Genomic DNA, 72089 nt, shown 5'->3' with positions numbered 1-72089 from the left:
GTCCATCTTAAGAAGAATAACAAATGGGTGTAGATATGATAACCGTCCTACACAAATACTGCTATCAGAATACAAAATGTAAATAAAACAGTGTAGGTGTATAGATAATATATTGTGGTGTGAGTTACTATAGTAACTGGTACGCTCGACAGAGAAAACAAACTAGAGGAATTTGGTCATACACCTTTGAGATGCTTTCAACTAATTGATATCTATATTTAGATGTATCGAATGTGTATATTCCAATATACATATGGTCAGTAGGTGTGATGTAAGCCAATAATAGTACAAGCGAACCAGGATAGAATGTATTCATCTTCCTAATATGAATAATACAACGCTGTGCTAGTGTTATATGGATGTCTAGCCGAACCATACAAAAAAAAGGTGGAAAGCAATATAGGAAAACACTCATATCTGTTTCCTCGCTCAATTATTTCATTTCTTTTCATTAAGGATTTTCGAACAAGATCCAGAAGAGGAAATGAAACGAAACAACTCCAACACCACAAATGTCATCCGCCTTTCAAAAAACTGAAAAAATATGTTTGAAATATAACGTAAAACCACGGTGCACTACCCTACGTGATCGAACGTCCAGACAAACTACTACAGAACTTATGTTTGGTCCAACCATAGATCTCTAGGATTTTAATACCTATGTCAATGAGATTTTCTATATTATAGTGTTATTACCGTAGTGTTCCTCTCGTTGTGCCATTTACTTGTTTCCGTAGATGTTCTGCAGCATTTGACCCTTGAGTTTCTAAGGTCGAGTGTACTTTACATAGATAGCTCTATATTAGCGATGATCATACACATTACACGTGTGTACGCGTTACAGGGGTATCTCAGTAGGCGTGTCACTGTCTCGCCGATATTGATGTACACCATTTAAATGCAATATTGAATATTACAACCGACTCCAGATAAGGAATCAAATAACTTATCTTATTTCAACTTACAATTTAGGCAGATGCTTCATTTTGAACGAGATCAAGGCATTGCTAAATGACCACGAAGAAAATCCTTTGATGCATCAGACACCATTTAAACATTCATTAAATTATAGATTGATATTTCGAGCGGAATATCTGTTAGCGGTACAGTCAAACAGTTTGAATAGAACATTCCTTCGCTATATGGTATATGTGGTCTGTGCCAAGTCAGTTGTTTGAATGAGGATGTACCGTATATTGTTTGAATGAGGACTATCTTGCTACCAGGGAGCATCCTCTGTTTGAAGAAACCAAATCCTCAGCAGAGGTAGAATAGAAACTTCTATGTTTACAATATTTTAAAAATTCAGCCAATAATGATAATGATATCAAACTATGTAGTTTATCAAATAATTTAAAAAAATCATATTCATACACTTGTTTGATTTGTATGTTTTTATAAAGGAATTGCTAGGACACCGCTGAAAGTCGCCCTAACGGTTTGTATCTGTATTGGATCGGTATGCCCTTCCTAACAGTAAAACATCTATGACTCTGTAGTCCACTAAATGAAAGGTGAGCTCAACTGTGTAACTCTATGTCTCCAGTGCAATATCTAGGAAATCATAAACATATTAAGTTCATAGAGTATATAATTGTTAAACGAGTTTCTAGTAACGATATACACTACTTGTCGTATATTGTCTAATGGTAGGTTTCTTCGTGTTATATTGATAGGTTGTGATCGTGCAATCACACGAAAACTGATATTTAAGATAGTGTCAGTACATTTCAATCGGACCTTGGATTTATGACATTTACCAGACACCTATTCCGATACCGGTAATATGTGAAAGCCTCAGATCACGTGACATCTCACAATAAAATAACAATAGGGTTTGTCATTATATCCGTATTATGCTAATATATTTTCTTCAGAGAACGATTTTACCATAGAAATGGGATTTTCATTACTGATTTTATGTCAAAATTTCCTATCGCCATTGATAAATCGGAATCCACGTTGCAGGACGGTCTTGGAATGCAGGATCTTATAGAGAAAGGTAGATTTTATAGGAATGAAGCTATGGTTCAAAATCAGTATATCACTCTAAAAACATGCCCATCTTAGTTAATTTTCTACTTGGTCACTCTAAATGTTGAAATTATACGAAGAAAATATCTTGAAGATATTTTATAATTTCAGATGAATATTGCAAAGCATATTCAATGTAAAATTTTAGAGATATCTCTACATCAAGCTGACTATTCTTTTAATGACATATTGTTAATGTTAGCTTCCAACAGAGTAATAAAACCGTGCCCTACAATAAACCGGTTCCTAATCCTATGATAATGGCCTTTCTGGTGCTAACTCAGTCCGGGACATCATACCTGTTCCCGCTCCTTTCCATACACGTAATGGCCTCTGTAAAGTTACATATAAAACCACATCGTACGATATTCTTGTAAATTGGTTCCAAAAATAGTGCATGTTTCAATTAATTAGTTTATCGTTCCATAACGAATCGTCGATACTTTTAGTATCTCGCGGGCACTCTTTAGTATTTTCAACATTAAAAAATAATATTTCGAAACCAATACCATAATTATATCCAATCAACAGCACAGTTTGAGAATTTGCCATGGACATGGCGTACAAGAGTACTGCTGATATCGTCCACCCAAACACATCAATATTCATATGCTTCATACATAGAATAATCTACATGCAAACCACATGTTTACGACATTAAACATTCAGACCAGCTCTTATCTCTGATATTGCTAATTTTCTGTTTTTACAATGATTGACTTAAAGGTGGCTTTATGACGCCATGCGTACATTGCAATTACGAACCCGAGAGACGAGAGCTTTCACTATAATTAACTAAACACATCACTGTGTAGCTTGGCGGTGTGTATGAGGATCGATTGATTTGACAAATATAAAATGAGAAAAAACAAGGCGTCATCTTTTTAGTAAGATATGGAAGGAATCGCTAACAATTACATTACCGATTGATAAAGAAGCTTTGTTGTTTGGAATAGTAAATAATACAGTCATTTATAATCGCATTGATAATGAAATTGTTCTTCTGATTAAATCCTATTTCTACAGAACCAGAACTATGCATGGTAATCTCTCTGTTACACCACTAGTAAATGTAATAAAAGAAAATTATGTGGTTCAGAAATATATTATCGAAATTGCCTAAACCCTGACACGAATGAGGCTGATTAATTCTTCCTCTATTAAAAAATTAATTATTCAGTAACTATCAGTGATTAAATCAGTATCTAGCTCAGTTTTGACTTCCTTCAAAGACTTGCTTGATTTGTTATCTGTCCTTATTTTTTGCTTTTTTTTCTGTCTTATTTCTGTCCTATTATCAGCTTCTCTTTCTTTATTTTCACATTTTTGTCCCCGTTATAGCAGTACAGTATTGTATTGAATGGATTTATAACTCTCTTTATGTCATTAGTCATTAGTGATAAAAATCGTCTTTGTATAATTTGTATGGTATGAGTAGCGATATCAAATATAAATTGTTTCAAGTTGAATATTATTTAGTTTGAATGAACAATTTTTGTAACTGTATTGAAAACAAACACACTTTTGAAAAGAAAAGAAATATGAAAAAAATCATATGTGAAAGGAATAACGGGGAAAAAACAGAGTATCATTGAAAAGTGAATATCATGGGAATAACCAAGGTAACATGTAAAGTGAATATCATAGGAATAACCAGGGTAACATGTAAAGTGAATATCATGGGAATAACCAAGGTAACATGTAAAGTGAATATCATGGGAATAACCAAGGTAACATGAAAAGTAAATATCATGGGAATAACCAAGGTAACATGTAAAGTGAATAGCATGGGAATAACCAGGGTAACATGTCACGTCAATAAATACCATGGGAATAACCAAGGTAACATGTAAAGTGAAAATCATGGGAATAACCAAGGTAACATGTAAAGTGAATATCATGGGAATAACCAAGGTAACATGTAAAGTAAATATCATGGGAATAACCAAGGTAACATGTAAAGTGAATATCATGGGAAAAACCAAGGTAACATGTAAAGTAAATAGCATAGGAATAACCAAGGTAACATGTAAAGTAAATATCATGGGAATAACCAAGGTAACATGTCACGTCAATAAATATCATGGGAATAACCAAGGTAACATGTAAAGTGAAAATCATGAGAATAACCAAGGTAACATGTAAAGTGAATATCATAGGAATAACTAGGGTAACATGTAAAGTGAATATCATGGGAATAACCAAGGTAACATGTAAAGTGAATATCATGGGAATAACCAAGGTAACATGAAAAGTAAATATCATGGGAATAACCAAGGTAACATGTAAAGTGAATAGCATGGGAATAACCAGGGTAACATGCCACGTCAATAAATACCATGGGAATAACCAAGGTAACATGTAAAGTGAAAATCATGGGAATAACCAAGGTAACATGTAAAGTGAATATCATGGGAATAACCAAGGTAACATGTAAAGTAAATATCATGGGAATAACCAAGGTAACATGTAAAGTGAATATCATGGGAATAACCAAGGTAACATGTAAAGTAAATAGCATAGGAATAACCAAGGTAACATGTAAAGTAAATATCATGGGAATAACCAAGGTAACATGTCACGTCAATAAATATCATGGGAATAACCAAGGTAACATGTAAAGTGAAAATCATGGGAATAACCAAGGTAACATGTAAAGTAAATATGGGAATAACCAAGGTAACATGTAAAGTAAATATCATGGGAATCACCAGGGAAACATGTTAAGTCAATATCATGGGAATAACCAAGGTAACATGTCACGTCAATAAATATCATGGGAATAACCAGGGTAACATGTAAAGTGAATATCATGGGAATAACCAAGGTAACATGTAAAGTGAATATCATGGGAATAACCAAGGTAACATGTAAAGTGAATAGCATGGGAATAACCAGGGTAACAGGTCACGTCAATAAATACCATGGGAATAACCAAGGTAACATGTAAAGTGAAAATCATGGGAATAACCAAGGTAACATGTAAAGTGAAAATCATGGGAATAACCAAGGTAACATGTAAAGTGAAAATCATGGGAATAACCAAGGTAACATGTAAAGTGAATATCATGGGAATAACCAAGGTAACATATAAAGTGAATATCATGGGAATAACCAAGGTAACATGTAAAGTGAATATCATGGGAATCACTAGGGTAACATGTAAAGTAAACATCATGGGAATAACCAAGGTAACATGTAAAGTAAATATCATGGGAATAACCAAGGTAACATGTAAAGTGAAAATCATGGGAATAACCAAGGTAACATGTAAAGTAAATATGGGAATAACCAAGGTAACATGTAAAGTGAAAATCATGGGAATAACCAAGGTAACATGTAAAGTAAATATGGGAATAACCAAGGTAACATGTAAAGTAAATATCATGGGAATCACCAGGGAAACATGTTAAGTCAATATCATGGGAATAACCAAGGTAACATGTCACGTCAATAAATATCATGGGAATAACCAAGGTAACTTGTAAAGTGAATAGCATGGGAATAACCAGGGTAACATGTAAAGTAAATATCGTGGGAATAATCTGGGTAACATTATAAAGTGAATATCATGGGAATAACCAAGGTAACTTGTCAAGTCAATATCGTGGAATAACCAAGGAAACATGTAAAGTAAATATCGTGGGAATAATCTGGGTAACATGTAAAGTGAATATCATGGGAATCACCAGGGTAACATTATAAAGTGAATATCATGGAATAAAAAGGGTATAATGGAAAGCTAGGTTTAACTGAAAAATCAGTGTAAAAGGAATAGAGTGCCCAGAGAAGGGTAAACCAGGGAAATGTGTGCCATATATCACAATTTTACCACGACACGTATCAACATAAATGAAACCGAATCGTAAAGGAACATGATTAACTAGGTCAGAGAATAACAAAGATGGCGGTTATATAGACCACAGTAACGTGGGGATGATGGAGAGTAATAAAGATGGCAGTCATATAGACCACACAGTGACGTGGGGATGATGGAGAGTAATAAAGATGGCGGTCATATAGACCACACAGTGACGTGGGGATGATGGAGAGTAATAAAGATGGCGGTCATATAGACCACACAGTGACGTGGGGATGATGGAGAGTAATAAAGATGGCGGTCATATAGACCACACAGTGACGGGGAGATGATGGAGAGTAATAAAGATGGCGGTCATATAGACCACACAGTGACGTGGGGATGATGGAGAGTAATAAAGATGGCGGTCATATAGACCACACAGTGACGTGAGGATGATGGAGAGTAATAAAGATGGCGGTCATATAGACCACACAGTGACGTGGGGATGATGGAGAGTAATAAAGATGGCGGTCATATAGACCACACAGTGACGTGGGGATGATGGAGAGTAATAAAGATGGCGGTCATATAGACCACACAGTGACGTGGGGATGATGGAGAGTAATAAAGATGGCGGTCATATAGACCACACAGTGACGTGGGGATGATGGAGAGTAATAAAGATGGCGGTCATATAGACCACACAGTGACGGGGAGATGATGGAGAGTAATAAAGATGGCGGTCATATAGACCACACAGTGACGGGGAGATGATGGAGAGTAATAAAGATGGCGGTCATATAGACCACACAGTGACGGGGAGATGATGGAGAGTAATAAAGATGGCGGTCATATAGACCACACAGTGACGGGGAGATGATGGAGAGTAATAAAGATGGTGGTCATATAGACCACACAGTGACGGGGAGATGATGGAGAGTAATAAAGATGGCGGTCATATAGATCACACAGTGACGTGGGGATGATGGAGAGTAATAAAGATGGCGGTCATATAGCCCACACAGTGACGTGGAGATGATGGAGAGTAATAAAGATGGCGGTCATATAGACCACACAGTGACGTGGGGATGATGGAGAGTAATAAAGATGGCGGTCATATAGACCCACACAGTGACGTGGGGATGATGGAGAGTAATAAAGATGGCGGTCATATAGACCACACAGTGACGTGGGGATGATGGAGAGTAATAAAGATGGCGGTCATATAGACCACACAGTGACGTGGGGATGATGGAGAGTAATAAAGATGGCGGTCATATAGACCACACAGTGACGTGGGGATGATGGAGAGTAATAAAGATGGCGGTCATATAGACCACACAGTGACGTGGGGATGATGGAGAGTAATAAAGATGGCGGTCATATAGACCACACAGTGACGTGGGGATGATGGAGAGTAATAAAGATGGCGGTCATATAGACCACACAGTGACGGGGAGATGATGGAGAGTAATAAAGATGGCGGTCATATAGACCACACAGTGACGTGGGAGATGATGGAGAGTAATAAAGATGGCGGTCATATAGACCACACAGTGACGTGGGAGATGATGGAGAGTAATAAAGATGGCGGTCATATAGACCACACAGTGACGTGGAGATGATGGAGAGTAATAAAGATGGCGGTCATATAGACCACACAGTGACGGGGAGATGATGGAGAGTAATAAAGATGGCGGTCATATAGACCACACAGTGACGTGGGGATGATGGAGAGTAATAAAGATGGCGGTCATATAGACCACACAGTGACGTGGGGATGATGGAGAGTAATAAAGATGGCGGTCATATAGACCACACAGTGACGGGGAGATGATGGAGAGTAATAAAGATGGCGGTCATATAGACCACACAGTGACGTGGAGATGATGGAGAGTAATAAAGATGGCGGTCATATAGACCACACAGTGACGTGGAGGATGATGGAGAGTAATAAAGATGGCGGTCATATAGACCACACAGTGACGTGGGGATGATGGAGAGTAATAAAGATGGCGGTCATATAGACCACACAGTGACGGGGAGATGATGGAGAGTAATAAAGATGGCGGTCATATAGACCACACAGTGACGTGGGGATGATGGAGAGTAATAAAGATGGCGGTCATATAGCCCACACAGTGACGTGGGGATGATGGAGAGTAATAAAGATGGCGGTCATATAGACCACACAGTGACGTGGGGATGATGGAGAGTAATAAAGATGGCGGTCATATAGACCACACAGTGACGTGGGGATGATGGAGAGTAATAAAGATGGCGGTCATATAGACCACACAGTGACGTGGGGATGATGGAGAGTAATAAAGATGGCGGTCATATAGACCACACAGTGACGTGGGGATGATGGAGAGTAATAAAGATGGCGGTCATATAGACCACACAGTGACGTGGGATGATGGAGAGTAATAAAGATGGCGGTCATATAGACCACACAGTGACGTGGGGATGATGGAGAGTAATAAAGATGGCGGTCATATAGACCACACAGTGACGGGGAGATGATGGAGAGTAATAAAGATGGCGGTCATATAGACCACACAGTGACGGGGGATGATGGAGAGTAATAAAGATGGCGGTCATATAGACCACACAGTGACGTGGGGATGATGGAGAGTAATAAAGATGGCGGTCATATAGACCACACAGTGACGTGGGGATGATGGAGAGTAATAAAGATGGCGGTCATATAGACCACACAGTGACGTGGGGATGATGGAGAGTAATAAAGATGGCGGTCATATAGACCACACAGTGACGGGGAGATGATGGAGAGTAATAAAGATGGCGGTCATATAGACCACACAGTGACGTGGGGATGATGGAGAGTAATAAAGATGGCGGTCATATAGACCACACAGTGACGTGGGGATGATGGAGAGTAATAAAGATGGCGGTCATATAGACCACACAGTGACGTGGGGATGATGGAGAGTAATAAAGATGGCGGTCATATAGACCACACAGTGACGTGGGGATGATGGAGAGTAATAAAGATGGCGGTCATATAGACCACACAGTGACGTGGGGATGATGGAGAGTAATAAAGATGGCGGTCATATAGACCACACAGTGACGTGGGGATGATGGAGAGTAATAAAGATGGCGGTCATATAGACCACACAGTGACGGGGAGATGATGGAGAGTAATAAAGATGGCGGTCATATAGACCACACAGTGACGTGGAGATGATGGAGAGTATAAGATGGCGGTCATATAGACCACACAGTGACGTGGGATGATGGAGAGTAATAAAGATGGCGGTCATATAGACCACACAGTGACGTGGGGATGATGGAGAGTAATAAAGATGGCGGTCATATAGACCACACAGTGACGTGGGATGATGGAGAGTAATAAAGATGGCGGTCATATAGACCACACAGTGACGTGGGGATGATGGAGAGTAATAAAGATGGCGGTCATATAGACCACACAGTGACGTGGGGATGATGGAGAGTAATAAAGATGGCGGTCATATAGACCACACAGTGACGTGGGGATGATGGAGAGTAATAAAGATGGCGGTCATATAGACCACACAGTGACGTGGGATGATGGAGAGTAATAAAGATGGCGGTCATATAGACCACACAGTGACGTGGAGATGATGGAGAGTAATAAAGATGGCGGTCATATAGACCACACAGTGACGTGGGGATGATGGAGAGTAATAAAGATGGCGGTCATATAGACCACACAGTGACGTGGGGATGATGGAGAGTAATAAAGATGGCGGTCATATAGACCACACAGTGACGTGGGGATGATGGAGAGTAATAAAGATGGCGGTCATATAGACCACACAGTGACGTGGGGATGATGGAGAGTAATAAAGATGGCGGTCATATAGACCACACAGTGACGTGGGGATGATGGAGAGTAATAAAGATGGCGGTCATATAGACCACACAGTGACGTGGGGATGATGGAGAGTAATAAAGATGGCGGTCATATAGACCACACAGTGACGGGGAGATGATGGAGAGTAATAAAGATGGCGGTCATATAGACCACACAGTGACGGGGAGATGATGGAGAGTAATAAAGATGGCGGTCATATAGACCACACAGTGACGGGGAGATGATGGAGAGTAATAAAGATGGCGGTCATATAGACCACACAGTGACGGGGAGATGATGGAGAGTAATAAAGATGGCGGTCATATAGACCACACAGTGACGGGGAGATGATGGAGAGTAATAAAGATGGCGGTCATATAGACCACACAGTGACGTGGGGATGATGGAGAGTAATAAAGATGGCGGTCATATAGACCACACAGTGACGGGGAGATGATGGAGAGTAATAAAGATGGCGGTCATATAGACCACACAGTGACGTGGGGATGATGGAGAGTAATAAAGATGGCGGTCATATAGACCACACAGTGACGGGGAGATGATGGAGAGTAATAAAGATGGCGGTCATATAGACCACACAGTGACGTGGGGATGATGGAGAGTAATAAAGATGGCGGTCATATAGACCACACAGTGACGTGGGGATGATGGAGAGTAATAAAGATGGCGGTCATATAGACCACACAGTGACGTGGGGATGATGGAGAGTAATAAAGATGGCGGTCATATAGACCACACAGTGACGGGGAGATGATGGAGAGTAATAAAGATGGCGGTCATATAGACCACACAGTGACGTGGGGATGATGGAGAGTAATAAAGATGGCGGTCATATAGACCACACAGTGACGTGGGAGATGATGGAGAGTAATAAAGATGGCGGTCATATAGACCACACAGTGACGGGGAGATGATGGAGAGTAATAAAGATGGCGGTCATATAGACCACACAGTGACGGGGAGATGATGGAGAGTAATAAAGATGGCGGTCATATAGACCACACAGTGACGTGGAGATGATGGAGAGTAATAAAGATGGCGGTCATATAGACCACACAGTGACGGGGAGATGATGGAGAGTAATAAAGATGGCGGTCATATAGACCACACAGTGACGTGGGGATGATGGAGAGTAATAAAGATGGCGGTCATATAGACCACACAGTGACGTGGGAGATGATGGAGAGTAATAAAGATGGCGGTCATATAGACCACACAGTGACGTGGGGATGATGGAGAGTAATAAAGATGGCGGTCATATAGACCACACAGTGACGTGAGGATGATGGAGAGTAATAAAGATGGCGGTCATATAGACCACACAGTGACGTGGGGATGATGGAGAGTAATAAAGATGGCGGTCATATAGACCACACAGTGACGTGGGGATGATGGAGAGTAATAAAGATGGCGGTCATATAGACCACACAGTGACGTGGGGATGATGGAGAGTAATAAAGATGGCGGTCATATAGACCACACAGTGACGTGGGGATGATGGAGAGTAATAAAGATGGCGGTCATATAGACCACACAGTGACGTGGGGATGATGGAGAGTAATAAAGATGGCGGTCATATAGACCACACAGTGACGTGGGGATGATGGAGAGTAATAAAGATGGCGGTCATATAGACCACACAGTGACGTGAGGATGATGGAGAGTAATAAAGATGGCGGTCATATAGACCACACAGTGACGTGGGGATGATGGAGAGTAATAAAGATGGTGGTCATATAGACCACACAGTGACGTGGGGATGATGGAGAGTAATAAAGATGGCGGTCATATAGACCACACAGTGACGTGGGGATGATGGAGAGTAATAAAGATGGCGGTCATATAGACCACACAGTGACGTGGGGATGATGGAGAGTAATAAAGATGGCGGTCATATAGACCACACAGTGACGTGGAGGATGATGGAGAGTAATAAAGATGGCGGTCATATAGACCACACAGTGACGGGGAGATGATGGAGAGTAATAAAGATGGCGGTCATATAGACCACACAGTGACGGGGAGATGATGGAGAGTAATAAAGATGGCGGTCATATAGACCACACAGTGACGTGGGGATGATGGAGAGTAATAAAGATGGCGGTCATATAGACCACACAGTGACGTGAGGATGATGGAGAGTAATAAAGATGGCGGTCATATAGACCACACAGTGACGGGGCGATGATACGTTTACAATCAGTAACAAAATTAAGGTAACCAGGTCAAAAACATAGTCACCATGTGATATCGCAACATAGATCAATACATTTAACATAGGCTGTTGCTGATATACGGGGCTATCGTGCTTAACATGGTCCCACTATTTTAATCGAGTTAACTATCGGCTTTGGTAACATGACGGCTGATTACAAGGAATCAAATGTGATATGTATTTCCCTATATTATTGATTAGATCTTCAAAACTAGATCAACCGGAAACCTTTAGCTATGTAAATTAGAATTATCTTATCAAATATGCGCGAATTCGCTGAACATCGAACTTGGGGGAATTCTGTTATATATGCATGCGACAATGGAATACATATAAATACCGGAAATCAGGGAATTGTAAGAGTCTTATTCATTACTAATGTTTATTTTCCGGTCTATACACCGGATATTGAATTTGGTAAAAGGAATATGAGTTTCACAGTCAACTGATGATTCCTTAAAAATTGTATCCTGAATGTATGTCCTTCAGTAGCCTCAAGATTGGAAGACGTTCATCCTTGTTTTAATTACCAAAGGTGATTTTATTGTAAAAGACGAGGATACTTCCAAATTCGTTTCAAACTCATGAAACTACGGAAGCGTATTAGGGCCACTATAAAAAAATTAAATCGTACGTACGATTTACTAATTCGTACGTACGGATTACTAATTCGCACGTACGATTTACTAATCCGTACGTACGGATTACTAATTCGTACGTACGATTTATGAAACAGATCATTTCAACATTATTTTTACTTATGTAAAGCTTGAAACGGTAGAATGCTATAATATTACTAGATACACCTTCCCGCTGTTGAACTTGTCTCTTTTGAGATTGTTATTTGTTATGTAAATAAAATTGATACAATGTAAACTTGGTATATTTTCATTGAATATGATCACTTCATTACTATATTATAATCGTATCATTACCTTCAATTTTCAGTATTGAGTCAGAGGATCATCTTTGGTTAAAATTATATTTAAAGGGGTTTTTGATGCATACAATGTAACACCAGTTAAGCTTCAATGAAATATCTGGAAACAACAAGGCAAAATAACCCGTATGTAGCCATTATGAGGACGATCAGGTTTAACATACAAGGGCAAACTTTGATCGTATTAATTGAAATTTGGAAGTTACAAATGGATAGTTTAGCATCAGCAACAGAATGATTAAGGAAACCGTAATTCCAACACAAAATCCATAAAACGATTGCAAGATAGAAAAAAACAACAACATGGATTTGAATGGCAACCCTTAAACAGGTTCAACCCTTAAACAGGTTTCACCCTTAAACAGGTTTAAGGATAATAACACCCGAGTTCTGGAAGGGTAAGTGCCTTCTGCTTCATCTACGACATCCGCCAAAATATCTAAGTCAAATCCAGGTTAAGTGAATTCTAAAAACGATAATTTTGATCGTGACAACGGAACCACTGGTATACCAACAAGCATCGAAAACGTCTGCCTTCATATCGCATAAGGAAATAGTACATTTCCACAAGAGACCATAGGATATAAGCACCGAATGCTTCCTCGACGATAGTATCGAATGCTTCCTCGACGACAGCATATACTTCTTCCTCGAAAACAGCACTGAATGCTTCCTGGACGACAGCATCGAATGCTCCCTCGAAGACGACATCTAATGCTTTCTTGACAACAGCACCGAATGCTTCCTCGACGACAGCATCTAATGCTTCTTCGATAACAGCGTCGAACGCTTCCTTGGCAACAGCGTCGAAGGCTTCCTTGACAACAGCATCGAATGCTTCCTTGACAACAGCGTCGAACGCTTCCTTGACAACAGCGTCGAATACTTTCTCGACGACAGCATCTATACTTTCTCGACAACAGCATCTAATGCTTCATCGATGACAGCTTCTAATGCTTCATTTTCGACATCGTATAATGTTTCCTCGTCGACAGCACCGAATGCTTCTCCGACGACGGCATATAATGCTTCCTCAACAACCGAATATGGTGCTTCCTCGAAAACAGCATCTACTATCTCTAACTAACTCTAAGGAGCAGTGGCGTAGGAAGCGGGGGGGGGGGGGGGGGGGGGGGGGGGGGGGCAATTGCCCCCCCACTTTTTTCAGTGGGGGGGGGGGGGGGGGGGGGGGGGCAAACATATCTTTTTGCCCCCCCCACTTTTTGACATCCAAAATCTAAAAAAGGGGATAAAACGCGAATTTATATATTCATTTCGATAAATATCTGTATATTTCCGAACCGATAATGTTTTCTTGAAGGCAACGATAAAAACTTTATCTTGTACATCCGGAACATTCCGACTTTTATACTAGTATATCAATCCTCAGACCTGTGTGTCGGTCGTCTGCAATAGCCTGGTAAGTCAATATTTATATCTTAATACGCAATTTTGCTTAACTTCATCACATAGATTCAATAAGTTGATGATAATTTGTGAAGTTAATTGAGTTCATAATGAGAAAAATACAGAAACACAACATGAAGAAGAATGCGCGGTTTTAACGTGAATAGAGTGATACTAATTACCGACAGGTACGAGAAAATACAAAAAAAAAATCGTCTCGCGCCTACGGCGCTCGCTTTATCACTAAATTACTGGCCCCCCTTTCGATTGCAGATCTACAGGGGGGCTTCGCCACCCTGGGACCCGCTGGGCGGCCCCCAGACCTCTCGCAAAAAGGAAAAAAATCGTCTCGCGCCTACGGCGCTCGCTTGATCACTTAATTACTGGACCCCCCTTTCGAAAACTCCTGGATCCGCGCCTGATCCCGAATTATTGGAAATGTGCTATATTCATTTTCCGCGGAGGCTTAGACCCCCTTGAACCCCATATCAGGGCGCTGCCCTGGACCCGCTGGGCGGACCGTCGGACCCCACAAAAAAAAATCGTCTCGCGCCTACGGCGCTCGCATTATTACTAAATTACTGGACCTCCCCCCCTCCGCCCTTTCGAAAATCCTGGCCGGGCCTGGTGATTCATGTTTTGCTATATTTAATATATATATATTCTGATTTGCGTAAATAACTTATTTTGTACTACATAAATTATCAAAATTATCATGGGATGTTGAAATGATAATTATTGGCTAATTTTGCGGAGATGGCATACGATTTGTTTAGTGCGTAAAATTTAAGGTTAAAAAAAATTGTGCCCCCCCACTTTTTGACGACTTCCTACGCCACTGAGGAGTCTTCAGTGAGAACCGGGAGGGACAATCACGAGATATATCACGAGCGTATAACAAGTAAAAGGTCTAAAAAGTTACAGAATATTTACCACCGGGATCATAACGACGACAATTAATAGACAAAACATAGATTTAAAGGTGATTTGAAACAGGCTTTTTGTTCCTGTCCAGTAAGACTCTTGTTATTACTTCAACAGCAACATTGATAACCCGGCATACAATCATTGTCATGATCTCATATTCTACGATTTTTACCACAATAGGAAAGTGTTATTCAATTCATAAGGCATAAAATAAAAATTTACAAATGTTGAAAAAAAATCAGTTTTTACCACACGTGGAATAAACTCTATGCGTTTTGATTGGTTGATACGGTGACCTTTGACCGGTATTATATTTTAATCACGTGGCTCAATACGTTTTGATTGGCAAACACTTGAACACGTTCTTGCTTATTAAGTATGACTTGTTATAAATTGTAATATTTCCATACATTGCCGAAATCATTATTTTGTATATTAATTAGCGGCATTACATTTTAGGTCATATCCTTACACCCCACCTCATATTGTGAAAATGTCCGACACAAAACAGGTCAACTCATCTTGAGAATAGTTTTGCTATTGTGGTAGAAATAGGTAACACAAACTCGTGGTCGCTGTACATGCTTTTTTACGCTAGTTAGTTATTTTTCAAAATATAACTAACTCGGGTGGAAAGAATACCATATACAATGTACAACCCCATGTTATTCGATACAGCGTAGAAAGGGAGATAACCATGTGTTTTAATGCGTTTCCCAAAAAACCCCGATCAAAAATCTGAAGTAATAGGATCAACGATATTCACTTGAAAAAACATGTCCAGTTTTTAGGGGAATGACAATCAAGGTGAATACATGAATTAAAAAACTACCTTATATTGTTTTTTTTTGTTACTGTGGTAATTAAGGAAATAAAGGTGATCCCTGCAAGCTCATTATATCGTAGCGATAATGATTTGGCCTACCCTCTCCTTTCCAAAAATCGAATTTCTCACGCAATATTCAAGGTAAACTAAGTTTCATTTATCTTTTCATTACACAGTCTATGTAAATAGACGATAGTTTCTGATGAAATATCAGATCCTATGCGTTTTATGTATAAATTCGTAACAACAACAATAATCACTTGCTTGACCAAATATCTTTATTTGCATAGAAACATACCTCTCAAACATTTGATAAATTGCTAGAACCTATTAATGAATCACTCTTTACATGAATGATTTAACATTCCGGTATGATCATGTGTGAATAAAGATTTCTGTAAATAATCCAATATAGCAAACATTTTCGGGGAAGCATCACCGTCCAATTATCCAGTTATACAATATACAGATTCAGGGCCGTTAGTAATTGGATCATTATTGAACGTCTTTTTTTGTACGATTCTTTGAGATTGATTGGTGGCGACATGTTTAGTCCTGAAGTGTGCTGTTACCCAACACCCCACGGCTAAATTATCATTAACAGTGGCACAGTTACAGCAATATACACTCGTATCTGGTGTTAAGAAATATCCAATTTTTCCGATTTGTTGATTCAACAGAGTTACTTGGTGAGATCATAAATCAATACATTTCATTAGATATCCCTATCTTCCCCCTCTGGACCTCTACACCTTTGGCTTTGATCAACACTAATACGTGTCCTAGAAGGACGAAACAGCTGTACGAGATATTGTTCTATCCGGCTACAATGTAAACTGTCTCCATTACTAAATCCATATTCTAATGTGTTATTCTGTGTGTGTCTTTCGTTACATTGTTATAACAATTTACACTGCAATCAGTATCGCAATTAATCTAGTAACATCTTACGATACAGTTACAAAAACATGGTTTGCAGCATTCACCACGGTGTGACAATGAACAATAAAGTTCACAAAGACACAACTTCATAGTACGAAAATATGGCCTTTTGGTCTACTACTTCTGCAGAATGTCTCAATTTAGGTGTTTTTGTGTCCTCTGGTCTACTAATTTGGCAGAATGTCTTATTTTAGGTATTTTTGTGGCCTTTTGGTCTACTAATTCGGCGGAATGTCTCATTTTAGCTGTTCAAACATGCGGCAGAACAATTCGTATATGACTTGTTTCTCCGGCGAAAAGGACTGATAACTAGAACATCAAAACATGCCGCACATTAAAGCTAACTTTTATTTCCTGTAAAAGGGTTGTTTAAACAGACATGTAACACATACAGACCCTTATGTTGCTGTAGTGTGTTTCATTGTAGTCCGGCAATCTCTCCCGGACTCTACTGTAGACCTGTACATCTCTACAAGGCATATACCAAAAACTTCTTTAAACTTACATTCTTCACTGTTACTTGACGAAAATATGACTATGCCTTTTTTTTTGACTTTTGTTGAAAAATATTGGCTATATTAGTTTCCCGTGTGGTGTAGTTTTTTTTCAAATTCAATTCACAACAGCAAATGATTTAATTGAACCATACGATGACAATTTTCGAATTTACTCTCAAAGAGATATTTATTGATATTCAACGATTTCAAAAGATATGGAATTCTTCATTCCCTGTTGATCTTATTCATTTTCGAAACAATTGCTGCTGACATTGCTAATTTGTTAATAGTACACGTCTCCTGGAGAGCATTTAAAGAGACAATAAAAAACTTCGGGAGTTTTGAAACAAAATCACATTTTTGTTCTGTAGTTTTCACATAAGGCACAGCCATACATAAAATATTCAGGACCACATTTTTGCATTAGCTTTCTTATGGATCTCTATCAGAGCTTAGCATTTTGTGCCATTTATACAAAATCAAGTAAATTTGAATGATTTATTTATTTCGACTCCATCTGTTTTTCTGGGAACATTTCCACTGTAATAATTGTGTTTACTGTATTAAAGAGATACTCCCTTGGTATAGTTATTATAGGTTAAACACTGCCTTAGTTTAGCTCATAAAGATCATAGGTACAGCATTGTGCCACCATCAGTACTGGACAATTTCCACAACTCATTTCACAGTAAAAAAAAATCTAATTTTGCACATTTTTTTTTTTTTTTTTAGTTTTCATGACTATTTTGAAAATAGACAAAAAACTTCAAACCTATTAAGAATACACAGTATGTATCTTACAGGTTGTGAAATAAAACTTCAACGAATCACATTCAAAATGTACTTATAAATGCACCATTACAATCTGACAGAACACACTCACACACACATACAAGTATACTTAACAACACTACGTTTACAATTCACCAAATAATTTCTTAAAATCTTTCACAATCATAACAAAAAGTTTATAAGTTACCGAACTGGATTCAATGGTCCGATTTATAGGTCATCTTCTCGTTGCGATATCTTTAATGGCATCGACAGATTAATTAGTACAGCATGGTAGTCCGTTTATGATCTTTACACTCTAATAATATCGTAAACATCATATCCGTAACACACAATACTTAGCAGCCACAGAAGTAGTACTTGATATCAGTCTGTGTTATACTGATTGTGTTACATCATATGTTAGTCTATCCTTTTAATGTAACACTAAAAAAGTAACACCGCTGCTTACACTGTAACTCTGTATATGTATACAGTACTTATTCAGTAACAAGTAACATTATAATGTGGAAATGACGACAACTAAACAACATGTTTCTGTTGTACATGTTCAGTTTTCTAACCAAGGTCAGCTTATTTCCTTTCCTTATCAATGTATCTGAATAACAAATCCAAATTGTTGATATTTTCTGTGTCACATACACACTAGTCTTTTAATATCAATATCAATTAAATATCAATCCTTGATAATTACTTAAGTAGACCTGTATCTATATTGTTATTGAATTCAAATGTGTGTAATTGACATCAAAACTAGAAGTACATCTACAGATAAACTTGCCTGCATGTCAGTCACCACTTCTGTGTTACATCTACTGATAAACTTGGCCGTCAGTCACACATCTACTGATAAACTTGGCCGTCAGTCACACATCTACTGATAAACTTGGCCGTCAGTCACCACTTCTGTGTTACATCTACAGATAAACTGGGCCGCCAGTCATACATCTACAGATAAACTTGGCCGTCAGTCACATCTACAGATAAATTTGCCTGCATGTCAGTCACCACTTCTGTATTACATCTACAGATAAACTGGGTCGTCAGTCACCACTTCTGTGTTACATCTACAGATAAACTGGGTCGTCAGTCACCACTTCTGTGTTACATCTACAGATAAACTGGGTCGTCAGTCACCACTTCTGTGTTACATCTACAGATAAACTGGGTCGTCAGTCACCACTTCTGTGTTACATCTACAGATAAACTTGGCCGTCAGTCACCACTTCTGTGTTACATCTACAGATAAACTGGGTCGTCAGTCACCACTTCTATGAGATATCAAGTGATAAACAAAAAGAAATGGATTTTAATCTCTTTGAAACAACAATATATAAAAAAACACATTGGGTCATATTTCCCTTTTAAACCACTTATCCGGCATGTCTACCAAAAATTCAGAGGTTAATATAAGTTAATTTCAAATAATTTTATCATACATGTATATGTATACAGGTTTATAAAGATAGAGTGAATGTTCATTTTATAATTAAGATATCTGAACCTGTATACATTATACATACACATTACCAAAACAAACATAAATGAAAATCTCAAGTGTCAACAACCCAAACATTTCATCATCTGTTTTTCAATTGACAATTTGATCAATTTACCAATGGAATTTAATTAGAACTTGTCCTTGGACCAACAGAAAACTTGCAAACAAACCATAAGTTTGACCTTAAGTCTACAGGGACTTCATTACAATCCTTTTCAAAAACCCAACACTATTCCTCTGAAGTTTACTGAAGTGGCGAGTGGACATATTTGCCTGCTAGAACTTAATTGTGGTGTACTACTACATACAACAGAGCTTAGTTCCAAAAGGTAATTATTTCTTATATTTGTGGCTATCAATTAAAATGATTTGAAACTTTATATTTAGAAATATGAATTTTTGAATTCTTAATGTCTGAGAAAAATGAAATATCTTTATAGCACTTTTTTAACTACATAAATATGAAATGGTACAAATATTCAAACACCTCATCTTAATGTATACCAGTACTTATTCCTTACCATTATTTCCAACACTAAGCATTGGTTATGTTTGATATGAATCATTATGCAGACCTTTGATTTACTGTACAACTGAGGCAGTTTCTTCCTAATGGATCCAATAAAACTTCATCTGTTGAGTGGTAATATTTGTGACATTTTGTTGAAATTAAATTACTTAATATCTATATACAGTTAAAAGTTCTGGTTTGATGTAAATTTATCACTGACCTTGTAATAAGAATGGTTTTATGAATTAAACATTTTATAACAATCAGTCATGACAAAAAGGATTGCTTGCATTATCTTTAAATCATTCATTTCTCTCTGTCACAGGATATGTTTCATATTTAATCATGAAATCTTTCAAGTTCTTTCAAAATATTCATATGGCAGTAGATGACAATATACTAAACACAATCGAAATATTCAAGGAATCTGATGTAATGGAGGCATAGCAATGTTGAATTCACAGGAAATTCACTGTGCCATATTTTAGTAAGAATCAGGATTAGGAATGAAAATAGTTTTTGGTAATGAAGAAAATGATAGTGCTGTGAATTCCATACAAATCATAAATAATTATAAAATCTTGATGCCTCAAAGTCAGGACGTCACCTCCCTTTAGATTTATTGTCACCTTTCACCTTTCCTGACGATGACCTTGACATTGTTACTGGAGGAGACCCTGCCTCTCTTTGTTGCCTAGCAACTGAAGGTCTTAGATCATTTTCACTACTGCCCTCCATCCGAGAATTTCCTAAGGAAACTGAATCTTCGGGTAACATTGACCCTGAATCTACTGTGTCATTGTCTTGTAATCGTGACCTTGTGCCAATAGGGTCACTCTCTGACCTTGACATTTGGCTATTAGGGATGGAGAGGGACTCCTGGGATGTTCGATTATGCTGAGATGAAAGGATTTGCGTTGATGTGCTAGCAAAAGAGGAGTCAGATGAAGCTGATGATGAAATAGAGGATGACAGTGTCATGGTATCCGTGGTTTTGGTGGCTGTGTCCGACTGTGCACCAGAGTGTTTCTCTGAGTGATAAATACGAGATATTTGTACTAACAGAGGTCCAGTCTCAGGATCATTCAGCCACTGCTGGGTCATGAATGGACTCTCCAACATCTGTAAAAATGCTGGGAAACACAAAAGAAAACTTATTTGTCAAAAGGTGTTGTTTTACATTGTATAGAATTGTATTATATTGAAATTGTCAATGTGTTGGCAATTAAATTGTGAATAGCACTCTTCTCCAAGTACATCAAGGACATTTTTATGCAAGGGATTCAAATAAAAAGTATGAAAATTTAGTTCTCATCCTAATGACATTAGATATTGTCGGTAACCCACGGTCCTTTTTACTCACTGAGAATCTCGTTTTGACTCTAAAAAAAATAGCAACCAATCAAATACATGTATCACCATACATATTAAACTTCATAATTCTTTTGTGTGAAACCCATTTTGGGAATCCCCATCATTGGGGCCACCACTAAAACATGCAAAATATGTGCTACTAATGGTCAATGAATTCAACAGACAAATATATCTTTTTTGTCATAAAAGCATTGATGTCTTATTTTTGAAAGTCTTTGAAATTATGTATTTGAAACAGTTCTTTCACTTTCAAAAGGTAATCCATGGAGACCACCTTTACAGTATATAATCAACCGAAATCCTCAAGAAAGGGGCCTTCTGATTGGTCAAAATTCTTAAGAAATATTTTTTCATGAAACAACGAAAAAGTGTTCCAATCATCAAACTGTCTCTGTCTGAGTGTCAGGACCATGGGTTAAAACCGTTGGATGTAAGGCTGCTATAAGGAGGTTAATGAAAGAAAACAAATTTTCTAGTGTTAAACTTCCTAGAGGCTGCACAGTGACCTGTATCTGTAATATATAAATGTTCACTGACCTAGAAGACATCGGGGGTTGTTGAGTCCTAGCTGTACTGTTGGATTGGCCATGATGGCTTTGTAGATGGAGCTGTTAGTATCGATCCCTTCCTCCATTTCTTCAGGCTTGGTTTTCCTGTCTCCAAGCAACCAGTCACACTGGAAAATAACCATGATGTTGACAATTAACAAAGTTAAACCGCTTTATTTGTATAAATTTTAATTCCAGCCTCAAGGAGATGTTACCACTGAAATATCATTGTCATACATTGCTTCGTTCCAGAGAAGAAGTCAATGATATCAATATTGTCATATGGACCACTTTTGGCCTCGCCCCGCCCCGCCCTTTAGCCCCCAGGGGGTCAGCCCAACGATTTGTACAATTTTGAATCCCTACCCCATAAGGACATAAGGATACAGTGTACTACCAATCAAATATGAGTGATGTACATGTACCAGGTACTGACTGTAGGCCGGTGGTTTTTCTCCGGGTACTCCAGCTTTCCTCCACCTCCAAAACCTGGCACATCCTTAAATGACCCTGGCTGTTAATAGGACGTTAAACAAAAACAAACCAAATGATGTACATAATTTAGTTTTAGAGAAGCCGTTTATGTATCTTTAGTCGAATTGACCCAGTCCCCACCATTTCAGAGCTCCAAGTGGATATTTTTACCAGGTGGCCTATTTGGCTACCAAGTCATTAAAACTAGACGCCAATTTGAAAAGTCAGTCGCATGGCCTAGTTGTCTTAAATTCTAAAAATAAGTTTTCATTCTTTAGATCAGTATAACACCTCTTTGTAACTTTTTTATTGTGAACATCATTTTTGCATTGACTGCAACCTTTCAAAGATTATCCAAATCCCAAATGTACACATTGTTTGGGGTCATGTGGCATGCAGACGCCTTATAGGTCAATAACTGGTCACAAATGGTAAATTTAGGGCACCATGGCCATTTGAATAGGTGCCACTTTGAGCCCTGCATTTGTACAATTTTGAAACCCTACCCCATAACAATGCCAGTCAAATATGAATGATAGTGATATCCATTGCTTAGTTTCAGAGAAGAAGTTGTTAATATCAATTTAGCCAAATTGATTGACCCCTTTTTGCCCCCCCCCCCCCCCCCCCCCTCCCCCCTTTCCCTTTACCCCATAATGATGCTACCAGACAAATATGAGCGATATCGATCGCTAAGTTCCATAGGGGAAGATGTTTATATGAATTAAGCCAAATTTACCCTTTTAGGGTCCGCCTCTCAGCCCCCATGGGGGTCAGCCCTACCATTTGTACAAGTTTTAATCCCCAACCCATAATGATGTTACCAGTCAAATTTTGTTCAATTCCGATTAGTGGTTATCAAGAAGAAGTCAATTGTTGATGGACGAACAGCCCGCAGGATGCCAGGATATGGTATAAGCTCACCTTGGTCCTTTGGACCAGGTAAGCTAACAACCACTGTATAACTGCCTCAAACATTTTTACTATATAAAGACACTGTATATAACGACCACCTGCACAACGGGACCAAAGACCGGTCAATGATAGATCTCTTAGCTTGATCACAGGAGTTGCTTCCCTTTGTATTGGGATTTCATTTGAATACAAATATTTAAAAAAAAAAATTATTTTACAATTTGCAAAACAAGTTATGCCAACCTATTTTAATCACTTTTGTTCTGAATTAATTTTTTCCTTTAATTCAACTACAAAATGGCTAACCCTTACCAGGAGATCTTGATGGCATGTAAGCAGACATAATACAAAGCTAAATGACTTAAAAGTTTTTTCACATTAAATACGTTTCGCACAAACATCTCCAGAACAATAAGAAACATGGCCACTTACTGCTGCATCCTGGTCGTTCCTGCCCACTCTCAGGGCATCAATAGCATCCTTCTCGGGGAATCCCATCTCCACTAGGTTTTGGAGGGCCTGTACATAAACATACACAGTAATGTCAATCAAGCATTATATATCTCTGTGCAAGATTCTAACGTACACCTTTATTAAGTGGTGGAGATAAAGACAACAGTTTCTGATAAAATATTTATTGTCTTACAAATGCCTTAATATCTGAATATATAAAAAAACGATATAAAAAAGCACCCAATTTTTTTTATCTTACTCTCACGCTATTATTTTGTGTACAACATGTTTAATATATACATACATAACACATTTTATTTGTAGCATTTCAAACAGTGTTGATTTCCTGTCAAAGTTTGTATCTGCATTAATTTTGTGATGCATCTGATTCATATTTAACTGACGGTCGATTGTTTCATCAAAAGTACCCTTCACACAGAGATTTTTATATCTGTTGTAATGTGTTTTCATTTCATTAGTTCTCATCTTAATACAAACTCTTAAGTATCTGTAGTCTGTTTTCATAACTTTACAATAACTAGTACATAATGTTAATTAATACCAGAACATCAGTTATATAATACAAACCCTGGGATTTGCCTTGAACTCCCTCCTTCTGAATGCCCGTAGTGACTTGAGTATATTTGTGACCTGAGGTGATTGAGTCATGTCGTTGTCATCTACACCGCCCACAGCACCCTCAGTCTGCACAAAGATGTCAACAGTAGGACAAAGTGAACAAAAGCAATAAAACTTCACAATATATATGTGTCTGTATTAAATCTACATTTCTCTGGTTGTAGCTTTTCATTGAGAAATGTTCTGAAAGAAAATGGTAGTAAATGGCAACAACAGCAAAATGTGTATTTTTATCTTACATCATATTTGTGTCATTTAAGGTGAATCAGGATATAAAGAATGTCTGGATTTCAAATCTATGAGATTTTAACTTGCTCAGATGTCTGACAGAAATTATCAGATCTGTATAACTTAAGGCTTATTTACTCATTTTAATATCAAGATTGTGAAATCTTCAGTAAAATAATATTATATTCTTCGATGAACAGAATTTGGAAAATTGCCACTATTTCCAGACCTTTTCAAACTTTGATAAATTCTCTGCAGATACGATGAAAAGGGGAAATAACTCCTATAACTCTGACCTGTTCTTCCTGCTCCAGTGACTCTTCTGAACTAAGCACACCTTCATCAATACCAGGATCTGAATCGTGCTGTATCAGCCACTCCATAGATTCTGTCACGGACATCCTAAAAGATGTAGGGAGTAGTTTAGACATCAGGAGAAATACAGTGTTCATCTAATAAACATGGCTCAGTGTTGATAGGAAGGTATGAATTTGATATAAAAATGTTAAGTTTAACACAGAATGGTATTAACTTGAACAGTCAATAATTTATATATCATTCCACTGTATTATAGGGTAAACATTAATCCTGCATCCTCACTGAATGGATGCTGGTCCCCTAGACATATGTTTTATATGTGCACTCCTTAACTCACTAATTCAGAATTAGGACGGTTATCACCAGGCTTCAACACCTCACCAAACAAAATAACCAATCGTACTAAAACATTGTAGCACCCAAGTTAAATTCTTGGAACAGTTTTCATTAAAATCATTTAAGATACCTCACTTCCATTTGAAACTTCAATTCCATTTATTAGTTTGACTATAAAAAATTCACTGTTTTACATGTGAGGACTAGGGACAAAGGTCAGTTAGAGATCTGACTACAAACTACTATAGTTTGACATGTGAGGTCTAGGGACAGAGGTCAGTTAGAGGTCTGACTACAGACTACTGTAGTTTTGACTTGTGAGGCCTAGGGACAGATATCAGTTAGAGGTCTGACTACAGACTACTGTAGTTTTGACATGTGAGGTCTAGGGACAGAGGTCAGTTAGAGATCTGACTACAGACTACTATAGTTTTGACATGTGAGGTCCAGGGTCAGAGGTCAGTTAGAGATCTGACTACAGACTACTATAGTTTTGACATGTGAGGCCTTGGGACAGAGGTCAGTTAGAGATCTGACTACAGACTACTATAGTTTTGACATGTGAGGTCCAGGGTCAGAGGTCAGTTAGAGATCTGACTACAGACTACTATAGTTTTGACTTGTGAGGCCTAGGGACAGATATCAGTTAGAGGTCTGACTACAGACTACTGTAGTTTGACATTTGAGGCCTAGGGACAGATATCAGTTAGAGGTCTGACTACAGACTACTATAGTTTGACCTGTGAGGTCCAGGGTCAGAGGTCAGTGTGAGATCTGACTACAGACTACTATAGTTTGACATGTGAGGCCTTGGGACAGATATTAGTTACAGATCTGACTACAGACTACAATAACTTATACATTAAGTGGAGTACACTGCACAACCTGGTCAATATATCAAGATAAAACAGGGGCTGTCGGATTCTGAGCGGACACTACTAATTCAAATGATCAGTTGATTTCAGAACAGAACTTTTAAAATTACTAATTAATACCAGCTTGAAGTAATCATATCATATTTATAATTCATATCTATATTTAATGAATAGATAGAGCGGAGATTACAAAGGAAAGCAACATTGTCAACAAGTTATCTCCCTTTACTTGTTCAACATCAAAGCTTTCTTGGCTCTTCCTTCAGGAAATCCCATTTCTGTAAGTTTTCGCAACGAAACCTGATCAATCTTGGGTTCTGATGATTCCTTCAACATGTCTGTAAAGGGGTAAAAAAAATCAACTTACAGGTATTAAATATCAATCAAAGATGAAAACAATGTAATATAGTAAAAATAACTTTATCAAAAACAATCAGTGCAATACAAAACCTGGAAATAACTAGCAAAAACTGATACATCAAACACTTTTAGTACTACTTATGTAGGTAATCTATGTCTCCTACTTCATTTCTAATCTTAGTGCTACAGTATCTATAATCTTTACCCCTGTTACTTCAATGAACAAATCCATATAGTTAATATAAAACTGTACCTTCTGCTTGTTTAAATATCTTTGATGCCTCTGGATTAAGACAAAGAATCTTTTGGGAAGCTTCTATCAAAGAGACCAAGATTTTCCTTAGTTCTGTCTGAAACTGAAACAACATACCATTTTACAGGATTCCATACCACGATTTGTTTGCCTTTTTTTGAAAACTTGTAACTCATATATGGCACTGAATAAACAGGAAATACATTCCCTTGATATAAATACATAGAGGATATCTAACAGTGTCTTCAGTAATACTCAATATATTATTAAAATATTAGCCACACGAGTGAAATATATTTGGTATTACTGAAGAAACTGTTAGATATTCTGTTTATTACATTTTTTATCAACGAAAAACCTACCCCGTATGCTAACTAGGCCTACAGCGATAATTTGTAAACAAAATAAAGTAGTTCCCCCTGTCCAGGTGCTGACATATATGTCGGGCTTTTTGATTGGTCAATTATTTTGGTATATTCTAATCATTAATTTGATTGGTCAAATCAGCAAAAGTGATATTTTTCACTAGTGAAAAATATCACTTTTATAGAATGAATAATTTTTGATATTTCACTGGTAAAAATGTAATAAATTATTATTTTACATAAATATACATAAAGAATACTAAAATACTGATTCAGAATAAAATCATTTATTATACCAGAATCAAATATTTGATATAACTTTATACAGTTCATGTAATTACAGCCAGACTGACTAGTTAACCATGCAGTTATCACCACATAATATTCTTCCAATTTTTAAGTTTGTTGACTTACGTCTAAGTTTGGTGGAGTTTCTGGAGCCTTTGGTGCTTTAGCAACTGGGAGACGGGATGTCGCCTCTTTGATAGTATCCATGGTGATCTTTTTACCATCTTCTTTCTGTAGCTATCAAAATTGAAATACTTTGCAAGGTCTATAGAGAAGGACTGCCAAGTCAGAATTACTAGAGGACTAAAGTTAGTCTTTTAGTTAATTTTTTTTCAGAACACTGTTACAGTGTAAGACATAAATGATTATTTAACATCAGATGGGTAGCATATGCAACACTATTAATATCAAGATACTAACCATCCATTAATTTCAAATTTAACTATAAAATGTAGATAAACAAAGAAAACAAAATGTGTTTTAGCCATACAGTAGAACATTATACTACTGAGTTGCCGTGGTGTTGGCAGTTTGACATATGTAAGTTCAGCAGTCATGTTTAACATAAATCAGAATAAAATAGAGTTACATGCTTGTATGATAACATCATGAACATCTCAATGATTTCTCTCACTTCCATTTCCCTATACATGTACTCTCTATGTATTTTTTTTGCTGGCTGCTTCAGATTTTTATTTTGAAAGAAAGAATTAAAAAACAGACATGTTTTGAGTAAGTTAACCAAATAAGAAAAATAAACACTATGGTAACTTTTTTGGTGAATGCTTGGTTAATATCATTTCATTAAATTCAACAATGTTTTACAGGTACAAAATAAACCTGAATACCCCAATGTGAAATGTATCCCCACAAAGAAAATTATTGGTACAATGTTGCTTGCCTGACATGTTGTTTTTTTCTGGTAACTCGATCTTGTGTCATTTCTTCAAGTTAAAAAGACTCTTTTTCCCAAAAGGAAGATAACAAACATATTTTTTTTAATCATAAATATATTACAATAATTAATTCACGTAATCTAAGCACAAAGTTCCAATCAGAAGTTTTAGGAAATCACAAAAAGTGATTTGTAATTGACTGTGAAATTCTATGTTGCTACTTTATGTCTATAACTACATGTTAACATTTCAGTCAATTTCTTAGAATTAAAATCTAAATCTGACACATGTGATGACCTTTTACATACATCAATACATACTGAATCTTTGTTCTCATATCTTGATGGTACTAGTCTCTTTTTCAGTATAATCAGCTCATCTGCAATGAAATACTAACATAATGAATGTCCTGGGTACCATTTCAGAAAAGATACAATCTAATGGAAACTAAATTGATCTGTACATCAAGAAATTGTACCTCAACTGGTTAATTAATTTAAAGTAGTTATACTGACAGGATTAAAGTATAAGAATCATGATGTTCTATGCTAGTTTAAAAACTTCATTGTATTTTCTTTTTCTTATTACAGGTCCATGACACACCCTGTGCTAATGAGGACTTAAATAAATGAAGAACTTGGTTTTACGTGGCATTTAGTGGTGAACATATTAATATTAGATTTCTGTTTAGCTCAGTTGCAGAAAAGAAGGAGGAGTGTAGCTACAGTATACGAGCTAAATGGTTAACAAAGATAGCAAGGCTATACTGTACATGTATATATCTATATTCTGGAGCTCTATAGTTTTAACCCTATTCAAGTACAGAAGGACTTGTGTCCAACCCTTGATTCAAACACTATGGATGTGTGTTTGCATGGTAAGGTGATATCAGGACCTGGTTGTAGTGATATCTTGCGGTAAACCCTCAAATACAGGTTTACTGGGCATGTTAGGGGTGTAATCTAGCTACTAGCCATAATATATCTGACATTAGGGACCTATACTATCAATCTTCCTTTCATTTAGTGGTATATGTCCCTGTAGTCAAAAAAGGAGACTAGTCCTATAATATGTGACTTTGAAGGTTAGCATCATGTTTGTTTATGTTTATTATTGGATATTTAACTTTTTTTGCTATTTGTCAAGCCTCTGCAAAGCTAAAGCCTGCAAATGACAAAAATGTTAAATATTCGATAATAAATGTAAAAAATATGGGCTAATTAATGGACAATCATATCATTTTGCCTCTAACCAGAGAAACAGTTGAACCATAACAAACACTTGTGTTTGGAGGGACAGTAAAGATACCACTTGGTGAAAGTATACGTAGGTAGGCATAATTATGATGGTTGTTTATAGATGTAATTGACCAGCAGTATCTCTGTTATAGAGCATCAGAACTACAAGGTTCTGGGTTAAAATATCAGTCTGGCCTGATGGATTTCACTGTTACCAATGTAGTGGAACTGGACTGGATGCTGGAGGCCTGCAGGTTTGAGCATCGGATTATCCATCTAAAGTTTGAGTCCCAAGCTAGTTTTTGCATTTCTCTCTCCTGTTATATTTGTTATCCAGCTAAATACCCATGGAATGTGATAAAGGGTCTTGGTTGTATCAACAAGTTCAAAGACTTTGTTGAAGGAGGGAGGAATGTAGCGGAAGTGGACTATAATGTTAGGCTGAATGATGGTAATGTAGATCAAATGGTTACAGTGTCTACTAGAGTTCATAGGTCTTGGGTTTGAGTCCTGGCCTGGTCGTTGCATTTTTCATCTCTATTACACAAATAAGACGTATCACTGTATTTCACACATCATCTTTTTGCCAAGCATCCATCATGGATTATATACATTACCAGACATCAACATGTACAACTTCATTGTAAAAAAAATATAAAATAGACGAATAAATTCCAAAAATCTTCTTACATAATTGTTACACCTTTAACTACAGTTACTGACCATTCGTGTATAAAAGTTTCACTATATTTTGCTTATACTACCGTTATCAGTGACTCCTTCTTGAGACAATGTCTTCTCGTCGCTAAGAACTTTTCCTGTGCGGACGAGAAGAATCTTGTGATACAGAGAACTTTTCATACTATCAGTTGGGTTCAGGAAATGACCTAAAGATCTGATTTTGACAGCATCGATTTTCAAGTCTGGATTAAGGTCAATTATGAACTCCTGGCCCTCCATGTTTACCACCCGCACCCTCATCCCTGTAGGAGGGAGGATGCTTGTCTCAGAGACAAACATACAGCTGTTTCTCTGTGAGAAAAATGACAAATATGGAATTTCTGGTCTTTTCTCTGCAACCCGAGGGTATTCCGAGCAGAAAAATAATTCAAAATCACTGAAACGCTTGTAAAATGCCACCTGTCGGCATTTTCTACCTCGATAAAAGAGAGGTAACTCGTGAATTTTACCATGTTCATCGATCCATGAACACCGAGATTAGATCATGCAGTCAGTGTACGTTCTTGATGCAATGCTTGTTTTTTTTTACCATTAAAAGAATAAAACAAATCAACCAAAGCGCTACCCATTACATATCTGCTATTAAATGAGCTAATAATACAAGTCAATTAGAGTTTGAGTTCACAGCCTAGCTGTTAAAGGTACGTATAGTGCCACGGTGCAGACGATTATTTAAACGACCTTAGTGACCGTACGCTTCATTGGTTACAATATGGCGTTGGCACAATCGAGTACCTTGCACAGGTATACGGTAGCAGTGAGGCCAAATTAAACTCCTGTTAATAACAGGTGATTATCGTTTAGATAGAGATTTTCACATGGAATAACCAAAAACAGAAGGTAAGTGATCTATCTTTTTATCTCGTTTGTGTAACATTTAATTATTTCTCCAACAGGGTATTTTTTAATTCGGTATTGATTTGATTGATATCTTCAATACTGATATCTATTTATATAGGGGATTAAATAGCATGACAGACAAGGATTAAGTATGCAAACACTATATGTATACATATAAGTTGTGTGTGTACATTTATTTACCTAAGTATTTATCAAATAAAATAGTTACACATTGTAATTCCAAAGTTGGAAAAAGAACATAGACGCGTTAATATTGTATAGCCCGAAAATACCATTCTGATGCCGTATTACAGTATTCATATTCTGCTTGCGTTTTCGTTCCGAAACGCTATTTCTTAACATGACATGAATTATCAATTCCTAACTTATATAACAAATGTATAATTATATATACATATACATAAACAAATTTGTACCACCTATATACTTTGTAGGCTTGTTTAACATTATACGCAAATCTTTTGTCATTATACATGTACATGTAAAATTAGCTTTTCAAATTAACGTAAGGTTGGCGAGTCAAGCGGATTAAAAAAAAAATCATAGTTTAATTCCTAAATTATAAACCAGTGAATCCATTCAAGTAAGAGAAAGAATCAACGGTATTTATTCTCTGGTAAGCTTTCTATAAATATCCTTATAATAAGATTTGAAATCTGACTTTTAGGTTTACAGTGTAGAATGGATAACGAAGAAACAATTCTGTAACGGGACTTATAGGAGCTTAGTTAAACACATCCTTACAATTACCTGTACGTGTCACACTGTCGTCACGAAAGTGGAGGCCACTACAGATCCCAGTACAATGTAGCGCTAACACATGATTGAAATAATAATTGGAACTAAAGATCGACACGAAAACATATCAAGTGACAAAAAGGATATACATCGTTTACTTACTCATAATGTATATATAGTATATATTATATAGAAGTCAATCACGTTTGGTACAGCGATTAAAAGGTTCCTGTCCAAATGTTTCGAATTTCGAGATAAAGACATGTCGACAGCTGCCAGTAAAAGGCACCATTTACAGACTATATATATACTGTTCATGGAGATAGTGGACATGTTTTGAGGTAATTTCATAAATATCCGTTTCCTTTTGCAGTAATAAGGTCGACTTTTTTAATGTTCATGATGTCGTAGAAGAACACTAAGCATTATCAATCTTGTACAAGTTTAAGGGTCTTCGTATAAATCGTTCCTAAAGTTTTTTTCCTCGTTCGTTTCACGTGTTTTTTTTTTTTGTTTTTTGTTTTTTTTTTGTTTTTTTTTTCACACTGGTATAGTTGAGGACAAGCTTGTCCGACTGGCATACCTTTTATATTAGGATGCAGGGATGCATTGATTCGTGAAGGTTGTATGGACTTTCTGTAGTAAAGTCCATCCCGGATTATATTGAGATATTCCAACATTAAGACTAACAGGAATGGTTTCACGTGTAGGTCTTATAACAGAATTATACAAGTTAAGTATTCTCCCCATTTAAAGTAAATGCGTCTGCCGTTGGTAAAGTGAAGAGTAAAATCATAGGAAGTAATAGCCCGAGTTTCCACTGGCCCTGACACCATGTCCGATGTAGGGCCCCTACACCGAACATGGTGTCCAGAGCCAGAGGAAACTCGGGGCTAAGGAAGTAACAACACCACGGCGAATGAGCATGTCGTTCAGGATAAATGATTTAATGAGATGGTATTTTATGTTCAAATATGATCAGCCGGACGTTATGTATGTTGATATTGAACAATTAATCTTGCTTGCAACAAGCATTTTCATTTGCCTAAATTATCTTATCAGGCCATAATGTAAAAAAAAAATGACTTCGCCGTTTGTAACATCGCTTTTAATTTGATGATGCAGCGGCGTAATAATTTCTAAGAGAAAAAGAGTCTTATCAATAAAAGTTAACTTTACAGGTGTGCTCTCATCATAACCCATATAGTGTGCTCTCATCATAACCCATATAGTGTGCTCTCATCATAAACCACTCAGTGTGCTCTCATCATAACCCATATAGTGTGCTCTCATCATAACCCATATAGTGTGCTCTCATCATAACCCATATAGTGTGCTCTCATCATAACCCACATAGTGTGCTCTCATCATAAACCACATAGTGTGCTCTCATCATAAACCACTCAGTGTGCTCTCATCATAACCCACAGAGTGTGCTCTCATCATAAACCGCATAGTGTGCTCTCATCATAACCCACATAGTGTGCTCTCATCATAAACCATATTGTGTGCTCTCATCATAACCAACATAGTGTGCTCTCATCATAACCCACATAGTGTGCTCTCATCATAAACCACTCAGTGTGCTCTCATCATAAACCACATAGTGTGCTCTCATCATAAACCACTCAGTGTGCTCTCAGCATAAACCACTCAGTGTGCTCTCATCATAACCCATATAGTGCGCTCTCATCATAACCACATAGTGTGCTCTCATCATAAACCACTCAGTGTGCTCTCATCATAAACTACATAGTGTGCTCTCATCATAAACCATATTGTGTGCTCTCATCATAACCCACATAGTGTGCTCTCATCATAAACCACATAGTGTGCTCTCATCATAAACCATATTGTGTGCTCTCATCATAAGCCATATAGTGCGCTCTCATCATAACCCACATAGTGTGCTCTCATCATAAACCACTCAGTGTGCTCTCATCATAACCCACATAGTGTGCTCTCATGATAAACCACATGGCGTGATCTCATGATAAACCTCATGGCGTGATCTCATCAAAACCCACATAGTGTGCTCTCATCGTTGCAGCTTATTTAGAGTACACTCCGTTTCGTGTAATATCTCCAAAATATATTCAAGTTATTCCTTGAATGAAGCGAATGTCAAGTAGATTACAATATGTGACGCCTCCAAGTTTACAGTAGAGGAGGAGTAGTAAATGTGATGGGTAGTAAATGTAATGAGTGCCAGATGTTTGAGATCTGTTAGATAAGAGCCACAAATCAAAGTAAATCATTATACATGAACGAATGTATATAAGAAACTACTGTGGGTAACAGTGACCTAGCTATATGTGACACATTTAAAGCTTCCAACTCTATCGCCAAAGTTGCTATTTCCTTCACTTCCGTTGTTTTGTCATTAAAATCAACGAGTGTGATTTATTTTATGTCGACTGATAAAATAGAAATTCGGCGATAAAACTTGTAGTTTAAGCGTCTCGTGTCATTGCTATCTTGTGTAGTACCTTGTAACGTCGCCATATCTGTTGATTTTGTATCGGTAATGTGACGTAATACTTCAGTCAGAAAACTCTGGACGAGTGGCGGTTTCACTTTACCCAGATACAACTCTCTCTATATATACACATATCCACATACATGTTTAACCCGAAGGTGTTTCGACCTGATATATCAATTCAATAAAACAATAATGGATTGTTTTGGGATTTTCTAGTGATGATGATGATGATGATGATGATGATGATGATTTCACAATTTGCCGCCATCGCCATCTTTAGGTGTTATAGACTAATCGCCGTCAAAAGACCCATTCGGACAGTCTCGCCACTGAAAAACAATATAAGATCTTTTTTAACATTGTAAACTCATAAAAGATCGGAAACCAACTCGTTACTGAACGTGAGCGATGAATGACTGGTAACAATACTGGTAACAATAGAAGTGACAATGAAACACACCTATAACTAGTAACACAATAGAAGTGAAGACAATGAGACACATCTATAACTAGTAACACAATAGAAGTGAAGACAATGAGACACACCTATAACTAGTAACACAATAGAAGTGAAGACAATGAGACACATCTATAACTAGTAACACAATAGAAGTGAAGACAATGAGACAAACCTATAACTAGTAACACAATAGAAGTGAAGACAATGAAACACACCTATAACTAGTAACACAATAGAAGTGAAGACAATGAGACACATCTATAACTAGTAACACAATAGAAGTGAAGACAATGAGACAAACCTATAACTAGTAACACAATAGAAGTGAAGACAATGAAACACACCTATAACTAGTAACACAATAGAAGTGAAGACAATGAAACACACCTATAACTAGTAACACAATAGAAGTGAAGACAATGAAACACACCTATAACTAGTAACACAATAGAAGTGAAGACAATGAGACACATCTATAACTAGTAACACAATAGAAGTGAAGACAATGAGACAAACCTATAACTAGTAACACAATAGAAGTGAAGACAATGAAACACACCTATAACTAGTAACACAATAGAAGTGAAGACAATGAAACACACCTATAACTAGTAACACAATAGAAGTGAAGACAATGAGACACATCTATAACTAGTAACACAATAGAAGTGAAGACAATGAGACACATCTATAACTAGTAACACAATAGAAGTGAAGACAATGAAACACGTCTATAACTGGTTACACAATAGAAGCGAAGACAATGAAACACACCTATAACTTGTAACAATAGAAGTGAAGACAATGAGACACATCTATAACTAGTAACACAATAGAAGTGAAGACAATGAAACACACCTATAACTAGTAACACAATAGAAGTGAAGACAATGAGACACGTCTATAACTGGTAACACAATAGAAGTGAAGACAATGAAACACACCTATAACTAGTAACACAATAGAAGTGAAGACAATGAGACACATCTATAACTAGTAACACAATAGAAGTGAAGACAATGAAACACACCTGTAACTAGTAACACAATAGAAGTGAAGACAATGAGACACATCTATAACTAGTAACACAATAGAAGTGAAGACAATGAGACAAACCTATAACTAGTAACACAATAGAAGTGAAGACAATGAGACACATCTATAACTAGTAACACGATAGAAGTGAAGACAATGAAACACACCTATAACTAGTAACACAATAGAAGTGAAGACAATGAGACACGTCTATAACTGGTAACACAATAGAAGTGAAGACAATGAAACACACCTATAACTGGTAACACAATAGAAGTGAAGACAATGAAACACACCTATAACTAGTAACACAATAGAAGTGAAGACAATGAGACACATCTATAACTAGTAACACAATAGAAGTGAAGACAATGAGACACACCTATAACTAGTAACACAATAGAAGTGAAGACAATGAAACACGTCTATAACTGGTAACACAAGAGAAGTGAAGACAATGAAACACACCTATAACTGGTAACAATAGAAGTGAAGACAATGACACATCTAACTGGTAACACAATAGAAGTGAAGACAATGAAACACACCTATAACTAGTAACACAATAGAAGTGAAGACAATGAAACACTCCTATAACTGGCAATACAATAGAAGTGAAGACAATGACACATCTAACTGGTAATACAATAGAAGTGAAGACAATGAAACACGTCTATAACTGGTAACACAATAGAAGTGAAGACAATGACACATCTAACTGGTAATACAATAGAAGTGAAGACAATGAAACACGTCTATAACTGGTAATACAATAGAAGTGAAGACAATGAGACACATCTATAACTAGTAACACAATAGAAGTGAAGACAATGAGACACATCTATAACTAGTAACACAATAGAAGTGAAGACAATGAAACACGTCTATAACTGGTTACACAATAGAAGCGAAGACAATGAAACACACCTATAACTTGTAACAATAGAAGTGAAGACAATGAGACACATCTATAACTAGTAACACAATAGAAGTGAAGACAATGAAACACACCTATAACTAGTAACACAATAGAAGTGAAGACAATGAGACACGTCTATAACTGGTAACACAATAGAAGTGAAGACAATGAAACACACCTATAACTAGTAACACAATAGAAGTGAAGACAATGAGACACATCTATAACTAGTAACACAATAGAAGTGAAGACAATGAAACACACCTGTAACTAGTAACACAATAGAAGTGAAGACAATGAGACACATCTATAACTAGTAACACAATAGAAGTGAAGACAATGAGACAAACCTATAACTAGTAACACAATAGAAGTGAAGACAATGAGACACATCTATAACTAGTAACACGATAGAAGTGAAGACAATGAAACACACCTATAACTAGTAACACAATAGAAGTGAAGACAATGAGACACGTCTATAACTGGTAACACAATAGAAGTGAAGACAATGAAACACACCTATAACTGGTAACACAATAGAAGTGAAGACAATGAAACACACCTATAACTAGTAACACAATAGAAGTGAAGACAATGAGACACATCTATAACTAGTAACACAATAGAAGTGAAGACAATGAGACACACCTATAACTAGTAACACAATAGAAGTGAAGACAATGAAACACGTCTATAACTGGTAACACAAGAGAAGTGAAGACAATGAAACACATCTATAACTAGTAACACAATAGAAGTGAAGACAATGACACATCTAACTAGTAACACAATAGAAGTGAAGACAAGGAAACACATCTATAACTAGTAACACAATAGAAGTGAAGACAATGAAACACATCTATAACTAGTAACACAATAGAAGTGAAGACAATGAAACACACCTATAACTTGTAACAATAGAAGTGAAGACAATGACACATCTAACTAGTAACACAATAGAAGTGAAGACAAGGAAAGACATCTATAACTAGTAACACAATAGAAGTGAAGACAATGAAACACATCTATAACTAGTAACACAATAGAAGTGAAGACAATGAAACACACCTATAACTGGTAACACAATAGAAGTGAAAACAATGAAACACATCTAACTGGTAATACAATAGAAGTGAAGACAATGAGACACATCTAACTGGTAATACAATAGAAGTGAAGACAATGAAACACGTCTATAACTGGTAACAATAGAAGTGAAGACAATAACACATCTAACTAGTAACACAATAGAAGTGAAGACAATGAAACACATCTATAACTAGTAACACAATAGAAGTGAAGACAATGAAACACACCTATAACTAGTAACACAATAGAAGTGAAGACAATGAAACACACCTATAACTGGTAACACAATAGAAGTGAAGACAATGAAACACACCTATAACTAGTAACACAATAGAAGTGAAGACAATGAGACACATCTATAACTAGTAACACAATAGAAGTGAAGACAATGAAACACTCCTATAACTGGTAACACAATAGAAGTGAAGACAATGACACATCTAACTGGTAATACAATAGAAGTGAAGACAATGAAACACACCTATAACTAGTAACACAATAGAAGCGAAGACAATGAAACACGTCTATAACTGGTAACAATAGAAGTGAAGACAATGACACAACTAACTGGTAACACAATAGAAGTGAAGACAATGACACATCTAACTGGTAATACAATAGAAGTGAAGACAATGAAACACACCTATAACTGGTAACAATAGAAGTGAAGACAATGACACATCTAACTGGTAATACAATAGAAGTGAAGACAATGAAACACGTCTATGACTGGTAACACAATAGAAGTGAAGACAATGAAACACGTTTATAACTGGTAACACAATAGAAGTGAAGACAATGACACATCTAACTGGTAATACAATAGAAGTGAAGACAATGAAACACACCTATAACTGGTAACACAATAGAAGTGAAGACAATGACACATCTAACTGGTAACACAATAGAAGTGAAGACAATGAAACACGTTTATAACTGGTAACACAATAGAAGTGAAGACAATGACACATCTAACTGGTAACACAATAGAAGTGAAGACAATGAATCACGTCTATAACTGGTAACACAATAGAAGTGAAGACAATGAAACACGTTTATAACTGGTAACACAATAGAAGTGAAGACAATGACACATCTAACTGGTAATACAATAGAAGTGAAGACAATGAAACACACCTATAACTGGTAACAATAGAAGTGAAGACAATGACACATCTAACTGGTAATACAATAGAAGTGAAGACAATGACACATCTAACTGGTAATACAATAGAAATGAAGATATCATTGGATCACGTAACGAAGTCTTGATTAATTCTGTGAACTAAGATGACAGCGTTTGGCACGAAGAGAGTATCTCCACCGTGTAGTTCTTGACAAAATAGAGGGAAAATGGCAACATTTTGAAAAGACTTGGCTAATATCATCTGTCGGACTCGTCACCTCTTTGTGTACCAGGTGAATATGGACAGATACAAGTTTACACTATATGGTGATTGATACTTAAATTACTTCCAATTGAAAATATGAGTTTTAGAGGAAAAAAAACATCCAAACGGCAAACCAAACCAGAGATTCTGTTAGCTGTAGAGGAAAGATTGTGACATAATTTTTTGGACGACAATGTAATTTGTAGTGCATACTATGATATTGTGTGTGGCGTCATTTTTATCTGCGTTTAACAATATCAGATGTACTGTGTGTACAGTATTTAGCTGTTTTCTATAGCCCCAGTCACACCGGACCTATGAACAGGTTACGACCTAGTTGCGACCGAAGAAAATCGGAATCGCAGGGAAATCGTAGCATGAGCGCACGACTAGTCGCAGTGGTCGTGGGTGATCGCACGCGCAAAATCAGTCGCAGCAAGGTCGATGGTCATGTTCAAAACTTCTGACCTGCGATTCTAAATCGCAAGTGGTCGCAGAACGGTCGTACCACCAGTCGCACATGAACGCAGGACCAGTCGTGCATGATCGCGGGCCAAGTAGTCGCAAATTGGTCGTGCTACTGGTCGTGCCACTCTACGATTGGTGGTACCACCGATCGTACGACCTCACAATTGGTCGTACGATCAGTCACGACCTGTCCCGAGTGTTTGCACGACCTTACGATCGGTCGCACCACCAGTCTTTACCTCGCAAACCACTTTCCTGGGTACAGGTAACAAAATGGCGGATATACAAGCAATGTTGTTACTGCAGCATCACTACGGCGTCGAAACCAACGAGCGAGAAGTACTGGGTACTGGGTGCGTCCCTGGATCGAGAGGCGGTTCGATTACGCCAATCTAATGGTGACGAGTGACTGTCGTGCGAGCAATCGCAGGTTGCCACGACTGATCGTGCGAGCAATCACAGGTTGCCACGACTGATCGTGCGAGCAGTCGCAGGTTGCCACGACTGATCGTGCGATTGGTCACTCATCGCACCACTCATCGCACGATTGCCTACGATTGCCTTCGATTGCCTACGATTGATCTTGCGATCAATCTTCTCCAATCGTAAGTCATTGCGCGACCAAGCGCACCACCAATCGTACGATGACCTACCACCAGTCGTAAGACCAATCGCAGTATGCGATCGCGAATAGACATCGCAACAAACATTGCCGATCGGTCGTAACTCGGCCAAATCGCCCCCAATCGCACGATTCAGAAATTGTACGATCTGGTGTGACTATAGCTATATCTCTGTTACTCTGGTAAATTCTAGCAGCAATAAATACCGCTCGGCTAGGGTGATCTTTTCTTTACCTCGATCGCGATCGGTTTCAGCGCAAGTCTAGTAAGCCAGATATCCCAGGTTCGATCCCTAGCGGAGGTACTGATTTGGATTTAATTAATCATTCTCTCTGATACATTATCGTTACTTGTGAAAGAATCGCTGTAACCCCTGGAAACTCAAGGACGAGTTCTTTCCTGGATGGGGAGTAAGTACATTTGTATCCCTGGTAAAACTACTAGCCGCAATATACCGCTCGGCTAGAGAGATCTTCTCTTTAGCTCGATCGGTTGAGCGTAAGACTAGTAAGCCAGAGGTCGGGGTTCGATCCCTAGCGGAGGCAGTGATTTAAATTTAATCAACCATGAGCTCTGTTACATCTCGATATGGGATTGACACGTAACGTCTGTGTCACCTTACTGGATATGGATTTATCATGTCACTGGATGTGCACATGGATTTATCATGTCACTAATTCACATTGCGTACCTGAATGACCATATGACCGTGTGCACATGGATTGATTCATCATATCACTGGATGTGAATTTCACTACATTGCATTGCCAAATAAGCAGGTGACTTTATTGTCACTGGACGTGCACGTGGATTAATTGTGTCTCTTGATGGTCACGTGAATTTACCATGTCACTGGATGTCATGTCACTACATCGCGTCACAAAGTGCAAACGACTATACGACGTCACTAGATGTTCCCTGTTAGGGGAATTCACATATGTAATACATCGGTCAAGTACAATGTTTCCTTTTAATATAGGTACATCACGAAACAAGAATACATAAATCGCTCAATTAATCGGATCATGTTCAATATACCATAGATTGGCAATCATCCATTTTGATTTAGGAATTGTCCCACGTTTCTTAAAAGACATGTTTTAGTATATAGTCGATATATTTTTTAAATGCTACCATCTGGCCACTGTATATCATGTACTCATTCCGAGTACCATTGTCCTGTGTGTAACCCTACTCTCCTGACCGTCAGACCGGACCAGGTATCCAATACACACCATTGATTGACACAGATACTCTGATCAATAACTCACGCATACAGGTGCGCCCATATCTAACTTCAAAACATGTTTATTGGTAAAGATGGAATAACACCGTCTGAACATTATTTTAAATTCACATTTCTCTTTATTTATAGAAAAAAGTCCAGCACAAGGTCTGTTGAAAGTTTCGTGAAAACGTAAACACCCATTTATTAAGGTACTCCTTTTGAAATAATGCTAATAAGCCAAGTTTATTACATAAAGTATTTTGCGAATATTCCAATACTTAAATAGCTATTTTATTCATGATTTGGAAATATTTATCTAAAATTCAACAAGTTGATACTAAAAGATCAAACTATTACCAACATGTACTTTTCAGCATTCCACATTGTTCTCCAGGGAACATGAAATGGGTCTGAATATCGATGTCTGAAACATTTATTTTTGAAACACGTGTGAATATACCATGTATATCTATTTAAGGTAACTATTCACATAAATTATTCAGGTACTCATTTCCCCATAAATATGATTGTATGATTGTCAATTCTGTCTGCCACGCGATACAGCTATCTGCTTATGAAGTTTTGTCACATACGTCTGATCAATTTCACGAGTGCTTATACAATTGAATATGTTCAAAAGTACTTAAAAATAATGAATGGAATAGCACCCATTGTGTCGATATCCCATTCTTTGTTTGGAAATGGGAAGAAGTCATTAACCTTAGTACCGGATGATAAATTACGAAGTCACTAGAAGAAAACCTTTGTTTCTCACAGGAATACACGTGAGCTGTCACTATTACTCTTACACACTGTCACTACTACACTTACACACTGTCACTTCTACACTTACACACTGTCACTTCTACACTTACACAACGTCACTACTACACTTACACACTGTCACTTCTACACTTACACACTGTCACTACTACACTAACACACTGTCACTACTACACTTACACTGTCACTACTACACTTACACACCGTCACTACTACACTTACACACTGTCACTACTACACGTACACACTGTCACTACTACACTTACACACTGTCACTACTACACTTACACACTGTCACCACTACATTTACACACTGTCACTACTACACTTACACAGTCACTACTACACTTACACACTGTCACTACTACACTTACACACTGTCACTACTACACTTACACACTGTCACTACTACACTTACACACTGTCACTACTACACTTACACACTGTCACTACTACACTTACACACTGTCACTACTACACTTACACACTGTCACTACTACACTTACACACTGTCACTACTACACTTACACACTGTCACTACTACACTTACACACTGTCACTACTACACTTACACACTGTCACCACTACATTTACACACTGTCACTACTACACTTACACACTGTCACTACTACACTTACACACTGTCACTACTACACTTACACACTGTCACTACTACACTTACACACTGTCATTACTACACTTACACACTGTCACTACTACACGTACACACTGTCACTACTGCACTTACACACTGTCACAATAACACTTACACATTATCACTACTACACTTACACACTGTCACTACTACACTAACACACTGTCACCACTACACTTACACACTGTCTCTATTACATTTACTCGAGTAAGAATAATTACACGGGCTTCAGATCTAATGATATACAAATGTTTGTAATCAGGTTGATCACATTCCCTAGCTAACAGGCGAAGCGTGAAATTAAAAATGAATATTTAATTTCAATTTGGATTTCTTTGACTATACAGTATGTATGACGCAGTCTTTCTAAACGTCTAGTCTATAATGTGATATTAAATTCATATTCATCATCTCATTTTTTAAACGTATATATTTGCATTTACAAACGAATTCAGAATATGAATGAAACTTATGAATGTACTGACATCATCATTTACATTTTGTTATCCCAAGCATCTAGTTACGGAATTCTGCCTAACAACATATTCAAATCTATTCACACTCATACTGATTATTTATCATATTTGAAAGGCTAGAAAATTGACAATCCTCTGATCTAAGAGACTTTTCAACATGTGTTAATATTCGCAAACCAATGTTGACTACTTGATGTCCAGAATTTTCCTGTTAGCTGTAAACATAAGCGTGTTGATTTTGATTTCGCAATTGTTAATTTTCCATTTCTTGGAAGTAACATCCCTGCTTTCCCTACTTACTATGATAATATGCCTCAGTTGATTCGATAATTAAGTACTAATTACTCAATAACTGTTCCCATTATCACGAATTCCGTCACAGATGTCAACAACGGACTGAGAAATTAACAACAAAGTTTCGAGTGATGCTGGTTGATAAAAAACATTTATTATAAGTTTTATAGTTAACATTAAATCCCATTGGAAATGTTCTATTTCCTTGTGAAATATGAAGGTAGATGTGGACAATGCTTGTTTATATCCATTGTTGTTCTGTTCTCACCGACCTAATTCTCAATTTGAGATTGTGACGTAACCCGTATTTGACCTAGATTCGTATGGTGGGTGTAGTCGTGACCTACATGTAGATTCGTATGGCGGGTCTTGTCGTTACCTAGATTCGTATGGCGCGTGTCGTCGTAACCTAGATTCGTATGGCGGGTGTAGCCGTGACCTAGATTCGTATGGTGGGTGTCGTCGTGACCTAGATTTGTATGGTGGGTTTCGTCGTGACCTAGATTTGTATGACGGGTCTTGTCATGACCTAGATTCGTATGGTGGGTGTAGCCGTGACCTAGATCCGTATGGTGGGTGTCGTCGATGGACCAGAAGACGTTTACCCTTCCGGAACATTCGGTCTTATTTTCCTGATCCTCTTTCTTGATTCTTCATGCAAATCTATATTGGTCGCTGTTTCGATGATAGGTCGGTGTTCTCTGGTGTTTATACGGATACCCTGTAAAAATGACAAGGCCAGATTTTAAAGAAGAGTAAACGTTTTCTGTTTAACCAACGACATCCTTGTCATGTAAAACCAGCTCAAACCCAGGTACATTGTAATTGTAATTTCATGTTCCTAAGATTAGAACCAGAAAAATTACAACGGAAACACTAGATGCATTAACGAGCCCGTTGAATTATCATGCAAGGAAACAGTATATGAGATGACAACCATTAAACTGATCCTGTCTTTAGCAATCCGCATCTCTAGAAATTATGTGTTGAATTCTCTAATCAGCAACAGATATCTATTACGCAATCCCCTTTGATATTTAATCAGCTGTGACACATTACCGTATGCCCGGAAAGCTAGGACGTTACTATCTAGAAATAGGAAATTTGCAAAAGGGAAAATCAAACTATTGGGCTTAAAATACAGTTCTATATGATGTCCCATTGGCTACTTTGAGATTAAGGCTGATAAAGAAGACACGATAGTGTCCTTGATTTCGTGTTTTTGGGGGATATGTCCGATCGGCATGATCAATAAATCTATGTGTTATGGAAGGACTTCTTATCTTTCCTTCACCTTAGTTCCAGCCATGTATGAAAGCAAAACATCTCGCCCAAGAGAAGGACACAGATTATTCCCATTTTTTTACTTCTACTATTTTGGAGAATATTGCGATCAAATTAACTAAAGTTGTATAATCATATTATCATCCAATACTGTCACTCTCACGATGGTCACAACTGTATGTACACGATACGTCGTCGTTCGCATTTATTTGAAAGGAAATGTCACATAACAAGAGAACGAATGGGTTAAAGTTCCAGTCAAATTTTTCAGAAAATTGATAAGAACATAAAATTATGTTTCTTTAATATTATAATATAATATTATTATAGTATTGTTTGTTATAGTATTGTATCATATGATATCATATCATTTTAATATTATTATGTTATGTTATTAATTATCATATTGTTCACATTGTACTTGTTCTATGCTAATAGCAAGTTTATGGGGTTTTTTTTTTCGTTTTTTTAGCCCGTAACTGTACTAGTTTTAGTACATGTAGTTAAGGACAGTACAACAGGTGATTGTTATAATTGTACTAGTTTTAGTACATGTAGTTAAGGACAGTACAACAGGTTATTGTTATAATTGTACTAGTTTTAGTACATGTAGTTAAGGACAGTACAACAGGTTATTGTTATAATTGTACTAGTTTTAGTACACGTAGTTAAGGACAGTACAACAGGTTATTGTTATAATTGTACTAGTTTTAGTACATGTAGTTAAGGACAGTACAACAGGTTAATGTTATAATTGTACTAGTTTTAGTACACGTAGTTAAGGACAGTACAACAGGTTAATGTTATAATTGTACTAGTTTTAGTACACGTAGTTAAGGACAGTACAACAGGTTATTGTTATAATTGTACTAGTTTTAGTACATGTAGTTAAGGACAGTACAACAGGTGATTGTTATAATTGTACTAGTTTTAGTACATGTAGTTAAGGACAGTACATCAGGTGATTGTTATAATTGTACTAGTTTTAGTACATGTAGTTAAGGACAGTACATAAGGTTATTGTTATAATTGTACTAGTTTTAGTACATGTAGTTGAGGACAGTACAACAGGTTATTGTTATAATTGTACTAGTTTTAGTACATGTAGTTAAGGAGAATACAACAGGTTATTGTTATAATTGTACTAGTTTTAGTACATGTAGTTAAGGACAGTACAACAGGTGATTGTTATAATTGTACTAGTTTTAGTACATGTAGTTAAGGACAGTACAACAGGTGATTGTTATAATTGTACTAGTTTTAGTACATGTAGTTAAGGACAGTACATCAGGTGATTGTTATAATTGTACTTGTTTTAGTACACGTAGTTAAGGACAGTACATAAGGTTATTGTTATAATTGTACTAGTTTTAGTACATGTAGTTAAGGACAGCACAACAGGTTATTGTTATAATTGTACTAGTTTTAGTACATGTAGTTAAGGACAGTACAACAGGTTATTGTTCTAATTGTACTAGTTTTAGTACATGTAGTTAAGGACAGTACATCAGGTGATTGTTATAATTGTACTAGTTTTAGTACATGTAGTTGAGGACAGTACAACAGGTGATTGTTATAATTGTACTAGTTTTAGTACATGTAGTTGAGGACAGTACAACAGGTTATTGTTATAATTGTACTAGTTTTAGTACGCGTAGTTAAGGACAGTACAACAGGTTATTGTTATAATTGTACTAGTTAAGTACATGTAGTTAGGGACAGTACAACAGGTTATTGTTATAATTGTACTAGTTTTAGTACATGTAGTTAAGGACAGTACAACAGGTTATTGTTATAATTGTACTAGTTTTAGTACACGTAGTTAGGGACAGTACAGCAGGTTATTGTTATAATTGTACTAGTTTTAGTACATGTAGTTGAGGACAGTACAACAGGTTATTGTTATAATTGTACTAGTTTTAGTACACGTAGTTAAGGACAGTACAGCAGGTTATTGTTATAATTGTACTAGTTTTAGTACATGTAGTTAAGGACAGTACAACATGTTATTGTTATAATTGTACTAGTTTTAGTACATGTAGTTAAGGACAGTAATCAGGTGATTGTTATAATTGTACTAGTTTTAGTACATGTAGTTAAGGACAGTACAGCGGGTTACTGTTATGCATGTTACAAAGTATTACCTTTGTTAAAGAAGAATGTAATTTTAAAATATCACATTTATGTGCTTATAATTTTTCTAATGCTCATTTTATAATGTTAGTATGATTTGTAGATACATAATAATGTTGAAGTAATAAATGGTATTCTTGTCAAACTCTTCATGTGCAGGGCCATGGGTTTTTTCAGGTCAAAGCGATATACTGTATGGAAGAATGCTATTGTTGTTTGTACTTACTGGCGACGTATTCCCAGCATATCACAACTATATATGCTGTTATAATTATATATCTCTAACTTACGGCCTATTACTAATTTACATATACATGTCTGTGTATACTGTTGTCTGTGCCTGTTACTAGCTTATCAACGGTGATTCGGTACAACAACCGTTTACACTTCAAACATAATACAGTTTAAAAGTAGACAGTGTTCACACTTCCATTAGCTTTACATTGACAAGGGTCTGTGATCGAAGGACTAACAATAGAATGTAAATATTGATTTTTATGTTCAATAGGTAGATTACAAAAAAGACTATTTGCCTTTCAGATTACACAAATCGCCATATTGGTAAGCTGTAACAGATTAACCCGTACACAGATATATTACTGCCGTACAGGAAAAAAAAACTGTTTTGTGGTAAAAGTGGAATAGACTTACGATATATACAGTTGTGTACCATCTTAATAATCATAAAAAATCAACTACAAACTGCCGTAACATATAACCATTGTATTCTTATTTTTTTACCAGCGTACTATACCTGTAAATGTATAAATAGCCATTGGTATATAAACAAATCAACATTCTGTTCTCCAAGTACAAAACAATCCCGATGACAGGACACAATGGACGGAGGTATTATAAGATTCGTTCTAATACTTACGGACTTTAATTAGTACAAGTATACATTGTATCTAAAATCGACACGCGTACTTACCGTGTAAATAAGGATATCAATATCTGTACCTACATTTTATGTGTGTGTATACATCTAGAGGTCATGCATAGATAAATTGTACATGTATGTAATGTATAGACCGTTTATACATGATTACATATCATTATATTCTGGGTAGATTTGAGTTATATATACATTTTAAAATAGCTTTACCTATCATGGCTGTTTTATACCTACTTACAGTTTCGTGTACCTGCAAACATTCACGAATGTAGTCTGCAATCATAGTTTCCAATTCAATAAAGTTTTCAGCTTTTAGATTAGTCTGCAGTTAATTAGAAATATGTAGTATGAACCTGTCTGATTCCACCAATATCTAGACCAATCTATAACAGATCGTTTAGTTTACTAGAATATCAGATATGTGTGTATACTCTCTATTAAACTGTGAGGGGAAATCCCTTGGTAATAAAATGAACCCATTAACAGGTCAATGAAATTCGAATTATGTATCGAGGAGTCATTATACATGTATTTACAGTTAAGATTGGAAAAAAAACTTTAAAAAATATCAGGCTATGTCTGCAGACTTGTTTTCAACAAGAAAGTCAAGCGTAGAATCGCTTTCCGAATTGTAAACATTGAATAGCAGGAATCAATACAAGCTTTTAACTCCCAATAGTCCTATCTATACCAGAAAACGTCATCGCTATTGTTTACATGTTTGCTGACAAGTAGTCATTCTCGTTAGCATTGTAACATTGTATTGCCATTTTATATGGCTTCAAAAACGACGATTGTGTTTACTTTGCGAGCAATTACAGGAGTACAGAAGACAAACAATTGTAGATTTATAAAACTTATTGATGACATGAGAACAAAAGATATGTCATATACCATTACCTGTGCTTTATGAATTAAAGTAATGCTTCCATCGGAACGCTGTGATGTTGTTGACGGAATGAAATGGGCCAATGTCGCCTGTGACGTCATGATAAAATCACGACTATGATTTCTATGATAATATAATTTAAATATTATCTCTTGAATGTGAAATGAACAGCTCAAGTCTCACAGACAGTTTTATTCTCGCTATAACATGTTGTAAACATAGATTTTGTGTTTTGTTTACTGTTTTTATTTGCTGAAGCACATTGCACTCGTAAAACACTTGACATATGACATTATTCAACATGTAAGATTTGTTTACTACACAGCAGTCAACAGAAAGTAATCGATAGGGGTGTGTCACCTATTACGGCCTTGGGTTTCTGAATGTCTTTTCACAATTTTAAGCATTTAAAGACCGAACACAAGGACATGAAATCTTACTGAAAGCGTTCGAAAGCGAGATCGCAGGTCTATCAGATCAATGACGTCATTAATTGCAGAATAATATGACCACGTGGTAGAAACCCTGATGTAGATATGTAATGTTTTATAAATGTAGAGTTAGTCTAATCATAAAAATGACGATGCATTCGCGAATAACTTGTTGACAAATTACCAAGGTGAATGAAAACGGGCAGTATATCGATTAGGGATAGAAAATGGGTGCCGTTTGTTGTCATAAATAAATTATAAAACCATAGTTGTAGCTGACAAAGTTTGTATTGTTATCTGTATTGTATTGTTGATCAATATGCAATTTTGTGTTTTAAAATGACACAGGAGGACCATTCAATATTTATGAAATACAACTAATTTCCACTAAAGCGTTGTTAGTGAATAAGATCATAGAACTAAAGGTATTTGAAATATTGTAAGCTTTATCTACAGTGAAATTGGATGTCAACAACAAAACAACAGTACATTTATTAGGAGCGTGTGAATAGGTATTTAACGCATAGCACCAGAATGAATAGCTGTAATGAAATATTTGATGGGAATATATGAGTATATTTGTAAAAGCTTTTATGCATTTTGCGCCCTTAAATTCTCATTTTTCATTAAGAGAACGCCAGGTTAACCAGCCACGAAGTGGCCTTACGGAATTCATTTCCAACATACCTCATAATGAACCAGGTATAATTACCTGCCATTCAAATACTTTTATTTGTTATGAGATTTTTACTTTCGGTTTTAATTGTGAGGGATCGCAAGGAGTTGTCATTCATACAAAGTAATAATGACTTGCCATTTGAATGGTGGCGAGATCGTAAGTGGCAGAATGTAGTTTATGAAAACGGACTAGGACCAGCGGGACCACATCAAGGCCTCTCTGTGAGTGAACGGTGTAATGTTTACTGTTGTGAGGTATAAACAGTATAAACAGTAGTAACAACGAATTTACACTCTAGTGAAAGTGTAAGGAGGGTATATATTATGTCATAGCTTCCTAACATATAAGGAGATTACAACACATACCAACACATATACCATTTAACACCACGTGATGGTGTCCTTGGATGTGAATGGGTTCTGCAAATTTCCTCCCCATTATGTCATGGCTTCCTCAGATATAGCGAATAATTGTACAATATCATTCTACGATGGTGTTCTGGAGTGTGAACAGAATGTTTAAATTTCATCAGCAAATTGGCTAATGACTTTTAACTTTCTTATTGACAACACCATGTTGTTGGTGCCTATTGTTTCCTTACAGTGGACATACATGTGTAGTTTATTTAATGTTCTATTTGACTTCAAAACAAAAATGCACAAAGGATGTATCTACACGGCGGTAGATTGAATCATGATTTACAATGTTATATTAATTTCATCTATTTAACACACCACAGAGAAGTTTCATTTTTGAAGTCATCTGGGTGAAGGACGTTTAACCCCAGTTTCATATGACGTGTTTTTACCGTATGGGTCGGTATACCAGACTGGCATGAACATAGTAAGGAAACAGGAACTGTTAAACACTCTGATGTCTGACACGGTTTGGAATTCTGTGAGGCACAGTCAGAGAAAGGTCTCAAGGAAACACGGTAACCATGAAATGACAACAATTTTATTGACATCGAAGGAACATGCTGCAATTAATTTGTTTGGTAAACAACGGGAATATTTATACATTGTTTCTGTGCAACTGCGGTAGCAATTTGATGTTGTACTTATGCGAACACACTTTTTGTGGTATCGTTTTCACATAACACTATCGTATAGCCGAGAAGGACCACAGAAGTTACTAACCAATAAACGTATATCGTGGTCGATCGTAGTGTAAGATAGAAACTACCAATAAACGTATATCGTGGTCGGTCATAGTGTAAGATAGAAACTACCAATAAACGTATATCGTGGTCGGTCGTAGTGCGAGATAGAAACTACCAATAAACGTATATCGTGGTCGATCGTAGTGTAAGATAGAAACTACCAATAAACGTATATCGTGGTCGGTCATAGTGTAAGATAGAGACTACCAATAAACGTATATCGTGGTCGGTCGTAGTGCAAGATAGAAACTACCAATAAACGTATATCGTGGTCGGTCGTAGTGTAAGATAGAAACTACCAATAAACGTATATCGTGGTCGGTCGTAGTGTAAGATAGAAACTACCAATAAACGTATATCGTGGTCGGTCGTAGTGTAAGATAGAGACTACCAATAAACGTATATCGTGGTCGGTCGTAGTGTAAGATAGAAACTACCAATAACGTATATCGTGGTCGGTCGTAGTGTAAGATAGAGACTACCAATAAACGTATATCGTGGTCGGTCGTAGTGTAAGATAGAAACTACCAATAAACGTATATCGTGGTCGGTCGTAGTGTAAGATAGAGACTACCAATAAACGTATATCGTGGTCGGTCATAGTGTAAGATAGAAACTACCAATAAACGTATATCGTGGTCGGTCGTAGTGTAAGATAGAGACTACCAATAAAATACCACAAAGTCGGAATACTGGCCGTACATGACCAACATATATTTGTGTGCCTGCTGCTTTCGGCGACCGAACCTTCATAAAATGTTCAATTCAATGTTGACATATAGTATCTCTCGAAAATGATCCAAATTTTCGCCCGAAACGTTTGTTGATTCCTTTTTATGTCTAATTCAAAGTTCCGGTGTACATTATTGTAATTTTCAGTACCTGTATTTGTGGGTGTGGATATTATTGTAATGTTCAGTACCTGTATTTGTGGGTGTGGATATTATTGTAATGTTCAGTACCTGTATTTGTGGGTGTGGATATTATTGTAATTTTCAGTACCTGTATTTGTTGGTGTGGATATTATTGTAATGTTCAGTACCTGTATTTGTGGGTGTGGATATTATTGTAATGTTCAGTACCTGTATTTGTGGGTGTGGATATTATTGTAATGTTCAGTACCTGTATTTATGGGTGTGGATGTTATTGTAATTTTCAGTACCTGTATTTATGGGTGTGGATGTTATTGTAATTTTCAGTACATGTATTTATGGGTGTGGATATTATTGTAATGTTCAGTACCTGTATTTATGGGTGTGGATATTATTGTAATGTTCAGTACCTGTATTTATGGGTGTGGATATTATTGTAATGTTCAGTACCTGTATTTGTGGGTGTGGATATTATTGTAATGTTCAGTACCTGTATTTATGGGTGTGGATATTATTGTAATGTTCAGTACCTGTATTTATGGGTGTGGATATTATTGTGTCGATATTTTTGTAATTTATTTTAGGATTAGATTGAATATATATTATGTTGTGGAGTTAGAACACAAAAAACAAAATGTACTCTAAATAGTTAGTTTTTGTCTTATGGACTGATAATATAAATTTCTAAGCCAATGAAAATGCTTGTTACAAATTAAATTATAGTATCTGTAATTGTGAGTGTCGATGTTTTTTAGATATAGATATTTGTAGGGAGTGTATCCTTTGTTAAGTACATTTCCTTCATTGTGAGGTGACCTTTCTTGCCGCCGTTGTGGTATACAATTTGTCCACATCCTTTTCTCTTATATAGTAGTTACTAGTAACAATACGTTGTTCGCAGGCACTGCGCATGACCTTTATGTTTTGTAATGTTCCTGTATGGCTTTCATTATATGAACGAATTGGCATACATCTCATGGAGTTGAAGAGTAAGTGAATGAAGGGAGGCGGTGCCTTGGAACGACATAGTCAATGTGATAACAATTTATGGTATTTTACACTATAATAACACGTGTAGGTAACGAGTAATTACATACATTGTTATAGATATTTCATCTTCGATCATTTGTATGAAACTTCGTTACGAACGAGCAGAGCCTTTATAGTGTTTAGTTTTGTATCGTGTTTGAGTGTACTTTTTCTAGACCAAGGTAGATAACTCCTACATATAATTGTTACATCCTATGATATTGTAACAGTTCGTTAATCATGCTATATCAGTTAAATGTTTATATCATGTTAATTAATGGTATATTGTTTTATTTTTTTCCTCGTTAGTACTTATGTTGATGCTGAATCCCTAACAGTGGCAGGGTTGTTGACTAGATAAAACTACTCAGTGATATATTAGTATACTCTACAAATATAGATTGTTACAGAGGATATATTGAAATATGTATATATGAACTACCCTACCTGATGTCATGACGAATGTCCATAACGTTAATTTGAATAATCAAAAATGTTTGATTGTCAAACAATGACACAAAGGATTAAGAACAAGTAATAGCAAACTTTGTGAAATCATTCCTTGCTGGAAGGAAGGATATTATTGAATCATATTTACAGTTTCACAGTGGTATTTACAATATACTTGATTTGAAAATCGGAACCGCAAGTTGTGTTTAGGAAATTGATTTCTAGCATTTGTGTTAGTATCTTCCAAATAAAGTATACTTTGGTTCCTGAATTACATAACGATATTATTATATACATACTAGTAGATTACCCGTCGAAGGGCAGCATTATCGAGAATGATGTAAGTTTAAGAATAACCCTTCACATTTCATAACGACATCAGAAGATTAAGTTTATGTGTACATATATTTCCTAGAGAAATAGTATTTCTCAGCCCTTAAGGCTGAAATTGATTATTATGACAAAGGAAACCATTGTCTGTCAAACTTCGAGAAATCATTTGACTAATTCTAATGGCCTATTGACATATTATTAGCAATAAAATAGGGGAATGCACATTTCATTTCCACGTTACCTATGTCAATAAACCTAATGTGATTCTAGTATTCTTTACAATATACTTGGGCGTTGTGTCCAAGAAACACTTCACTCATAGGTAGTGACATAGATACATGTTTGGTTATTTAGGTTGACAGTGAGAAACAATGATATCATGCCTTGATTTGATATAAAACCCATGCATGCGTTTGTTTTATTTCAGGTATGGCGACATTGGTAGAGAAACCTCCTGACCTTGGGTCTGACATCGAATCAAAATCACCCATCGATGTTGACATCAATGACCTGAAAGGTATACAGTTGAAGGATGCCAAGTTCGGCAAACATGGCGTCCTTCAAATCAAGAATGCTACAGCAATACATGTGACAACGCCGATGATTCCCGAGACAATTGTAAAGACGGAGAAGGGTGTCATCGGGAAACCGCCAATAGTTCGAAAAAGTAAAAAACCTGATTATCCAGACGATCGAACAGAAGGACGGTCTACGCGTCCTGGCTCAGAAATAACGATACCGGACTCCAGGTCTCGTGATGACAGAGATTCTGATTTTGGTAATGATAAGATAGGTAGGATAAAGTCGCCCATGTCGGTCCAGGTGGAAAGGAAACAACCACCAAACAACACCCCGGCATCACGAGCATTCTCCGACTACACACGGAACTCCGGCGGAAGTACGAAATACCACGTGATGGTACCAGGTCAAGGACACATCGATCCGCTCCCCTCACCATCCAAGAGGATGCATCAGACCAGTCGTACCCGTCGAGTTCCAGCTAAGCTGATCAGACTGACAACGGTTACCCTATCGGCAAGGTAAGGGATTACGTTGGTCGGTAACATATCATATTGCTTCATCTTAAAATGAAATTATAAATCTTGACATTATAAAAGCAAAAGGTAAAACAGCTTTGTCAAATTGGTAGTAATGCCAAACAAAGATCTTCTTAAATGTCGTATTTGAGAGATCAATGACATGTTTAAATTTATCCTGACAGTATCTAACTTTCTATTTAGAAATGGAATTTGACAAAATGATCATATTTGGCTAGGTAGATATTTCCGACTAGGTAGATATTCCCGACTGTTAGTTAATTAATATACAATATAATAACGACCTAAATCAATTTTCACTTGAACTGTTCAAAAAGGTATTGCTTTCACCTCATGATTTAAAAGGGATATGATGAGAACATTTCTTCCCATGTTAATCTTTTCTGCCATTTTTCTATTATATAAGTATATACAAGTATATACAAATTAGATGGAACTTCCGTAGTGAGGTAATAGGTCGTCTGTGTTTATTATTCCTTAACCGTCTTCACATACAGAATGTACACCAACCAGTGATCTTCCGAACGATATTGTACAAAGGGAAGTAACTGATATATCGTAGGTACACTATATATGTATGCTCCGCAAATCATGCTTATGATTTATAATACCATGGTTTGTACAAAAGACAATATATTAGCACCTTTCAAAACACGAACATTGAGACTTCGATACATTAGTGCCAATGTAAATTAGACTGTACCCTACAACTGTTTGTCCTTCTAGGACGACTTGTCAGAGATGTTAGGGACACCATGCAACTGTTTGTCCTTCTAGGACGACTTGTCAGAGATGTTAGGGACACCATGCAACTGTTTGTCCTTCTAGGACGACTTGTCAGAGATGTTAGGGACTCCATGCAACTGTTTCGTCCTTCTAGGGATTTTCAGAGATGTTAGGGACTCCCTACAGCTGTTTCGTCCTTCTAGGACGACTTGTCAGAGATGTTAGGGACCCCCTACAGCTGTTTCGTCCTTCTAGGACACGTTAGTGATGCTAACTGCTGCTAAAACATCTCAGAATAGATCGGAAGGAATGCCAACTATATAATGTCTAGCTTCTGCTCTAAAGTGAGTGAGTTGTTTCCCTTAGATCGATTAAGACACTGGGTACCCTAACAGATGCAATACTAGTAATTCTCGCCTTGTGATTGTCTTATTAGAAACAATCAAAAATAATTTCTCTCCACCACTTTGCCTCAAGTTTATAAGAGGATCAATCTTACCATTTCGAAGTTTGTCAAAAAACATATCCGATGCATGATCTGTATTCTTAAATGATTTACGATTTTAACGATTTTAAATCATTTATGTTCCATATACTTCGATAGTGTTAAGGGTCTACCCCTTATCTATTGTTTATCAACTATGTATTAAAACGTGAATAATGACCTGGAAGAATACCGAAAATAATATAATGCGACATCACATGTATCTTGTCATAAAATTAACCCAATACAGTCAATTGGACGATTAGTGACTAACATTGATACAAACGTACGACATATATAATGGAGAAACAAAGTGTTTCATACTTTCATAAAATACTTACATGATAACAGTCTCATTTTGGGTACCCTCGTTACTAAAATTCCAGATATACCTGGTTCCATATAAGGGCACTCTGGATGTACACTGGTGGTTTCGGTATCTAAGATGTGAGTTAAAGATTAATCATTTGCTGTTTCATTGTAGAAAAAAACCGTATTACATAAGCAAAGCTTGGAACATTGTTATTTCTATAAAAAGTGTACGGGTATAGTTAGCCCTATATAACGTGTCATTTGGGATAAGTAAAGCTCAAAACATTATTGTTTCTAAAAAAACGAAAAGTGTCACAATATGGTTACCCCTTTCTAGCATGTCGTCTGGGTAAGTAAAGCTCGGAACATTATTATTTCTATAAAAAGAGTCACAATATGATTACACCTTTCTAGCGTGTCGCCTTTGATAGGTTTGGATCTGTACGAATTATATTTAACGTCCTATTAATAGTACTGCCGGATATATGATATTCCGTCTACTGAAATATGGGACTGGAATCATTGAATACAAACATTTCGGTCTGAAGCAATATATGTTAATGGTAGTCCATGTCCAAAAGGAAAATCCTTATGAGGTATAAATAGCTTTGATATCGATATCTACATAAGTAGGTAGCCCGAATAATTCTGACGTTTTAATGACTGGATAATTCGGAGTAAATATGTTGTTATACCTGACTAAACGACCAGGTAATACTTCAGTGATCATTTCACGTAAACACTGTAAATTACCCTACCGTCGATGTTGACACCAGCGCATATTCAAATACAGATTAAGTAATGTATAAAGTATATGCCTATAAAATACACCATGCTGCTGTTTAGTTCTTCTAGGAGTCGTGAGTGATGCTTCGGGAAAAAAAAGTGTGATAATCTAGAAAGGAGGACGAGGAATTTGTAATGGGTCTAAACAACTAAGCAGTGCAGGTGTTAATTTGATATTTTTTGCTTTTTTTTATAGTTTTTGAAAAAATTGAATGATTTTAAAAGAAGAAGCTAAAATACATGCTTATAACGGTATGCCGTATATATAATATCATTAATGTTAGTTTGTAAAATATTACCTAATATGTTGACATCTAAGGTAATGCCATTTTGTGATATTGTTTTGTCAGGTCCTGTGTATATCACTGCCGTAGACGGTATTCATTTAGGTTCCCGTGTTTTTTTTAACCTTTTTATTTCATGATATATATATATATTTGTTAGAACCGATAGTGCCAGTGTTTTATCTTAATTCAGAACTACCATCGGTTAAAAACAAGTTAAATTTCAGTGCCTGATGACGTTTGCTGTTAAAACAATTGTGGTATATTCCTCATAGAAATTTCTTATTTTGTATCTAAAACTGAAAATGAATTGCATAAGTATTCTCCATTACATTTCCTACAAAAATAATAATATCTATTTAAATACATTTGATTAGTTCTCGAGTGTTCGAAAAGTGATCAAGGAACTGCTTGTTGTAAAAAGTTAACCATACTTAAGATAAATATAGGTAATTAGTCCACGAGTTGGAATACACCTTACCACTGACAATGTGTGTCATTGCGGATAGGATACATGTCAGTTGTACGTCAGACTTACCTGGAACAAAGCGACCGCCAGACATCGGTGCGCACAGTCATAAGATTATAAACTAATTAGCTGATATTCCACACACACGGGTTTAAGTGCCCATTCATTAATAAAAAAAAATGTACCATTTTATTTCTAAACAATTTCGAATCGGTAATATTATATATGTGTGTTTAAATGTCTACCAGATAACCTAATATTCATTATTCAGGAGAAATTATAATCTTTCCATGACAAGCTTAAACGTGCAGTTATCAATTAACCATACAACATATTACACGCTCCATGAAGACAGGAGCCCTCCACTCAAAATGCATTATCACTACAAGTAACTCTATCGTATAAAATATAAGTTAATTATTTCATGTGTTCTTGTCGGGGTAGCCAAACAGCTCCTAGGGGGTAGCTTATCACCATACTTTACAAGCGCGGGACTGATCGATATCTGCTGTAGATAAAGCTTAAACTTATACGCCGACAGCTATGTACACTCAAGTGTAGAGCCTGCCTGTATGTTTGCCCAACGTTTAATTGACGATCGTTTTGTTTGCAAATTCATCAGCATACTGCTTATCAAGAGGTAGCGTGCTGACAACGGAGAAGAGCTGTGTTTTCTTTTTTGTAAAATCATTACAAACTAAATTTATAATTCAAAATCAGAAACAATTGCTTGCATCATGCGTCTACAGAATATTTAAATCATACGAAGGATATGTGTGTTAACTCAAAAACGTATTGGATATTTGTTTTTAAAGTATGACAACAGGACAAAAAACGACGATAGCCACTGTGTTATCTGTTTACTCATTGTCTGTGGTGACATAGCATGATTTATTGTTACCAACACGTTTATAAACGTTAAAACATTGATACCAACAAGATAAGACCTTGCCACTGGTGCATTTATTGTTGACACTTGGAATCTTACGTGTACATAGATAACAGTGCTCTACAGCGATAACGGATACTAATACTAATGCTGAGTGGTAGTAAGGGGTACCACACCACAAGGACCAGAGGCAGTTTTATCGCCTTGACGAAACATCTCCATGATTCGGATCCATGTTTCCGCCTCTATTAGAACCTACACTGAAGCCAGGTATTTGGCAATTCCATGGGAGGTAGGTATATAAGTCGGTGTATAACACAGTTTTATAATAGAGGGCATTATCGTTATTGTTTTAAAACACGGCATTTGTTTAAATGTACACAAACTCCAAACTGTTTTACTACACGTAAATGTTGTGTATATAGATTTATTTTTGATTGATATCAAGGTATTACAATTTGTAAATGTGAAACAAAATGGTCACTATGGCAGCCGCCATTCAGACGAAACACGAGTCGATTGCCTACTTAAATTTACCACACGCGAATAGCTTTTTAGATATAATTGTTTTAATGGTCCATACTATAATCCTATGAATCTACAATTTGATCATCGAGTAATCATTTTGTAACAGGAATTAAAAGATTACAAGCACGATTAACGATATTCTGCGAAGTAGTGAATCAATAATCTTAACAAAATATTATATGAAGAGATAAACCCTAATGTCAGTAACAAAATAAAATTATTTTTAAGTTTCTTTAAATGGTTTGTTATATCCAGAAAAAAATGTGACATTGGTTCGAGAATTATAACATATTGGCAGTGGTGACGATTGTACATGGACAATGACATCTTGACGTTTGGAATTACACACTTGTGTCACGGACAAAACATACAAAGGGACCGTCGTATAGTATGTAGTAGTATTGTTTGGTGTCTGTGTAACAGGCAGAGCAGTGATGAACCGATAGGTCAACCTTAGTAGTAGATAGACGCCATTGTTGTCTACAGTGACGATACACGTGCTGCCTATGAAGACCCATTTTTGTCCACCAGTGATCTAATATTCTTGGTCACGTATGAATTGTCAGTATTCATCCTACAATACATGTCTGTTATATACTTTATAAGTTAATTCCCTCGTCCATACAACAATTCTGACGGTCGACTAATGGAATATATGTTGTCAGACCTTGATTTTATTACGTTGCGGTTGTTTTTGGTTGCTCACGTTCACTGTGTCGTTAAGTGTGAGATGGATTATGGAATTGATTGTAAAATATAATGTTTATTGAACTATGGGTGTTTTAGATCTCTCTATCCAGACTTTTGTCTTTTTTTTTTTTACTATTTCGAGTTTTTGTTTTGGTCGCCCCATACCATCAACACTTAGGCCATAATCATCACCTATGGCTCTTCTACATCTAACTCTAGATTATTTTTTAAGCTTGCAAATATCTTGTATGCTTTTGTACAATCCTTTGAGATCTCAGGTGGTAGACACTGTTGGTTGACTTTCAGTCCCCATGGTTTATCGTAACCAACTTGTTTTGCTTTAGTTCAAATACATTTTATTGATGCTCTTTTGAAATGCAATTTTGCATTTTCCCATCCACCTTTTGGCATTTCTTTGGGTATGTTACGAGTTTGTTTTGGTCGCCTTCTATTATCAATACTTTAGGTCCTTGGCATCAATGACGACTGAATTCTAGGCTTATTCAGTGTTATTTCTGTATTTGACATCAAGGTAGTTAGAATTACAGTGGATCTTCGTTAAGTCGAACTCGACGGGACCATGAGACAAATTCGAGCTATATATCCTTGTCTTGGAATTAACGTGAGTTTTCATTTTTGATGCAAAGTTTGGTCAATATTTGTCAATATTATATCATCATTATAACTCGCCCTGTCACTCTTTTTTTTTTTTTTTTTTTTAGGAATATTTTTATTATAAGACAGATGGCAGAATTAGTATACATCACCAGTAAAATCATGTTTTCTCTAGAACCATCGTTATATATCATTAGAGTAGCGGCATTATGAGTTTAACTTCTAAAACTAGCTCTTAAATTTGACCGGGAGAGCATGTTATTCAATGTCTTTGTGTAATGGCAGTTTTAAATTATACTAAATCGTCAATGGTTGAATTTCTGTTGTCAGTTTCAGGATTATTGGTCTTAATAAATAAATAATAATAATAGATAATCTAGAAGCTATTAACACAAATGCAAAAAAGAGGAAATGCTTTCTCCTTTCCAAACGATCGGTGTAGGTGTGATTAAAAGTAAAAAGACTGTCTTTTCAGTATCTGTGGTTTATTTCTTTATATACAAAATACTTGCGACTGGCAATTTGCAAAATTCGCCTAACCCCTGACAAAATCCTTGATGATAAATTGGGTGAGGGAAACTGCGAGCTAATCGATATATTATTGTACCACGATCAGGTGTTGATCTACAGTAGTAAGTGAACAATATCAAAAGTACAGCATACATATATCTGATGTGGAATACTTATGATTTGGTATGACATATTAAGCCAAAGTATTCAATCTGACCATGTCTGAAATGTATTATTAAGACACAAATTAAACTGCCTTGCAGCAGGGAGAAGGTTTTTTTTATTTGTCTGTAGCAAATCATCCCAAAAAGGTCCCAGATATTAAACTACTATTGAGTTAATATTGTTTCACGACTATTCATTTAAGGATAACCTCTGTGTGCGATATACAAGGATGTGATTATACTGAGGTATATTCGTGTTTGTTCCTTGTGAAAGAATAGAACTGATGCCGGCTTTATACCTATCTCACTGAATTATAACTTGATGAAGACAACTAGCAGGACACCCCATCCGGTCACACTTTAGTGATAACAGAATTTTATATACCTATCTCTTTTTTTTTTTTTTTTTTTTTTAGTAAGTAATCGATCAATGATGTTTTATTGGACAGAAATAAATGGTGTTAAACAAATGATTAATCTTGTTATTTGTAATGTTTACTCTCATTAATCATGATATTTTAATGTAAGTTACCAATATACAGTCACGTTAAAATTTATTTCACGAGGTCACTCCAACGTTTTACCGATAGCCACGCCATGTAACTAGCACAGGAAGTTGAGCTGCGCATGTGCGTATAAAATGTTACTGTCACTGAGTGAATATAAAAAGCCCTGACATTTCTAAGGGAATCGAAACGAAAATGTGAATGTTCACTACGTTAACTTTTCTTTTCATTTTTGAATTACCGTTTCTGTAAATCGTTATGAAGATTTGACATTCGGGACCCCTTTTCTTACGACCAACCATGAGGTTGCCGAGGGAAAGCAGATTCTGGCAAAATTGTGCCAGTCGAGTTATGATTGGTTGCTTAAAAGGTCATCTGAACACTGACCGGCCATCGTCAAATCTTCGTTACATAGTGTATAATGATGATCTGTTTTTTCAATCATATTGTGTCTCTGTAATCTGTATTATACCATCCTTCACTGAAGACAATTCTACTCTTATCTTTCATAGTAGAACTACTGGTATTACACAATGTAACCGTCATGGTGATTACGTCCGCATTTACACAAGGTATCCCTTCCTGTTGGATACGATAAACACTGATATTGACTTCAGATTCTATATAAATGTCCTGTCATAAATATGCGCCTTTAAAAGAAAAGTAAAATTTCAATAAAAAGCAATTTAAACACCGGTAAACTGTTAAAACCCTGAGCAAGTATAATCAATATCGGTTTCCCCGCGTGGTCTGAATCGTAGTACCGGTCAATATTCCAATGTTTATACAGTCATCACAGTAATAAAACTCATATGATTGTTATTTTGTTTTATCATAGCAGGTTCATCGAGTTGGCCATTGTTTGGTTAACTGACGAGTATAGTCGTAAAGTGGTATTTCAATGGGAAGGAGCACATTCCTTATATATTTTATGCGTGTTTCCTATAAATTTATCATCCATTAATACGTATTTTACAGTTTAATTGTGATCAAAATTGATTTACAATATTATGTACTGCTCTGGGTGTTTCTTCCATCGGATTTTATATCATTTAATAAATGACATACTGTCTAAAATGACATACTGTCTATTATGGAAAGCTGTCTATTATGATATACTAATATGATATATTGTCTTATATGGCATACTGTTTAATCTATTTAATTTAATTTTATGCTTTATTTTATACTGTCAATTATGATTTAACTGTATACTGTTTGCCATGGACTTATAAGGGGCGGGATATCATAACATATGGTTATCTTATATACATCGCACACATAGAGTAATTATAATGCTGAATATGGGTCGGACGGATTAGAGGCGAAACTATACAAACTAAATACATATCACTCCGGTTAGGGGCGAATTTTTGCTGGCTGAAGACGGGTCATGCCAGTTTTGGGCGAAACCTGTTTGGGGTAAAAGTTCACACTACACAATGTTACGACAGCTCTCTGAAACTAAACAGGCTGTATGTTTATAATGACCTGATTTAATAAGGCAGAAACAATTATCAAACAGTTATAACGAATATTAAACATAAGAAAACACAGTCCCGATATGGTAATGATATGATTAATATCATATAAAGGTAATATATTATCAGTTTGACATCATATCTCACTATGGTTACTGACTTTGAAGTTCCCTAAAATGACATGGAAAATCTGTGAACTAATCAAACTTTCCTACAGAGTTGATCTCAAAAATGTGAAGTGCAAACTGTGCAATAAAGCTGTTAACAACGACGTTAAGCACTTTCTATTACAATGTCCTGCACTGTTCCAAAGCAGAGACATGTTACTCGAACAAATTGTTAATTGTATAAGTGTTGACAAGTATGTGCAATACGATATGATAGGAGAAGACGAGAAGTGTTCATTCATACTCGGCGGAAGGCACGACATCATCTTGGGTGACGAGGAATGGGACAATTTAATTGTTGCTATTAGTGACAAACTTACTGAGATGTTTTCCGAAATGACCAAACTTCTTCAGAAGAGTTCTTGACTTTTTATAATCTGATTAGAACCATGATTATGTACATAACATAATTCTTTGTTTAAATCGTTACACACAAAATGACATGATAATGTAATCTCTCAAGAGGAAATAAAGAAGGTCTGCCTGTCTGTCTGTCTGTCTGTCTACATTATGTATGTAGGTATGTTTTCTTTTTTTATTACGGTTTTGTTTGATATGATATATTTGAAAACCTGTGACGATAACTTGCAGTTTATAACATAAAAGGAAATTTCGAAAAGACATAGAGAGTTCAAGGAAACACCACAATTCTTAACATATTTAGGTGATCAATTTGACAAGAAGCACACTTATATTACGAATATGGGGGTCATAACGTAATCGGGATTATGTCCCTTTAAACAAACATATTTTTCAACACACATTAAAGAATATTTTAAAAGATTAATCAAGTGTAACTGCCAGTGATATTTTCCTTCGACTTTCCAGTAAACTTATAATCCTGTATTTTCGTGGTCAAACAAAGGGATATAAACTAAGTAAACTGACTGAGACTCGGTCATTCCTGAGCACTATACAAGGCATTGCGTTTTTAAATGTCTGTTCGTGAATCAGATATAACAGTGTTTTTAATCACGATACTTACTCTTGTGTAGTATACTAACACATTACTGGTTTATATAGGGAAATTTCCGTGACGTTTTGTTAGCTAGTGTATACATTTTTGTCATGTAATTGTAGTTTAAATCTTATGGCTTTCTCTTATGATTTGGGTTGTTGGTTTTTTATGAAGTATTCTGCATATCATACATTTTACTCCTAAAATTGCTTTTGATATCTTATTATTGTTATCAAAGACAAAAATATGATTTAAAGCTAACAGTGCTCTGAAGAAAGTGATTCCATGTCTGGAATCCGATTAAAATTCTCATTCAGGTTCAGAGAGATATTCATAACATTACTACTTAGGCTTAGGGAATTGATCGTAGCGGACCAAGATTTAACATGGAAAGTCTTTAAAACCATATGTATAGGTCTATAGGATACAAAACAAAATACGTGGCGCATTCACAGAGAACACTGTAGTGGTTGAGGTACACTACACGATGTCGAAAAATCTGAAGCAAATGCCCAAGTTTGAGGTCGTAAACGGAAAAGGGTACTTTGCTATCATTGGGGTATCGCCCCACCGACAAAGGAGTTTTGTGGGAATTCCTCCTCTACAACAGATTACCAGGTAATCGTTCAGACACATTGTTGTAACGGATACCTGGGATTACAGGTGTAGCTTGACTCGCGGATTTGTTTACTAGATTACACAGTAACCGTTCAGATACACTTTTTGTAATGGAGACATATAATTAAATATTTGCTTGGAATTGTGGTGTAAATCCATATAGCTATTTATATCGGTTGTTATCGAGATCTAGGATTATAGGCATGACTTTGAATCCTGAAAACAGTTCAGGATTATAGTATGACGGATTATAGTATGACTAGGAACCACAGGTAGTCATTACAATTCTGGGATTAAAGCTGTATCGTGTGAATGGGTATGAACTCATGTTTCCAGGTAAACGATTTATTGTGGGGCATTTTGGTGCATTTATTGACATGCTCGTTTATTACCAATATATGTTATCAAACTTACATGTTTCATCCTTTTGTAGCGTGATCGGAGATTTTACATTAGCAATAATAAAGAATGAAAACAGTCACATAATGTCATATAATTAACTTCACTTTCAGAACAAATTAACCCTACAAAATAAAATATCTCAATTCTTCTACTGGTGATAAACTCATCATTTATATCGTCATGGGTAATAAACACTGCAATACACATGCTTGTAATGAAGGGGTCATTTTGTAATACGTCCTTTCTAGATTAAGAATTGTCTGTAATTATCTAGGTAGTGTTTTTACATTGCTGCGGCCATGCTACTTCTAAACCGGAAGTCACCGGGATGTGATCATTATCTCAGATAACATGAAGGGGGCAGTTATTTATCAGTTCATATCATGACACGTTTCGTTGTAGCATGAATGAACTTTACTTTTGATATTTTCTTAAAATATTGTATTTCTTGTATCCTATTGACTGTTTCGCGTAATACCAAATGTCATATACATTTTACATTTCGCCATTTAACGTTACAGGTAATAGAACCTTTACTACATATCTGAGTTTGAGAAATGAGAACGTGATTAATTTTCTGAGCCTATGCGATTCAGAGTTCGTTATATTAGACCTGTTTGATAACAAGATGTGTTAATAATGTCTTCCACAGGACTAAGCCAGCGTCACGCGGTCAGGGTTCGAGTCTGTATTATGAGGACCCAAAGAAGCCCACCAAGGTGATAGGATGGGACGAGGCGAACAATGCCAGACCCCCTCTGAGGATAGACATGGAGGGTCCCGGACCCTGGGCTTACTCACCCTGTAACAAACCATTGGGAGAGACCAATGCTCCGTCGTGGACTTTCAGGGCTAAATGTGCTCCCGAAAAATGTAAATATGCTTATTTTTAGACCAACTTATTACCTCATATACCTTAAAAGTTGTTAACAATACCTTTAACAAAAATGCAAGACATGCAAATATGTAAAATAAATGCTGGGGTTTGAAATGAATATAAATTAGAATTAGGAATTTCACTGTTATACATACAATGTTAAACTCATATCTGAGCTATAACCAATCGATATTTGGTAAAAAAAAAAAAATTCGTATGAATCATAACTTTGGCCATACTTGATTTAGAAACGTAAGCGGACTGTTAATGTTAATGCCGCATCGTGTTACCTGTATGACGTCATATATTACAGCGGGTGGAGGACGGACGTCCTGGGAGAAGCCATGGTTCCAGAGTCCTCACGTCTGGCAGACAAAGACGGACTTCTACAATGACACCAGTGTAAGTCTGGCGTGTTCAACAGGGAGCAAAAGTAGTGTTTACCTGTGTGCTGATTGCGAGTCGCCGTTACATTTCCTTATATCATAAAACGCGGTCTCGCTCCATTTAATTTCTAACAATTTATTAAGTTTACAGAATAACAAAACAAATTATTTCCAATAATCTACCTTGATAATAAAATCTTTGACAATTTAAAATATTTTTTAATCTAAAAACACTGCTAATTTTCCAACTTAGTATCATACATCACTTATGGTCTATGGAAACACGACATTGATTTTGTCTGAACACAAACAAAACAAAAGAAGGGTGGGGTTTTTGGGGTGGGGTTGGTGGGAGGGGGAGGGAAGTCAACAAATTCGGTTGGATCTCTTGCTGCAGGTTTTAAAATCGAAGAAAACTGAGAATAAATGATTTGGTCAGAAAACGTTCGACAATGATTAATAAGAGGCTTTTACATGTACAATGTATCATTATACTAAATGTTTAATTGAATAAGCATGATGCATCAATAGTTCCATACATGGACGTTGACAACCATGGGCCATAATACTGATCTTATCCTACATTTTTTTCTAGTGGCCAACTCCTAATCTGTACAAGCAGAAGTCTCTGTTGGGACCACGACAACGGACCATGACAGAGGCACCCTCCTTCTCTATTGGCGTCAGAAAGGAGGTCACGATGAGCAAATCTGGTAAGTGATATTCTGTATTAAAGTGGTCGTGCGACACAAATAAAATATGATTAATTTATATTATCTTGTTTGACATGTTAATGTAAGTGATGATAACTATAATTTTATATTTACATCAAATATCAATTTACAGGGTCCTCCAAGGAACCGAGTCCTAACGAGTACGTGAAAGACTCGGCAGACAAACTTGTCCACCAGCGAGGACCATCCTACAGCCATCAGTTCCGACGTTCGGGCACCATACTGTGGCCTTCCATAGGTAACTAGGGCGTACGGCATTTGATAATTTGTTTATCACTTTGATGGATCTATAGACAATACACGTGTTCGTAGTTGTTCGTAGTGTTATATTATACCATTTTCGTGAATTATATTTTTAGTTTACTTTCTTTATTTTAAAATTTGGCTAACATGATATTTTCATCACTGACCTTCACATTGTACCATTCTATGAATATGTTCACTATTTTATGTTTACAGAGAAGACTCCTGGTCCTGCCGCATACACTCCTGCCTACGCCAACAGCAAGGCCTCGGGACCTGCCTTTACCATAAGAAGTATTCGGCGGGACACAACTCACACACTTGGACCACACTCCGCATTTTAAATGGTTTATATTACATTTGTATACCCTCTTATAAGAGAGTGTGGCAAACTTTTCAAATGAAAAGTAACGAAAAATCGACACTACAAAGGTGACATAAAGTTCATTGGATAATTTAATTTGTGTATCGACAAGGTTCTGGACGGAATTTGATCAGCTACGCATGCTATTATCCAGACGTTTAAACCACACCACTATGTATAGTATGAGAAAGTCGTATTTCATTCCAGTGACACTGATTCATAACAAGGGCTCAATTCACGAGACAAAAAACGTTAAGTATAAGCAATATGATGAACAGTGTGTGGCTTAATCAAGACATTGTCTGTACACAGTATTCCTTTGTTATTTGTCTCCACTAAATCCTGGTATCTGGATTGATACATATACGATGTTATACAGTGGCAATGTAGAAGTGCTAGTTGTTAATAGCAGATATGAATTTGTCGATGACATTTTCTCACCTATCAGTATTAAAGAAAAGTGACCTTATGTAGGATGTTTATCAAACCTGTTATCTAAGTAGCCTTTGTTATTTATTGGATATTTATACATGTATATAAATCTTAGATGTGAAATATCTTTGCTTTTCCTTTTACAGTTCTGGATGATAATGAAAATGTGCAATGCATATGTGATGATTATAGTTTATAAACTTAACTTGTGGACAACATACATAATTGTGCGAACATGTCGGCAACATAGGATTTAAAACAGTCATTATATATTATCTGTACACCAGTAGAAAGTAAGTAAACGAAGATGACATATAACCTTCTGTAGAACTGTACAATGTATAGCCATCTAGAGTAATGGGGTTCTGTTTTACTTTTCTTTGGTTTAGCCATAAAGTTTATTATATCAAGCACTGCCATGATATATAGTCTAATCTACACTTACTGGAAAATCTCACACCGTAACACTAACGTTATATACAACCGATTCTGTTTTATATTTTCATTTTTTTCTTTAACATCAAGAGATACAAATGTATATATTTTGTTTGGAATAAATCATATGACTTTCATTGTTAGTTGCTGTATACACATTATTTAATCAAGCATAACAGCTTTAATTTAACATCCAAATTAGAAATTAACAATGAAATAAATAAATAAATCGGACATTACGTCCCTATAAATTCTAGAAATAACATAAATAAAGGAAAAATATGGAAATGACTTTAAATTCTTTCTGGATTTGATACAGTAACGTAGAGTTTTACCAGTTGTAACCTTTAATAGTAGAGTTATACACACCAGTTCCGAGTAAAACAAATGCCAGGAGATAACTTACAAATGTATCCGTTATGGATATTACGTTTGAAGATCCGAAGACCTAGAATACCAAATGTTTGATTGGTATAACGAGGACATATGCATGTATGTTTTAATAAACTAATATACCATTTTACAAGGTTTTACTAAATTCATTTAATCAGCAAACTCCTAAAATATTTATAATATAGCTTTACATATTTTCAGTTTACATTCACGGAATTATTTGCCAATTGTTGCATGTATGTAATCTCGAATGCATGGTAACACAGGTATGTCATGTGTTAGCTTTCTTTACTCTGCAGTTATTCTCTGCCTAAACGGTATCGTTTCTAAATTACAATTGTACTTGCATATTAGGGTATGTGTTAAGTAAAGTTATGTTTAATCTTGAATCATTTTAATTACAAATTCTCAATATATATTCTAAATGTATGAAATAATATACTTGTTTAATAACATCTAGAAGTAATAGTTTGAAGGTTTTGCTCGTAAATTCAGTTTCGTCGAGTCTCTTGAGGTTCCAGTACTTGATGTAATTCTTCTGGTTAAAATCATATTTTGACAACTATATTCGTGAACAAATTATTTTGTGAAGTATTAAGAACCAAATGATGTTAAAACATTACTGGAAAATAGCACATATAGTTTCGTTCCACGAGAAAACTTTTTCACAACCTGTTCAGTTATTTGTAGGACTTGGTAATGCAAGTTTCACTGTTTGTTTGTTGTTTATATCCTAAATAATACCCTTTTTTGTTTTTGTTTTCTCATCAGATTTGAGTGTTGATATTGTTATAATGACAAATCTTTATCTGAATTACTAAGTTCTATATCCTGCTACCATATTCTTTCAAAACTATGTACAGTTATATACAAATGCGTGTGTTTGTATGTAAAGAATAATTGATTGCTTAATTGTATTTGAATTTTTTTTAAAAAAATTTTTATTGTAAAATGAATGTGTTTATCGAATTGCATATAGTATATGACCTACATCAAAAATCAAATCTATTTTTGATTGTCGAATCCAAATAAAGTCTGTGATATCAAATGTTTTCTTTTCTTTGTTTTACATAATTATTCATGGTATTGGTCTATGTTTGTATAATTTTTACGTTCTCTTGGTCAGTAATACGGACGACCTGAAGGTTTTCCATTCCATGATACCTAACCTACAGCATGTTTGCCTTTGTCATTGACATTTTATATATATTTTTCATATTGAAACAGTTCGATGCTTAAACTTCGCCCTTATAACATGTTATATGACATCATAATCATCCCGTTTTATATATATATGTCACATTATACATCTCTTTTACAACATACAGTGCATCATATAACACCATAACTCTACGGATAAACATGATATATAACGCTTTACCTCATATCATAATATTTACATTCTGTGTTGCATTTGTCTATATGTCGTTAGTAAACCAAATTGTATTCATGAGACTGTATACTACAATTTACAGTGATTCGGTCAGTGTAGGAATACAGCTCCAGGTGTTGTAGGTTAAACAATGGCCGCCAGTTACTTTCGGTCTGGAGAGCTTTGGAATGCTAGCATTTATTTACAGAAGCCACAACGAAAAATAAAGCAACACGTTATGAGAGTATTATTTCATAATTAGAAAAATGAGGTCAACACGAATTACTATAAGTGCCATTCTTGATCTATACGAAATATGATCAAATCGTCAATGTAATCACACTCACAGGGGCTCGTTCCGAATTGTCAGAAATGCAAGATACGAGAACAATAAAAGTAATGTATTTATAAAAAAAATCTTATATAAAAACCGGGAGTATCGACATGGTTTCCGGTTGTGTATTTGTAAGCCTACTGGATTTTAGTTTTGTGGTTATTTACTGATGTCAAATGCATGCCTACCTTACAAAATCGAGCCCCTGTGAAGTTAAAAATCGTCTGCTAAGTTAGCGACACTGAGTTGACCGGTTAGACTGGAATCTGTTTCGAACGAAATATCCTTGGAATCGTTTTCCCCTACTGTCAAGACGACTTTCATTTAGAATTTAAGAGCTGATATTCTTCTTTAAATAACGTAAATCCAGTCGATAGAAACATAAGTGTTTCCGAGGAATCGAGTCTGTCCTGGGCAATTCCCGTTCAACGCCGCATCACTTGTAAATTTTAACTGTATATCATTGCGCAGAAAAAACGGTTTCGATTTTAAAGAATCAGAAATTATGCAATTGTGAACAATTTGACGATACCTACAAACGTTTATGAAATATAAAATAAAGCCAAATTTGTACAAAAACGATGTTATGTGCTTGCTTTTAATAACGTCATCAGGGACTATATTATTCC

The 72089-nt window shown here is 36.2% G+C and overlaps 3 protein-coding genes across 4 annotated transcripts; 1 reads left to right on the top strand and 2 right to left on the bottom strand.

Annotated features, from left to right (window-relative positions):
• Nucleotides 1-12958: 12958 nt before the first annotated feature.
• On the bottom strand, nt 12959-16584 carry LOC117341148. The gene is made up of 3 exons (XM_033902996.1): nt 16556-16584; nt 13438-13785; nt 12959-12977 (listed from the first exon to the last, which is right to left on the bottom strand). Exons 1-3 carry the CDS (start codon nt 16582-16584, stop codon nt 12959-12961), a joined length of 396 nt encoding a protein of 131 aa, XP_033758887.1.
• Nucleotides 16296-30920, bottom strand: LOC117317951 (ubiquitin-associated domain-containing protein 1-like). Of its 2 annotated transcripts, XR_004530278.1 has the most exons (11): nt 30605-30920; nt 28923-28981; nt 27833-27943; nt 27054-27156; nt 26670-26778; nt 25208-25313; nt 24633-24749; nt 24024-24110; nt 22192-22330; nt 19291-21413; nt 16296-19245 (listed from the first exon to the last, which is right to left on the bottom strand). XR_004530278.1 is itself a non-coding variant. In XM_033872922.1 (10 exons), the coding sequence occupies exons 1-10, from the start codon at nt 30858-30860 to the stop codon at nt 20884-20886; spliced, it is 1617 nt and encodes a 538-aa protein (XP_033728813.1). In that variant the 5' UTR covers nt 30861-30920; the 3' UTR covers nt 16296-20883. The 2 variants fall into 2 exon arrangements, 1 of the variants encoding a protein (XP_033728813.1); XM_033872922.1 differs by having other exon boundaries at nt 16296-21413.
• A 368-nt stretch (nt 30921-31288) lies between these two features.
• LOC117317940 lies at nt 31289-70802 on the top strand. Its single transcript, XM_033872911.1, has 7 exons — nt 31289-31421; nt 54671-55283; nt 66543-66763; nt 67081-67169; nt 67749-67866; nt 68000-68125; nt 68347-70802. The coding sequence occupies exons 2-7, from the start codon at nt 54673-54675 to the stop codon at nt 68472-68474; spliced, it is 1293 nt and encodes a 430-aa protein (XP_033728802.1). The 5' UTR covers nt 31289-31421; nt 54671-54672; the 3' UTR covers nt 68475-70802.
• Nucleotides 70803-72089: the final 1287 nt, after the last annotated feature.

Source organism: Pecten maximus, chromosome 2 (genome assembly GCF_902652985.1).
Source record: "Pecten maximus chromosome 2, xPecMax1.1, whole genome shotgun sequence".
Lineage (NCBI taxonomy): Eukaryota > Metazoa > Mollusca > Bivalvia > Pectinida > Pectinidae > Pecten > Pecten maximus.
Note: the sequence above shows the minus strand (reverse complement) of the source record. Positions and strands in the feature narration are given on the sequence as shown.

Excerpts from the sequence above, each read along its gene's own strand:
- LOC117341148 (XM_033902996.1), bottom strand. The coding sequence starts at position 16,584 with ATGTCGCCACCAATCAATCTCAAAGAATC. Across the intron at positions 13,786-16,555 it reads CCAATCAATCTCAAAGAATC|TATAGATGCTGTCGTCGAGA; the intron begins GTACAAAAAAAG and ends TTGTCGAGAAAG.
- LOC117317951 (XM_033872922.1), bottom strand. The coding sequence starts at position 30,860 with ATGTTTGTCTCTGAGACAAGCATCCTCCCTCCTACAGGGATGAGGGTG. Across the intron at positions 27,157-27,832 it reads AAACTCCACCAAACTTAGAC|TTTCAGACAGAACTAAGGAA; the intron begins GTAAGTCAACAA and ends ATGTTGTTTCAG. Across the intron at positions 21,414-22,191 it reads CAACCCCCGATGTCTTCTAG|CATTTTTACAGATGTTGGAG; the intron begins GTCAGTGAACAT and ends TGTGTTTCCCAG.
- LOC117317940 (XM_033872911.1), top strand. The coding sequence starts at position 54,673 with ATGGCGACATTGGTAGAGAAACCTCCTGACCTTGGGTCTGACATCGAA. Across the intron at positions 67,867-67,999 it reads GGTCACGATGAGCAAATCTG|GGTCCTCCAAGGAACCGAGT; the intron begins GTAAGTGATATT and ends ATCAATTTACAG. Across the intron at positions 68,126-68,346 it reads CATACTGTGGCCTTCCATAG|AGAAGACTCCTGGTCCTGCC; the intron begins GTAACTAGGGCG and ends TTATGTTTACAG.